General features: G+C 42.6%; 2 protein-coding genes across 2 annotated transcripts; one reads left to right on the top strand and one right to left on the bottom strand.

Moving 5' to 3' along the window:
* Positions 1-2,254: 2,254 nt before the first annotated feature.
* Aifm1 (apoptosis-inducing factor, mitochondrion-associated, 1) lies at positions 2,255-40,673 on the bottom strand. The gene is made up of 16 exons (XM_013018156.1): positions 40,430-40,673; positions 33,174-33,316; positions 28,687-28,786; positions 27,635-27,756; positions 27,370-27,500; positions 25,676-25,766; positions 19,724-19,808; positions 18,876-18,952; positions 17,896-18,004; positions 14,040-14,147; positions 13,513-13,601; positions 11,501-11,641; positions 8,249-8,391; positions 6,082-6,206; positions 2,852-3,048; positions 2,255-2,521 (listed from the first exon to the last, which is right to left on the bottom strand). Exons 1-16 carry the CDS (start codon positions 40,533-40,535, stop codon positions 2,450-2,452), a joined length of 1,839 nt encoding a protein of 612 aa, XP_012873610.1. The 5' UTR covers positions 40,536-40,673; the 3' UTR covers positions 2,255-2,449.
* A 6,884-nt stretch (positions 40,674-47,557) lies between these two features.
* On the top strand, positions 47,558-60,218 carry Rab33a (RAB33A, member RAS oncogene family). The gene is made up of 2 exons (XM_013018110.1): positions 47,558-48,164; positions 59,623-60,218. The coding sequence occupies exons 1-2, from the start codon at positions 47,907-47,909 to the stop codon at positions 60,076-60,078; spliced, it is 714 nt and encodes a 237-aa protein (XP_012873564.1). The 5' UTR covers positions 47,558-47,906; the 3' UTR covers positions 60,079-60,218.
* Positions 60,219-61,686: the final 1,468 nt, after the last annotated feature.

The following is a 61,686-nucleotide window of genomic DNA, read 5'->3' as shown; positions in this document are numbered from 1 at the left end:
ATTTTTTTGTGCCAGGCTTAGGACTTCAACCTAGTGCCTGGGGGCTGTCCCTAAGCTACTGCTTGACCCACAGCTCAACTTCTGGCTTTTTTTTGATTAGCTGGAGATAAGGGTCTCAGGGACTTTCCTTCCCAGATTGGCTTTGAACTGTGATCCTCAGATCTGTCTCCTATGGAGCTAGGATTACAGGCACAAGCCACCAGAGCCTGGCAACACAACATACTTTAATTTCTGCATCTATATGCCTGCATTCCTCACTTATATCCAGAGTTCCTTAAAAGGAATGGCCATGTTTTACACATGTACCATTTATGATATGTACCTGGCTCTTAGTAGGCAATGAACAGTAACTAGATGAATCAGTTAATTAAAATCAACTGAATTACAATCACATAACACATAAAGATAATAGCTGTTACAGTATTAGACTAAATTACATATACCATTAAAATAAGACAAATGGTAATTACCTAATTCATTTTTTGTGTGTACTAGGGCTTGAACTCAGGGCTTTTTACTCAGGGCTAGTGCTCTACCACTGGAGCCACAGCTCTACATCTGGCTTTTTTGGTGATTAACTGGAGCTAGGAGTGACATGGACTTTGCCCAGGCTGTCTCTGAATTGTGATCCTCAGATCTCAGCCTTGTGAGTAGCTAGGATGACAGGTATGAGACACTGGTGTCTGGCTTACAATTGGATCCTTTAAAAATGATTTTTTGACACACACTCAGGGACTAGGAGTATCTTACCCTTACCTTTGTAAGCAGCAATTATAGCTGCATAGGAATTCCCATCTCATAGTGAAAGGTTAGAGTTTGAGGCAGTGACCACTTGTTGCTTGTTTCTGTCTAGCAAAGCAACATGTGGTGGTAATCCAAACACCTGGTTGATTGGGTGCCTTTATAAGACCTGCAATCCTTAGCACGGGGCTCTCCTCCTAGGCTCCACTGTGTCGGAGTGTAGGACGAGGCCCGAGCTGTAGCCCGTTTAAATAAAACAGCTGTAGAGTCTGATTCTCAGTGGTCTTTTTTTTTTGTCAGTCGTGGGGCTTGAACTCTGGGCCTGGGCGCTGTCCCTCAGCTCTTCAGCTCAAGGCAAACACTCTACCACTTGAGCTACAGCGCCACTTCCGGTTTTTTGGTGGTTTATTGGAGATAGGAGTCTCAGGGTCTCTCCTGCCCAGGCTGGCTTTGAACTGTGATCCTCAGATCTCAGCCTCCTTAGTAGCTAGGATTACAGGCGTGAGCCACCAGCACCTGGCTTCAGTGGTCTTCTTATGGGGGTCCTGCGACCTTGGCATAACAATAGGATGCTCATGTCTGTAATCCTAGCTAGCCTCAAATTTGAAATCCTCCTATCTCCATTTCCCAAATGCTGAGATTACAGGTATACACTACCAAGCCAGACTTTTTTGTTGTTGTTGGTGAGGCTTAAACTCGGCCTGGGCCCGGTCACTGTACTTTTCAGCCTAAGGCAAGTGCTCTATCACTTGAGCCACAGCACCACTTCTGGTTTTCTGGTGGTGAACTGGAGATAAGAGTCTCACAGATTTTCCTGCCCTGGCTGGCTTTGAATCAAGATCCTCAGATCTCAGCCTCCTGAGTAGCTACGATTACAGGCCTGAGCGACCAGTGGCTGGCCATGTTAGACTTCTAAACCCTTCATTCTATCTGTAGTACATATCCTCTGCTACCACTCCTATAGGAATAATTCAGTTTGGGGGCAGGAAGTATTTCAAGAAAAGCTGAGTTCATTTTGCATGTTTATATACTCATTCAACAACGGTTTATTTATGAACCACCTACTATGAGTGATAGCCTATACCTCTGGAGATATAATCATGAACAAGACCTTAAATCCATGGTCTGTCTTTCAGGACCCATGGGCTAGCAGGAAATGCATAAAAAGGACTGGGCTTGGAAGGCCAGGAAAGTCTTAAAGCCCCCCTTTTTTTTAAGGTATTGGGGTTTGAACTCAGGGACTCATGTTTGCTAGGTAAGCACTCTGCTGTTTGGGCCATGTACCCCAGGCTTGGAAAAATGTTCACAGAGGTAGCAATCTTCCCTAGAGGAGAGGTCAGGTGCATGGACAATGTGTGAAGGGGCAAGAGTTCAGAGAGTGGAATGCAGTTCAGAGTATGGAGCAGGAAATTTTTATGACTGAGAAAAATTCTCTTGTAGTGCTGCAATTCTTGCTGTCTGCTATCTATGCACAGCTTTCTTCTTCACTCTTGCCTACCTTAAAAGAGAACAGAATTTAGAAGAATCAGATTTTATTTTGTGATGTGAACATTAGGAATTTGCTCATGTGGCTGAAAAAATGCATAAAGACTCAGTCATTCGCATTCATACAACAAAGAGAAAGTTCGTTGAATAGAAAAAATGCTCCAGTTTCCATCCAATATGCAGTCAGGGAGGAAAGAAGTGCTTGTCTGTCCCACTGTAGGGTTCAATCTTCATGAATGTTGAAGAGTTTGGCTACTTCATTGAGATCTTCATGTTGCTCACCATCCTTAATGATCTAAGGAAGAAAATAACAATGGGTCCCTAACTCTCTCCATGTGCATCCAGGCCTGGCCCACACAATGGGGCTGTCCAGGCCAGCCCTAGCATACTCTGAGAGTTGTGGGAACAGCTTTCTACTAACCCCAAATGAGTGGCTTGCCAACTGAAGCCACCCCTCCACATCTCATGAAAAACAAGTGTTCTGGAGCCAAGGCCATGCCTTTGTTCTACTTAGGCACAATCTGACCTGGGTGAACAATATAGCTCAGGATACCTGATGAAGTCTAGGAGAGTTTTCCCACCAGCACTTTCTATTTTCCCCTAAACGGCTCTGACAGGCACCTACCTTCCTTGCAATTGGCATTCGGTTAAAGATGTTCCATAGCACGATCCCAACCACCACTTTATCCCTGAGGTAGAAGATGACGCCTTTGCCATAGTCCTCCCCTTGGGCAGGTGCCTGTGGAACTGTAGGGGTACTGGCAGGAATAGTGATTTCGGAAGCTTCGGATTCTGTCTCACTCTCGGAGCGGATACCGGTACCTGTGGTCAATCCCCGAAACGAACACACAAAATCCAAACATCAGTTATTAGGATCTTGGGAAATCCTAGAAGGCAAGTGTCTTTTAAGACTTGCTTAAAGCAGTTCTATATGATTTATCTTTCTGTGCCCATCAGTGCACATGGCCTTGCCTAGGCCTCTGTGCTGACAAAGCTAAGGGAAGCTCTTCCTTGCCAACTTTCCAGGCACTGTTCAGTCTGACGCCAAGCCTCCCTCCCTTACTGCCTCATTTTAAACCTAAGTTATGGCTTATTTCCTGATATCTAGATCTCTTCAAACTACAAAAGGCTTGCTCCTGTCCTCCTCTGAAAAATATCATTATAGGGTTTAGTACAGTAGCCACTGACCAATGTATACCTATTTCAAATTAAGTAAAACATAGATTTTTTTCTCCTTTTAAAAATTACCATGCAGGACTGGGAATGTGGCTTAGTGGTCGAGGGCTTGCCTAACAAGCATGAAGCCCTGAGTTCGATTCCTCAGTACCACATAAATAGAAAAAGTTGAAAGTGGTACTGTGGCTCAAGTGGTAGAGTGCTAGTCTTGAGCAAAAGGAGGTCAGGAACAGGGCCTAGGTCCCTAGTTCAAGTTCCAGAACTGGCAAAAAGAAATACCATGCATTAGTCATATGGGGTGTTTCATTGTGATATTTCCACATATGTATCCAAGGTATCTTTTTTCTTTCTTTTTGGTAATAGGGCTTGAACACCGTCCCTTAGCTTTTCTGCTCAAGGCTAGCTCTCTATCACTCTAATGACCCACAGTTCCACTTCCAGTCTTCTGGTGATTTATTGGAGATAACCATCACACAGACTTTCCTGCCTGGGGCTGGCTTTGAATCATAATCCTCAGATTTCAGCCTCCTGAGTAGTTGGCATTATAGGCATGAGCCACCAAAACCTGGCAACATCAATCTTAATCAATCTTCTGCCTTCTATCTCCCCCATTCTACACCCCCAAAATGTGTGGGTTATTTTTTGTGTGTCAGTCCTGGGGCTTGAACTCAGGGCCTGAGCACTGTTCTTGAGTTTAGTTTGTTGGTTGGTTGGTTGTGGGGCTTGAACTCAGGGCTTGGGCGCTATCCCTGAGCTCTTTTGCTCAAGGCTAGCACTCTACCACTTTGACCACAGAGCCACTTCCAGTTTTGAGTGGTTAACTGGAGATAAAGAGTATTACAGGGACTTTTTTTTTTTGGCCAGGACTGGCTTCAAACCATGATCCTCAGATCTTAAGTCTCCTTAGTAGCTGGGTTTACCAGCACAAGCCACTGGCACCCGGCTTTGAGGTCTTTTGCTCAAGACGAGTGCTCTATCACTTGAACCACAGCTAACTTCCAGCTTTTCTGTGATTAATTGGAGATAGAGTCTTATAGACTTTCCTGCCTGGGCTGGCTTCGAACTAAGATCCTCAAACCTCAGGCTCTTGAGTGGTTAGGATTACAGATATGAGCACCTGGCACCCAGCTAAATTTGTGTGTGTGGAGGAGTTTGCTTGCATTCCCTTCCCCCCATTTTTATTCTTTTCTGGGGCTAGGAATCGAATCTAGGGTGTTATAGATACTAGGTATTCTACTATTGAGCTATAGCCCCAGCCCTTGTCATATTTCAAGTGCTTAATAGACACATGGGGCCAGTGGCTTATGTTCTGGAGAGAACAGATAAAATATGTCCATCACAGAAGTAAGTTCCATTGCACAAAACTGCTATGTGGATGCTTTAGCCAAAACAGAAGGCATTTCTGTATGGAACACCATGGTGGAGGCATTTCTTTTCATAGGGGGAAGTATATGGTGGCATGAAAGGGGCAATCTTGTCTCCTGAGAACCAGAAAGCTCTAGATAATACTGTCAAGTAGATAGAATAGTGATATGTAGTTCACATGCCCCTGGGTCTCTGTCCTGGATCCACTTACCAAGAGACATTAGAATTAAAGAGTATGGGCTGGGGATGTAGCTCAGTGATAAAAGTACCCGCCTAGCAAGTGTGAGACCCTGAGTTCAAACCTCAGTACCACCAATAAAGAAATTGTTTAGAGCCAGGTACCAGTGGTTCATGCCTGTAATACTAGCTAGTCCAGAGGCTGCAATCTGAGGATCACACTCCAAAGCTAGCCAGAGCAAAAAGTCTGTGAGACTTTTTTTGTCTGAGACTGGGACTCAAACTCTGTATCTGATGTTTGCTTTCACTCACTGCTGGCACTCTACTACCTGAGCCATACCTTCAATCCTCCCTGAGACTCTTGTCTCTAACCAGCAAAAAACAGGAAGTGGGGTGTGGTTCAAGTGGCAGAATGCTAAACTTGAGTGAAAAAGCTAAGGGAGAGTGCCTAGGCCCTGAGTTCAAGCCCCAGTACCAGCACAAAATAAATTACTTAGGAAAAGAGCCTACTGATCCATATAATGTCTTTTTCTTTTTAAATAGCAACTTGCCCTTGAAATACCACTAGTAAAAAATATGTAAGTAACTTGAGCAAAGGACACATAATAAGAATGAGGATATAATGAAAGGTGTGTATGTGTGAGAAGCTCATTCCATTAGAGATACCTCCTGGTATCTAGATGTTAAAATGAAATAAGAGGTAGCTCAGTAATTTCTCAACCCTGAGCTTCACTACTCAGGGCCCATGGAACATAGCAAGGCCTAAGCTAAGGTTCTGATACCCAGTCCTTGAGGTTAGCATGAAGCAGGAAATAAAAGAAAAGAAAATCCCTAAAAAGTTCAGGTTTGTTTTATCACCTAGATTTCCCGGCTTGTAGAGACAAACCAACAGAATAACTGAATTGGCTGCTGTCCACTGTCTAGGACAGATACGAACAATAGTTAAGTCTGTGCATTGACTAGTATACTTCATTTTGCCAGATCTTAGACCACTGAAGAGAATTCTGAGCTTGATTTTTGTCAAAGTGCAATAAAAACAGAGGCTTTCACCACCAGAATCCCCTTGTTCCAGAGACTATATTACAGACCACTCTTTTCAACACTCTTCCAAGAAAAATGGTGGTTGGGCTTCCTTACCTGATTTCTCTGTGGCAGATTTTGGGTTATCTTGTTCAGTTGCTTTTGCAAAAACACCGACAGTGGGCAAACTACTGTCCACAAGACCAATAGCTTCATAGCCAACATCAGGACCCAAATCACTCCTACAGAAGAAAAAAGAAGAGGGGGTTCTGTCAAGGGACTGTATGAAATGACATGGCAGCATTTATTTTCAAGACACTGCATTTTTTGTGTGTGTGCTGGTCCTGGGGCTTGAACTCAGGGCCTAGATGCCATCTCTGAGCTTTTGTGCTCATGGTTGGCACCATACCACTTGAGCCACAGTTCCACTTCTGGCTTTTTGGGTTGTTAATTGGAAGTAAGAGCCATCCTGAGTAGCTGGGATTACAGGCCTGAACTACCAGGATCCTGGGACACTGTAGTCTTAAACCAACTAAGGACTACGGATGCATAACAACTACAGAAATGTCAAATTGATTTGCTGCCACTAGGACATCTGGAGACAACAATGAGAAAGCAGGATTATCTTTATTTTTCCTTAAACCCACTACTCATATCACATATTTATACAATAATCTAATGTTACTGAAATTAATTCATGTTTTTATTCCATGCTACATTTGGGGTGGGATGGGTTCTTTACCTTCACTACTCACTGTAACTTATCTTAAACACATCTTAAGATTTCCCTTTTGAGACTTTAAAGAGGGTTTCCTTCTGTGGACTATGAAATCTCTTCTGATCCCATTAATCTTTATAGTACTGTCCCTTATAAACCTTCAGTTTTCTTCTTTCTTTTTGGTGTGCTGGTATTAGGGTCTGAACTCAGAGCTTAGATGCTGTCATTTAGCTCTTACACTCAAGGCTAGTGATTTACCACTTGAGCTACTGCTCCACTTTTGGCTACTTGTTGGTAGTTAATTGGACATAAAAATCTCAGAATTTCCTGTCAAGTCTGGCTTTGAACTGTGACTCTTTTTTTTTGGGGGGGGGGTCTGGTCGTGGGGCCTGAACTCTGGGCCTGGGCACTGTCCCTCAGCTCTTCAGTTCAAGGCTAGCGTTCTACCACTTGAGCCACAGCGCCACTTCCAGCTTTTTTATTTTTGCTTATGTGGTGCTGAGGAATTGAACCCAGGGCCTCATGCATGCAAGGCAAGTGTTCTACCACTAAGCCACCTTCCTAGCCCCTGAACTGTGATTCTTGTATCTTAGCCACCTAAAAGTAGCTAGAATTATAGGTGTTAGCCACCAGCACTGGCCAGAAAAATTCAGTTTACAAGTCTAGAATACTATAAAGAGGCATTTCAGTTATTTGGAAACTACTATCATATCATACCTTTAAAATTATTTATATTATCTTTAAATAGTTGAACAAAGTAGTTTCAATGAAACATGTCAATTTATGTGTACAGTTTTTTTGTGCAACTATTGGGGCTTAAACTCATGACCTCCTACACTCTCTTAGCTTTCTTCAGTCCCAGCGGGCACTCTACTACTTGAGCCATGCCTCAAATTCTGGCCTTTTTGGGTTAAATGGAGATGAGAGTCTCTTGGATTTGTCTGCCTGAAGTTTCCAACCTAAATATTCAGGTCTCAATCTCCTGATAGCTAGATTATAGGTGTGAGCCACCAGTATCTGAGCACCTTTCTTTTCTCTCTTTTCTTTGAGGCAGGTTGTTGCTAATATAATACAGACTGGCCTAGAACTTCTGACTATCCTGTCTCTGCCTCCTGAGTGCTAGAATTACATGTGTGTAACACATCTGAATCACTAGCCTTCTCTTTTCCAAAGAATTGCCTTATGTGACTAACTTTGAAGTACTGAAGTGTTATTTATGAGCAGGGTGTATTTTTTTCAGTATGTTGGGCTAATTAGGGGTAACCAGAAAAATAAAATAAAATACACTGCTGCTTATTTCTAACAGGGCACTTTTATACTACCTACTAAAGCTCAAATTTAGAGTTATTTTGTTAGAATTGTTGATGCCCTCAACACCTACTTACCTCATCTAACAGGATATTTTAACCCGATGGCCACTTGGGGGTAGTGGCCATTACATGAAATAGAATTTTTCCAATCAGTATGAAGCTAACTGGCCCACAAAGAAACCAAACCATTACTCTGTGTTATGAGCTTATTAATACTGAGCTCTAACCACAATTGAGTCCCCACAGTACAGATTACCAGAACATTGACTGATGCCAGTATGGCTTAGCAGCTCCAGTCATGTTTTCTCCAGCCAGTCTTCCGCTCACAACAGCGTGATCATGGTGTTCCACTCGCCTCCTACCCAACTTTATATCATAGAAGCAGGCAGCATCCCCTGCCTATGGAAATATACAACATGAATACATGATTTAACAAAAATCAGGCTAAAGACAGGTTCAAAGGACCCTTATACTTAGATAATTAATGTTTTTTTTTTATCAATACACTAGAATGATGCCTAAATTACCAAAAGGTTATGTGTGTGTGTGTGTGTGTGCACGCATGTGTGCTAGCACACTGGCCTGGGTCCCATCCCTGAGCTATTTTGCTCAACACTAGTGATCTGCCACTTGAGCAGCTCCACTTCTGGCTTTTTTGGTGATTAATTGGAGTTAAGAGTCTCATAGACATTTTTTTTTCTATTTAAACAAATAGGTTTAATGTTAGCATGGAATGCAAAAGACTAGAGCCATTATTCCTCTAACTTAAAAAAATCATTAAAATAAATAAAATTAACCAAGACAGTGACCTCATAGACTTTTATACTTGAACCCTCACCTTCAGATGTCAGCCTCCTGGGTAGCAAGCCACTAGTGCCCTGAACTTTTTTTTGGCAGTTGTAGGCTTGAACTCAAGAGTCTGGGAGCTATCCCTAAGCCTTTTCAGCTTGAGGCTAGTACTCTACTACTTGAGCCACAGATCCACTTTGGGCTTTTTTTTTTGGTGATTAACTGGAGATAAGGCTCTCATGGACTTTCCTGCCTGGGCTGGCTTTGAACTGCAATCCTGAGATCTCAGCCTCCTGAGTAGCTAAGATTACAGATGTGAGCTACCAGTGCCCAGCTCCGTTATAGTTTTTTTTTTTTTTTGCCGGTTGTGGGGATTGAACTTGGCCTGGGCACTGTCCCTCAGCTCTTCAGCTCAAGGCTAGCACTCTACCACTGGAGCCACAGGCCACTTCTGGCTTTTTGTGCTTATGTAGTGCTGAGGAATCGAACCCAGGGCCTCATACATGCAAGGCAAGCACTCTACCACCGAGTCACCTTCCCAGCCCTCCCAACACCTGTAATCCTAGCTACTAAGGAGGCTGAGATCAGAAGACTGCAGATCAAAGCCAGCCCAGGCAGGAAAGTCCATAAATTCTTATCTCTAATAAACCACCCAAAAACCAAAAGTGGGACTGTGGCTCAAGTAGTAGAGCATTAACCTTGAACTGAAGAGCTGAGGGACGGCACCCAGGCCCAGAATTCAAGCCCCACAACTGACAGAAAAATAAATAAATAAATAAAAGGAATTTCTACTTCCACAAAAGTAATTGGAGTCTCCTTCACTTCACTTTAGGTACACTTGTTTCTGTTCATTCTGTCCTTACCAGACAGGCTATTTGATAACTATGATCTGCTGAAATTATAGGTATGCACCACCACTCTTGGCTCAGAATATTCTTCTATATCTGGAAGCCAGTTTTTAGATGTGACTGCCTTGCATGTAGAAATCTTGTCTAAGATAACGGTTTTGGGGCCATTATTTAGTATTCACTCAAGTGTTTATGGGGGTATTTAACATATATAAAAAGCATTATGCTTGGGGCTGGGAAGGTGGCTCAGTGGTAGAGTGTTTGTCTTGCATGCATGAGGCCCTAGGTTCAATTCCTCAGCACCACATAAGCAGAAAAAGCCAGAAGTGGCACTATGGCTCAAGTGGTAGAGTGCTAGTCTTGAGCTGAAAAGCTGACAGTACCCAGGCCCAGAATTCAGGCCCCATGACAGACCCCCCCCAAAAAAAAGCATTATGCTATCTGGGTTGCTGAGATGGAATGGACACTACCCTTGCCTAAGAACCATGTGGGATTAGTACAGAAAGATACAGCACTGTTCATAACTACAGAGCAATGTAAACAAGTAATGTGACTAAGAGAGTATAGATTCAACAAAGTAAGTGGCTCAGCAGACTGAGAGAACCCCAGCTAGGGGTGAGCTGTGTGGTATATGAGCTCTGTAACCCTTACTCACATTTATGGCTACTTGGGCTCCCCCAAAGCAACCTAAAAAAGTAATAAATGAGCAATAGCAAAGTAAACTATGAAATCCATTTAACAGAATATTATATGGCTATTAAATTGTTTACAGAGTCTGAAGCAAGATGAAAAATGCTTAAATTTATGATGCTAAGTGAAAAAGAACAGAATATAAATGTTTATACATAGTATGCTCACCTCAACCATGTAGAACTAAGAAAAAACTTGCATAAGGAAACAAAGGGAAGGAAATACACTAAAACATTCAAGATTGCTGCAGGTGACTGCCCTCCTTCTCCTTCATGGCTGTGTCTTCTGTGTTAAATGCATATTACTTTTATATCAGGTTTAAAAATCCAGTACATTTGCTCTTTCTTTTATGTATGTATGTGTGTTTGTATTTGGGCTTGAACTCAGGGTCTGTCCCTTAGATTTTTCCTCATGGCTGGCACTCGACCACTTCAGCCACAGCTACACTTCTGGCTTTTTGCTGTTTAATTCAAGGTAAGAGTGTCATAGACTTTCGTGCCTGAGCTGGGTTCAAACTATAATCCTCAGATCTCAGCCTCCTGAGTAGCTAGGATTACAGGCATGAGCCACCAGCACATGGCTCATTTTATCTTAAATGAAAAAAGGAAAAACAATCTTTGGAGAGAAAAATATCCCTTCAAGGCCCTTATGTCTTTAGTTACAGAGTCCATGCTCAAAGTCATACCCTTGTAATGATCTGACAATGAGGAAATTACTTCATGGCTCCTATATACTACAGTCTTGTTTGTGTCATAATAGGGTTTCCAAAACAGCTAAAAATAGCACACAAGGACAATGAAGCATGGTGATACTCCTTTCAGTGGGACATGTTACAAAACCATTTCATCTTCTAGTCCTTGGACTTGCATTTGAGCTACAAGAACAGCAGATACTTGTGAAAGCTGTGCATATGTCCACGGGGTTATGTCATGGCTGTTGCCAACAAACAGAGGTGGAAGAGTTCAGTTTCTATAGCCATATACTGTTTTTCTCATCTTCTACTAACCTGCAGTGAAGCCATACTTGTTTTCCTAATTGAAGCAGTTCACAAATTTCAATTCTCTTTCCTTGGTCTCTAAACACTTTGACCTTATTTGGTTAAGCTATCAATGGGCCTTAGCATACTACCTGCCTGACCTGCCCACAGGCAATTGTACCTGGTCATGCTCTAGCACACTTACCACCCAGATATTAGAGCGTGCTTGTAGCTCTGCATTTACCCGGAAGCCACCAAAATCTGAGTCTATTTCCAGTCCACCAGTCTTGGCCAACTCAACATTGGGCTCCAGGCCCACAGCTGCCACTATGTGGTCAGTTTCCACCTGAGGCAAAAAAGAAATTTAGTCAATTACCAGTTTCTACTTGTGCCTATTGAGATAATAATTGCACATCATGTCATTAAGGATCAGAGTTTCCCCTGAGTAACAGTTTAACAAAATGAATACCAAGAAACTGAAATATGTATTGTGAGGGGGGAGAGGTCAAAGGGACAGGAGGGTAGATGAATGGAGAGAGGAATAGTTAGCAAATAAATCATATGTACATATATGTGAAACTCAATGTGCATATATGTGAAAAGGGAACCAAGTGTTTTCAGGGGATTGGATGGGGTTAGGTTAGATTGGGGCAAAATGGAGATGGGTTACACTGATCAAGATGCAATATACTCATAAACTGTGACAAGTTGGGGGCTGGGAAGGTGGCTCAGTGGTAAAGTGCTTGCCTTGCATGCACAAGGCCCTGGGTTCGATTCCTCAGCACCATGTAAGCGGAAAAAGCCGGAAGTGGTGCTGTGGCTCAAGTGGTAGAGAGCTAGCCTTGAGCTGAAGAGCTGAGGGACAGCGCCCAGGCCCAGAGTTCAAGCCACACAACCGATAAAAAAAAAAAACAAAAAACTGACAAGTTGAATTTAAACCCTTTTATATAGCTACTTAAGGATAATTAAAACAAACATGTTTAATGTTAAAAAAATTAGTTTAGAAAAGATTTTATTTTTTGGCCAGTCATGGGGCCTGAACTCTGGGCCTGGGAGCTATACCTCAGCTCTTCAGCTCAAGGCTAGCATTCTAACAATTGAGTCACAGTGCCACTTCCGGCTTTTTCTGCTTATGTGGTACTGAGGAGTTGAACCCAAGGCCTTGTGCATGCAAGGCAAGCACTCTACCACTCTAGCCGCCTTCCCAACCCGAAAAGAATTTTCTTATGAACCCAGTTAACCCAGACTCCTTCTGTCAAAGGGCTAGATATGTAACCCAGTAGTCTAGCATTTTTCTGTACATCCAAGGTTTCAAGTTACATCCCCAGTATTACCAAAACAAACAAATGATTGGAACTTTAAAAATCCATGGGTGCCAGGTGTTTGTGGCTCACGTCTATAATCCTAGCTACTCAAGAGCCTGTGAACTGGGCTGGGAAGGTGGCTCAGTGGTAGAGCGCTTGCCTTGCATGCCTGAGGCGCTGGGTTCGATTCCTCAGCACCACATAAGCAAAAAGAAAAAAGTCGGAAGTGGTGCTGTGGCTCAAGTGGTAGAACGCTAGCCTTGAGCTGAAGAGCTGAGGGACAGTGCCCAAGCCCAGAGTTCAGGCCCCACGACTGGACCCAAAAAATACATAATTAAAAAAAAAAGAGCCTGTGAACTGAGAATCATGGTTTGAAATCAGCTTGAGCAGAAAAGTCCATGACTCTTATCTCCAATTGATGAGCAAAAAGCCAGAAGTGGAGTTGTGGCTCAAGGGTCAGAGCACTAGCCTTGAGGAAAAGGCTAAGAGACAGCACCCAGGCCCTGTATTCAAGCCCCAGTACTGGCATGCAAGTTCACGCACACGCACACACACACACACTCACAAAATAATAATGGGTCAACTTATGTCTAGTAAATGCATTTTCAGTTCTACTTTATAAGCCTCTGTCAGCCCCACACATAGTCCATGTCATCTGAACAAAAATCTGTCACCCTAACAAGGAGTCAAAAGGTTAAGGGAAAGCTATCAAAACGTTAAGGGAAAGTAGTTCCCAGGTGCCTGCTCTGGCTTTCATCACCCTCTTTCAATGTGGAGATAGTTAATTCAGAAAATCATGACAGGTGAATGGTGGCTGCCAAGAAAATGAAATCCACTGGTGTCAACTGAAGAAATGAGAATGAGGAGAGGGGAGGGGAGGGCCAGCCAACCTGCTGGCAGTCTGTCTTCTTACCTTCCTGCCATCTTTCAGCTTGATGAGTAACTTGCCACCACTAACTCCAACTGATTGCACAATTGCATTGGGTATCACCTTCACTCCCTCTGTAAAGGCAAATGAGACCTAGGGCTTAGTCCAGAATTCTGATACTTTCCTAGAAAGCAGAGGCTCAAGAGAGGCTTCACCTATATTGCAAAATCAGCCATTCTCAGTATGTATTAGCCCTGCACAGTCACAAGAACCTATACCCATGGTTTACTCTTATTGGCATAGATTAATTGTACCAAGTGGCTTCCTTCTGATTACTTCTGTACATGCATATAACATACTTTGATCAGATTCACCTCTGCTATTACCCATAACCATTTTTAGTACTTCTAAATGTTTGTGAACTTCCTGGGTGACTGGAAAATCATGAAACATTTCACATGCCAGGTGATAAACCCCTAGGGCTTATATCAAGGGAGTTCCTCATAAAGCTTAGTTTACCCTCAAGCCATACTCAAAGGAAACAGAGTAGCATATGGAAATAGTCTCTCTACCTTGTCTGACTTTTTCCATGGTCCAGTTGCTAAGATATTCAGGGAGGATCTTCCCCATGTTTCCCTTCTCTGGGAAGAGCTGAATCACTTCTGTTCCCAAGGCTCGAGCTAGGGAGAAGAAAAGCAGTAGTTATAGCAGAAGCCAGAAGCCAGTCTCAGTGGGGAAGGAAGAAAGGAGAAGGCAGTTCTTCTAGACACAGGGCAGAGCTACCACTAGGCCACAGCTCCTGCTTCTGGGGCAATGGGACACAAGGGCCCTGGTTCTCAAGTTCATTCATAAGGCAAAGAGACAGGTATCAGAACTGCTGTCCATAGATTAAGCTACCAACTGTTACTTCAGTGTAATTTCACCCATGCTATCAACAGAGGCTTGCATAAGGGCTTTGCAACCTCTGAATAGGAAAACACCCTCTTGAGAAGATGCATTTACATGGCTCAAAAATCACAGTATGAACCATATTGGATAGCTGAGCACCAGCGGCTCATGCCTATAATCCTAGCTACTCAGGAGGCTGAGATGTGAGGATTGCAGTTCAAAGCTAGCCCAGGCAGGAAAGTCCCTGAGACTCTTATCTCCAATAAACTACTCACAAAAAGCCAGAAGTGGTGCTGTAGCTCAAGTAGAGCACTAGCCTTGAGCAAAAAGTGGTTCAGGGATAGTACCCATGCCCTGAGTTCAACCCCTATGACCAGTTTTTAAAAAAGGACCATATTGACACAGAAAATAGAGGGACAAAAAAAGGTAAACAAATACAGCAGTGGTACTCACTAGATACTGTTGAAAATGAACTATACAACTTGTGGGTGGGGATAGGAGAGAGCCAGGGAAAGGGTGACATTGTCCAAAAACAAACTTATTCTTGGGGCTGGGAAGGTGACTCAGTGGTAGAGCGATTGCCTTGCATGCATGAGGCCCTGGGTTCGATTCCTCAGTACCACATGAGCAAAAAGAAAACAGCCGGAAGTGGCGCTGTGCCTCAAGTGGTAGAGCGCTAGCTTTGGGCTGAAGAGCTGAGGGACAGCGCCCAGGCCCAGAGTTCAGGCCCCACGACTGGACCCAAAAAAAGAAAAGAAAAGAAAAGGTGTGGGTGGCTCACGGCTGTACTCCTAGCTACTCAGGAGGCTGCGATCTGAGGATCACAGTTTAAAGCCAGCCTGGGGAGGAAAGCCCGTGAGACTCTTATCTCCAATAAACCACTAGAAAACTGGAAGTGGTGCTGTGGCTCAAGTGGTAGAGTGCTTGCCTTTTGCTGAAGCGTGCAGGGACAGCGCCTAAGCCCAGAGTTCAAGCCCCACGACTGACCAAAAAAAAAAAGAAAGAAAGATGATAAAAAAAAAAAAAAAAAAAGAAATGTATTGTTTACCTGACTTATGTAAATGTAACCCTTCTATACATCACCTTTATAATAGCAATACATTTTTTAAAAAAAGAACCATATTGGTGCCACTGGTTCATGCTTATTATCCTACCTACTCAGGAGGGTGAAATCTGAGGAGGTTTGAAGCCAGCTGGGGCAGAAAATTCCATAAGATTCTTCTTTCCAACTTAGCAGCAAAAAGGCCAGAAGTGGAGCTGTGGCTTAAGTGGTAGAGTGCCAGCCATGAGAGAAAAAGCCCTGTGAGAGACCCTGAGATCAAGCCCTAGTACTGGCATGCACAAATGCACATGTACATACATGCACACATACTATAACACTAGAAATCATATTTACCGTGAACTAAAAATTATAGTGGGATCCATCACTGGCCTGAATAAAGCAATTGGCTTTTTTTTGGGGGGGTACCATTTCTGGGGCTTGAATTCAGGGCCTGTCAGTGTCCCTGAGCTTTTTTGCTCCAGGTTAGTATGCTATCACTTGAGCCATACCTCCCCTTCCAGCTTTTTTGGTGGTTAATTGGAGGTAAGAGTCTCATGAGCAGCTTGGGCTGGTTTTAAACTGTGATCCCCAAGTCAGGCACTGGTGGCTCACTCCTGTAATCATAGCTACTCAGGAGTCTGAGATCTGATCTGATGATCCAGGTTCAAAGCCAGCCCAAGCAGGAATGTCCGTGAGACTTTTTTTTTTATAGGTCATGGGGCCAGAACTCTGGGCCTGGGCACTGTCCCTCAGCAATGCAGCTCAAGGCTAGCGCTCTACCACTTGACCCTCAGTGCCACTTCCAGATTTTTCTGCTTATGTGGCACTGAGGAATCGAACCCAGGACCTCGTGCATATAAGGCAAGCACTCTACCACTGAGCCATCTTCCCAGTCCCCGTGAGACTCTTATCTCCAATAAGCACCAGAAAACTGGAAGTGGCACTGTGGCTCAAGTGGTAGAGTACTTGCCTTAGGCTGAAGAGCTCAAGAACAGCACCCAGGCCCAGAGTTCAAGCCCCACAACTGACAAAACCCCAAAACAAAACATAAAACCCCCCAAATTGTGATATAAAAAACCCCAAAACAAAAAAAAACAAAACTGTAATCCCCAGGTATCAGCCTCCTGAGTAGCTTGGATTATGGACATGAGCCACTGGCACCATCAGTGTTTGGCTTTTCACTGAGCCAACAGTTCAAAGATATACACAGTTCTGTTGTCTGTACTGTCACTATTATATTTTTCTGGGGGGTTGATCTTGTGTCTTGAACTTGGGCATTGTCCTTGAGCTTTTGTTGTCAAATCTAGTACTCTAACACTTGAGCCACTGCTCCATTTTTCTGGTGATTAACTGGAGATAAAGAGTCTCATGGATTTTCCTGCCCAGGCTGGGTTTGAACTGAAATCCTCACATTTCTCAGTTTCCTGAGGGGCTAGTTTTATAACTTTTTTTTTTTGCCAGCCTTGGGGTCTGAACTTGGCCTGAGCACTGTCCTTGAGCCTTGTTGTGCTCAAGGCTAATGCTCTATCACTTGAGCCACAATGCCACTTCTGGCTTTTTCTGAGTAGTTTATTGGAGATAAGAGTCTCAATCCTGAGATCTCAGCCTCCTGAGTTAGCTAGAATGAAAGGTGTGAGCCACTGGCACCAGCTTATCGTTATTATCTTAATAAGCACTTTTCTAAATATTTTTTCTTTATGGCAGTATGGAGGTTTGAACCTAGAGCCTCATATTGCGAGGTAGGCACTCTACTGCTGGAATCATGCCCTTAAGCCTTTTTTGTTGTTTTTTTCAGAGAGAGTCTCATGTTTTTTTGCTGGGACTGCCTTCAGACCTCGATTATTCTACTTTTGAAGACATGAACCACTATACTTTGATTATTTGTTGAGATGAGTGTCTCACTACCATTTTCCCCCAGGTTAGCCTCAAACCATAATCTTTTCTATCTCTGCTCCCCAAGTAGGTAGGATTATATGGATATGCCAAAATGCCTAACCTCTAATATTCTATTTCTAAAGAGTCCTGGCATAGAAGATAGAGGAAAAGAAAGAATGCACTGCTGTTAATTTTCTCAGATGACAGCTTTTCAGTCACTGAGGGATCCTCATTGTGACTAACATCATCAGCCCTTAGTTTCACACTCTGTAAATCTTTTTTCTTCTGATCCTAGAGCTTGAACTCAGGACCTGTGCACTGTCCTTGAGCTTTTTTGTTGTTGTTGTTGTTGTTCAAGGTTAGCTCTCTACCACCTGTGCCAAACCTCCACCTCTGGCTTTTTGGTGGTTCATTAGCGATACAACTTTCCTTCCCAGGCTGGCTTTGAACTACAATCCTCAGATCTCAGCCTCCTTAGTAGCTAAGATTATAGCTATGAGCTACCAGTGCCTGGCTTCACTTTCTACATCCCCTGGCAAATACACCTCTGGAATTTGTGACAGCCCTTCAAGACACATGTGATGAAAAATTAGAGAAAGAAAATCGAGGTTACTCCTTAATACCCTTTCTGCCAAGAGCACAGGCCAGTTCACTTCCAAGGAAGCCCCCACCAATAACTGTAATCGACTTGACTTCTCGGGAGATCTTCTCCAAGGTTCTAAAGTCTCCAACCTGCAGGAACATATGATTTTAGAGCACTGATTTCTTCAAAGGGATAGGATAATAATCCTAGGAACTATTTTCTCTTAATCATTCACAACGTACTTTGCACTGAAAATCTTATATTAAAGTGGCTTAATATAGCCTCTATATTAGAATTTCCTTCTCCATTGTAACATTCTTTCTGGTAACAGTGGTTGTTAACTAATGGCACTTTTGTCCCCATAGGGACATGTGGCAGAGTCTGGAGATAGTTGTGGTTGTCAGGGCAGGGAGGTGCTCCTACCATCTAGTAAGTAGCTGCAGGGATATTGTCAATATCTTACAAAGCACAGGAAAGTCTCCCACATAAACACTTCTCCAGCCCAACATGGCAATATTGTGAAGGCTAAAAAATCTTGTCCTATCAAGACCTTAAAGTACAGTAGTACAAACATTATCAAATACCTACCTAAGAGTGGCTGGAAAATGAGAGCATTTTTTCTAAGCAAAGCATGGTGTTAAGAAGAAAACTACTTCCTTTCCTTTTTACTTGACTGCTCTTGACCTTCCCCTGAAAGTCTCCACACAGCACTTGCAGTGAAAAACGCCAAGAGGAGTTCCAGTGAACCAATGCCTCCAACAAAAAAAGCATGGAAAGGCAGTTGGAAAGGAACTGTAGCACGCAATAAAAACACCAAATGCATTTTTCTCATAGGAGCATAAAACTCTTGAGTGAGGTATTTGAGGTAGAGAAAGGAAGTAACATGCTGGAGGCTAGATAACAAGTCTAGAGAAGAGCCATAAATAGAACGTAGATCTTCCAATTCCTGGGTGGGCACTTGGGGCCACAAGATTGCATTACCACTTCAAAACAACACAAAGAAAACACTAAAGCAATTACCTTTCTGAAAAGTGTCGTTCTGCTTTTCACCTCTGCTCCAGCCCTATCAATAGCAGACAGATTTCTTGGAGTACCTCCTGGAAATAAGAGGCACAGGAAAACCTTTTAGTCCAACAAGGAAGAGATAGCCCATACAACTCTCCCAGCCTAGGTGGAACTCTCTGTCACTGCCACTCTGTTGTTGCTTGTGGTATTGGGGATGTGTGCTTTCTGCTGGTGCCACAGAATGACTAAAAGATAGGATGGCTTTGTGTTCTGTCAACTAACTTCACAGCAGTCTTTTTAAAAAATCAATTTTCTTTGAAAAGCAGGTTTGAGCTTCTCTCTTTTTTTAGGGGCACTAGCTAGTGCCAGAAGGCTTCCCTTGCTGCTTCAATTGCTTCTTCTAGGATCTTATGAAGGTTCACCAGCTCGCATGCTACCCTAATCACATTAGCTGCTCATCTCCTCTCATGATTGCAGTTTTGGACTGGCAATGAAATCACAATGCTATACTACTCTCAGAGTACACAGTGAGCATTAGGTGTGAAGGAGGGAAAAAGGGGCAAATTCTTCGTGCCTTTATGAGGAGCAACAGCAAAGACGATCCAGAAGGGCCTGTGTCTATAGGTTTTACAAAAGGACACCACTTCAGAAGCTCTGGGTTTCAGTTTTCTTTCCTTTCTTTCCCCCCCTCTTCCTTTTCTTTCCTTCTGTGGTATTGGCGACTATAACCCAGGGTGTCCCTCTTGCCAAGCAGGTGCTCTACCACTTGAACAACACCCCAGCCCTAAGTTAAGGTTAAAAAAGTAATACCTTCTATAGAGAAGGACAGACTCTTAAAACCTGAATGGGCACAAAATACTCACCTGTTGCAATCAAGCACTTTTCATAGGTTATCTGACAGCCATCATTAAGTTTCACCATGTTGCCTCTCACATCCAGTTGTACTACCTAGTAGTCACAGAGAGAGGGGGGGAGAGGGAGAGGGAGAGGGAGAGGGAGAGAGGGAGAGAGAGAAAGAGAGAGAGGGAGAGAGGGAGAGAGAGGTGTAGAGATGAATTAGCTTTGAGAACATTTGTACTGAGATATAATTCATATGACATTTGTCATTTTAAGGTGTACAGTTGATCAGATTTTAGTATATTTACAATCTTGGGTGACCATAATCATTATCTAATTGCAGAGCATTTAAATCACCCTTCCCTAATTAAAGTCTTTGGGCCAAAGAGAATGTATTAGTTTGACATAGAGCAATCCCTATTAAACCATTTTTAAAAACTCACTGAAAGCTACTGAACAATAGGGAAACATGGGAACAAGGAAAGTGAGCAATAGATAAAGTTAATCTGACTAACTTTTAATATATCACATGTGAGTTACCATGATGAAACTACTTTTATGATTAATATATGCTAAAAAATGAAAATAAGTAATCACAGGAAAGTAAACAGGCTATGTTGGGAGGTGGTTACCAGTGGCAGCAGGAGGGCAGGGGGAGAGTGAATGAGTGTGCAAATGGCCAAAGTACTGTATATGCATGTATGAAAGCAGAATTATGAAACCTGAGGGAGATAGATGGAAAGGTGAGTCTGATCAGGGTACACTGCATGTATATGTGGAAAAACGCAAGAAATCCATCCTTGTACAACTAATGTATGCTAGTTAAAAAAAGGAAAATAAACCGTTCCTAAGTAGTCACTAGAATTATAGCTTCTAGTATCTTGTATTTTCCAGTGGCCATAAGTTCCTAAGCAACCAACATTAGAGCCAGTTGGTCTCCACAATTACTACCTGACTTGTGGAAATGAGGAATACAGGGCAGACTTTTCCATTTGGCTATTTGGAATCCTTATCTCTTTAACAACTTTCTTATATCCACAATACCCTGAAAGAATGCTTTCTCTAACGTCTAGTCTTTACTAAACCTCAGCTCTCCCACAATTATTGTGTACATGGAGAGAATGTTTATGAGTTCATACCACAAGTCACAAAGCCAGGAAGAGGTGATGGCATTTTCAGCGTTTCTTGTGATGGCTGCCGCTGCTTGTAGCTTCTTGTCCCTTCTTTCTCTTCTGAGAGATACCAACTTATATCCCTGGCCACTCTTTCTTACCCACTGCAGACCTTGGAACCTGGTTCATATTTTCCTCTGAGCCAGAACCTGGTTCTTGTTATCTCTTAGACTAATCTTTCTACCTCAAATATCTCATTCTTACAGCTTTCTCAGTCTCACTGCCTTCTTGACTTTTTTTTTCTTTCTGGCAGTGCTTTGGATTGAACCCAGGGCCTTGTACATGTGAGGCAAGCACCACTGAGCCACATCCACAGCTTAGTCCCACTGCCTTCTATACTCACTTGTGATTTTCTATTTATTAGCTGGCTGTTTCATTCCCAACTAATGTGGATTGATAGATCATCCAAACTGATCTCTTGTCTCCTAATCCATAATATCCTTGCCCCTACTCTTAGAAGCAATTCTATTTTATTTATTTATTCTGGGTCTGGTCCTGGTGCCTGAACTCTTGGCCTGGGCGCTGTCCCTCAGCTCTTCAGCCCAAGGCTAGTGCTCTACCACTTGAGCCACAGCGCCACTTCCAGCTTTTTTCTTTTTGCTTATGTGGTGCTGAGGAATTGAACCCAGGGCCTCATGCATGCAAGGCATGCGCTCTACCACGGAGCCACCTTCCCAGCCCTCCTTGCCCCTACTCTTTACAGTAAGCACTTGAGACATGTAGTCAGACTAGTTTCTAGCCTCTGCTCCAATCTTTACAATCTGTAAGGCATCCATTCAAGAAATATTTAGGTGCACTGCTAGGTGCTAGGGACACAATGGCAAGAAAGACAGCTTCTCTGCCTTCGGAGTTTTCTTGTCCAAGAAAGACGATTTGACAAGTGCTACTAATAAAGGAATGACAAACATGACACAAGTGGTTAGGGCGGTGTAGGTAGCACTAGGCCAGAATTATGTATGTGTACCACTTGAGTCAGGCTGAGTTGTGGTAAAGCTTTCCAGATGCACTGCCAGACACTGGTATCTGCTGAACCAGTAGCTTCTTTAGTGTTCTTGGATTCATCCTTGGTTTACTCCCTCTTTAATCCAACCTACTACTCATGCTGACAGTGCTCACTCAGCCACATTATATACTATCTTATTACAAGAATAAGTGACGGCATTAGATGTGATCTTCTTCAGCTTCCCATACGGATTGCCATGTCCCCGACCTGCCAATAAAACCTTACTTCTGGGCTGGGAAGGTGGCTCAGTGGTAGAGTGCTTGCCTTGCATGCATGAGGCCCTGGGTTTGATTCCTCAGCACCACATAAACAGAAAAAGCCAGAAGTAGCACTGTTGCTCAAGTGGTAGAGTGCTAACCTTGAGCTGAAGAGCTGAGGGACAGCGCCCAGGCCCAGAGTTCAGGCCCCACAACTGACAGAAAAACCCTTACTTGTGTTATCACTTCCTTTTTGTTCTGCTTCTGTGTTTAACTCTCATCCTGTCCTTTGTTTCTCAGCACCATCTCCTATCAATTGTCCATTCACTACTCCCACCTCTCTCTCCTGACATCAGTCTAACATACTTGTCCTATCCAAGATGACTCCACCTCCGATTCTATGTCTTCTTCAAGTTCCTGTCTAATTGCTAGCTCCTCCCTTTTCTCATTTAAACTGTGTTAAAGAGTTACTTTGCTAATTCCAAAATATCAGAACCACAAAATCGAATGGGATATTTTACAATGTTTTTCTTACCAGATTCTTTGGTCATAGTGACAGTGTGTATCAAGTGCTCCTTCCTGCCAGTCCCTACAACCTTGGCTCCTGTCCTAGTTTCTTCTTATGCTGCTCTGTAAGTTTTTTCCTAGTATCCTTTGTGGATTCTTCTTATTAAGCCTGCCTTCTCAGGCATAAGTTGGGGTTTCCAGGGTACTATTCTTGTCCTACTCCTCTTCTCCCTAGATAAGATTGTCTCTGGGAGGTTTCACTAACACTCATGGTTTCAACTCCTGCACATACTCGAATGTTTTTCAAATCACCCAGTTTCCTCCTGAGTGTGACAGTCACATACACAACTACGCAGAAGGTATCATCATAATGACAATCCACTTCATACTTAACAGCTCAACACTGATTTCTATCCTCCTCTTCAAATTAGCTCTTTCTCATGAAATATCTTTCTCAGTTGAGAGCCCACTGCTGTCTACTGCGATACACAAGTTAGAAATTACAGTCACCTTTGTTTCTGCTCTCTGCTCATCTTTCAAGTTCATCTAACCTCCACACCTATTAGGCATATGAAGTCTGTACCCCAATAGTACAAGGGAATCAAATCCAGTGTCAAAAAGACCATCAGCTTTTAGTCAGGAAGTGATATATCATTAAGAACTTGGGCCTTAGAATCAGGATGTCTTGGTTCTAATTCTGTATTCAGAGAGATCTGGGTTCAAATTGCGTCAATATCACTTATTAGCTGTGTGACGTTAGGCAGATTTAAGATTTTATTACTAAAAATCTAGTCTAGGATTGGTGGCTCATGCTTGTAATCCCAGCTACTCTGAAAATAAGAAATTCGGAGGATTGCAGTTTGAAGTCAGCACAGGGAAAAAGTCAGACTTCCCATCTCAACCAATAAACCAGTAATGGTAGTTCACACTAAGAATCCCAGCTACACAGAAAGCATTGATGTAGAGGATCATAGCCTAAAGCTGGCCTGGGCAAAAAGAGACATAATCTGAAAAAAATAACGAGCAAAAGGGGCTTGGGAATGTCACTCAAATGAGTTTAATCCCCAGTTATGCCCCTCCCCAAATCCTCAATTATAATAATACCTTATAAAATTATTGTGCGGAAAAAAGGAGATAATTCACATAAAGCATTTAAAAACCATACTTATAAAAATCAGAATAGGTAATATATAACCTATGGCCCTTCCTTTCTTCTTCATGATCCTTATTATCATCCTTTCTACTATCCTAATTTAGATTCTCATCATCCTAGTATCCAGATTACTACAATCATCTGCAAAATGTGTTGTCTCTGGTATTCTCCTAAGTCCATCTTTGTCATCGTCAAGAGCAATTATTTAAAATTCAGTGTAAGTACTTTATATTCCAGCCTAAGTCTCAATAGCTCCCCTTAGCAAATAAACTACTAGAGCTCTTTTACACAACTACAAAATCTCTCCAATACCAAGCTCCATAAACAAGCCCTTGCATAACTTCTCAGTTTTTGTTTCTTGCTTCCCTCTTTTTTGCCAGTCCTGGGGCTTGAACTCAGGGACTGGGCATTGTCCCCGAGCTTCTTTTGCTCAAGGCTAGCGCTCTACCACTTGAATCACAGCGCCACTTCTAGCCTTTTCTGTTTATGGGGTTGAACCCAGGGTTTCATGCATGGTAGGCATGCACTCTACCACTAAGCCACCTGCCCAGCCCCTTTCTTACTTCTCTTTTATTTAAAGTATAACTATTTTCAAGTCTATCTTTTTGGGGAGGTAAAGTGCTGAGGATCCAATCCTGGGCCTCACCCAAATTAGACAAGTGTTCTACCCTTGTTCTACATCCCCAGCCCTCTACTTTGAACTTTCTCTGCTGTATTAGTAACTAATGGATTATTTTCCTTGCACCAGATATGCCTTACATACCATTGGGCTGTTTATGCCATTCATTTTTACTTGAATGTTCTTAACATGAATACTCACTCTTCTGTAGTCTATGCCTCTTCATTGCATAAGACTTTCCAGTCTGTAAGACTTCTTCACCTCCAGAAAGCCTTTCCTGTATCCATCCCTGTACTGGGCATTATTCTCAGTAATTCTTACCATATTGGACCTCTCCCTTGTACCTCCTATGTGCTATCATCTAGCCATATTCCTGCCTGTTACTGTTAAGTTCTTTTTTTTGGGGGGGGGGGTCCGGTCATGGGGCCTGAACTCTGGGCCTGGGAACTATCCCTCAGCTCTTCAGCTCAAGGCTAGCGCTCTACCACTTAGCCACAGCGCCACTTCCAGCTTTTTTCTCTTTGCTTATGTGGTGCTGAGGAATCGAACCCAGGGCCTCACGCATGCAAGGCAAGCACTCTACCACTGAGCCACCTTCCCAGCCCCTGTTACTGTTATGTTCTAAAAGGCAGGGCCTGTGTGTTATTTACACACAGGGAGCATAATTCATAATGTCCTATTACCAATGTATCAGCAAACTTGCTTCATTCCACTCCTCAATGCCCCCCCCCCTCGTTACGGGAGAAATGGGCCTGTACTATCAAAGGTTAATCCCTTTACCTGTACCTAAGATCTACTTTAGGCTTTGCTGCTTCAGATAATTCCTTCTATCAGAACATTGCCATTCATATAAAACATTCTATTACTTCCATTAACATCATAACAAAACTCTCCTGGACCCCACAAAGGCCTTCCAATAACTTCTCTCATTACTCATCTTGGTATAGGTCAGTAATATTCTCCATGCTGAGCTATGCTTGAAGGTTTTGCTACCCTGAACAGTCAATCTCTTGGCGTCAGTCCTCTCAGAGAAAAGTTAGCATGGAGAAACATGAAGGAGGAAGAACATCAGAGAGTGCTTAGGAGCAAGAAAAGCTTTTAAATTTTATGGTCTTCAGAATCCAGTTTCCCTGGGGGTTTAGTCAACCTAACAACCTATGTTTTATACTAGTGCTTCTGCCAAGCAGACACACTAAGATTCACTAACATGACTTGGTTTTTCTCTGATAAACTGTAGCAGCAGGCAGACATGAATGGCAGTGGAAATACATACATGCCACTTTACTTCTGGTTGGTACCTATATAGAATGTGACAAAAAAGGCTCACCTTTTTCCCAGTGAGGACAGCCACACCACCATTCTCAACGTGAGGCAGGTCCTGAGCAGAGACATAGAAAGAAGGTGGCTGGAAATATATGCTGTATGGGGAAGAGTGAAAACTGTTATAAGCATCTTTCTCCTCAAATCTTTAGTAAAATTAGAGCCATCATGAAAAAATTTAGGATCATCTCCTAGAGTAAGTCTCTGGCCACTAAATCATGGTGGTAACTTGCTTAAATACAGATATTTGAAATCAGTGCTTCTTAACTACATATACATTTGCCTCAGAGGACATCTGGCAATATCTAGACACATTTTTGGTTGTTAACAACTTGAAAAGGGATATTACTGGTATTGAGTGACTATTAGCTATGGATGCTACTTAATATTAATACTATGGTACATAGGACACCCCACCCCAAACAGAGAATTATCTTGCCTAAAATGTTAATCAGTAGTGCAGGGGCTTCCCTAGTAGTGGCATGTGTCTGTAATCCTAGGTACACAGGTAGCTGAGGCACAAAGATTGCTTAGTCCAAGAGAAAAAAAGCCAACCTAGACAAGACACCATCTCAAAAAAAAAAAAAAAAGAAAAACCCACCTAGCATCAGTGGCTCACGACTGTAATCCTAGCTACTGAAGGAGGCTGAGACCAGCCATGGCAGGAAATTCTGTGAGACTCATATCTCCATTTCACTACCAAAAAAGCCAGAAGTGGAGCTACAGCTGAAGTAGTAGAGCACTAACCTTGAGCAAAAAAGCTCAGGAACAGTGCCCAGGCTCTGAGATTAAGCCTAGGATCAGTATACACACACAAAAATCCCATCTAATTAATTATCACATATTAATTAAGGATGGCTAACCTAACTGCAAGTATACATCCTTATGCATGTCCCATAGAACATGATAATGGAGTGAGAGAGGTGAGCACGGAAGTTCAGCATTAAAGGGATAACTAATGAGAAAAAATCTGGAACACAAAATGATACTGAAATAAAAAATGTAAGGAGTGCTTTAGAAGGAAAGGGCTTCTGGGCCTGTAGCTCCAAGTCTCATGTGAAAACATTCTGATAAAGACTCTTCTTTAGTCTTCACACTCCACTCTCACAATCTAAATGAAAATACCACTGGGTATTTCTTTTTTCTTTTTGTGATGGACCTGGGGCTTGAACTCAGGACCTAGGTAGTGTCCCTGAGCTTTTGTGCTCAAAGCTAGTGTTCTACCACTTGAACCACAGCTCTACTTCTAGCTTTTTGGTGCTTACTTGGAGATAAGAATCTCACAGACTTTCCTGCCTACACCTGCTTCAAATTGTGATCCTCAAATCTCAGTCTCCTGAGCAGCTAGGATTACAGGCATGAGCCACTGTTTGCTTTTATGAGAAATTTCAGGCTAGTATAAAAAGTGATAAGCCAGGCCAAACTGATCATCACCAGAGAAGTCTAACCTAAAGGTTTTGGATGTAAGAGCAGTAGAATTTTAGAGGCCAACTTTTTTATACCATCAATTGCTTGGCAGATCTGGGAACAGAATCTGGAATATCCTTTGTAGCCAATTGCATCTAATGAGGCCACACCAAGTGGATTCCCATGTATAGCCACAACATCCTCGTCTATTCCCTGTGCTCAATTCAAGCAGCTGGTCAGGCCTATTTTTTTTTCTTTGGTTGGCCAGGCCTATTTTAACATAAACAAACAAACCTTCTTTCTTTTCCATTCCATTGTCTGAATCGCAGTGTTTTTGTGACATTTGGATCATCTGAAAACCACAGCTCTTTTGAAAGAGGAGGTCGCATGTATGGCAATTCAGGATCTTCAGATACAATTAATACCTTTAGAAACAAAATAATGATACTTAACAGAGTTAAGTCATTTAAGAACACATGGCAAAGGTCAAAATGTTCAACATTGACTGAGTGCTTGCATGTTATATCCCATGTGCCAAGTAAAATAACATGCATCTTACCCTGGCTCCAGGATCCCGAGCCCGGATGGATCTGGCTGCAGCAAAAGCAGCAGTGCCTCCACCAATTATCAAGAAAGGAACATGACTTGGTGGCCTTACTTGAGAAACTGGTTCTCCTTCAGCTGTAAGAACAGATCAGATAGATGAATCTTCCTGAAAGATGTGATCATTCCTTCCACTATTAAAAAATTACCATGCACTCTCAACACTTATATAAAGCTAGCATAGTACTTCCAGTAATCTTAACACTTAACAGGGCTGAGAGTATAACAGTGCTACAGGGTTTGTCTAGCATGTATGAGGCTCTGGGTTTCATTTTTAGCACTGTAACAAACAAACCCAAATAAAAACCCAGGGAAATTCCAACAAAGAAATAAAATTTGGGGGCTGGGAATGTGGCTCGGTGGTAGAATGCCTGCCTAGCATGCATGAAGCTCTGGGTTCGATTCTTCAGTATCACATAAACAGAAAAAGCTGGAAGTGGTGCTGTGGCTCAAGTGGTATAGCACTAGCCTTGAGCACAGAGGCTCAGGGACAGAGCCCAGGCCCTGAGTTCAAGCCCCAGGACTGGCAAAAAAAAAAATAAAACTTTGACTGACAGAATCCTGATGGAAGAGGAAAAGCAAGCACTCCTTTTACTTTACAAGTGAAAATTTTCCCCCAGAAAAGGAGGAATGATTTGGCTATATCATTCATTAGGTCTTACTAGAACTAGCACCTAGCTTCTAAAACATATTAGAAAGTATGTATTAGAAGGCCTCTGCCCTTTCCATTAATTTGTCATTGACCACCAGGAAAATTGCAAGCTCAGTTTCACCTTTTGTTAGCAATGAAAGGACACCCAAAAAGCCACAAACTACCCACCCAGAGTTGTGGAGCTTGTTAAAGGATTAAAACATTCCTCTCTGAAAAACCAAGCAAATTCTGTGGGATGGAAGTGATGGCTAGACCATATATAGCCTCAGGAAAACAAATATATCTTCCACAACTCAAAACTCCAAAGACCTAAAAAGGGGAACAAAACACATCACAAGATTTCAGGCAACACTCACTAGATGATTTGGCTCTTCTTTGTTTTTCTTCTGGTGTCAGCCCCAACCCTGATATTCTTTCATTGTATCTTTTTTGGTCATCTTTTATAGTCTTGTAGGCCTGTAAATTTAAACACAGAGAATTTTATTTCATTATACATTTAATGCATACCATAAGTATATTATCTTTCAATTAAATGAGAAGCTTTTGTCTACTAAGAGGTTAGTTCTTGTTTTGTTTTCGTCCTGGGGCCTGAACTCTGGGCTTGGGCGCTGTCCCTGCGCTCTTCAGCTCAAGGCTGGTGCTCTACCACTTGAGCCACAGTGCCACTTCCGGTTTTCTAGTGGTTTATTGGAGATAAGAGTCTCAGGGACTTTTGTGCCCTGTCTTGCTTTGAACCATGATCCTCAGATCTCAGCCTTATGAGTAGCTACAAGCATGAGCCACTGGCACCTGGCTTGAGGTTAGTTCTTGTAAGTCAGTAAGTTAAATTCTCTTAGTACTGGGGGTTGAATCCTGGGACTCAATACATGCTAGGAAAGTGTCATACCACTGAGCAATATCCCAACCCCAAAGTTTTTCCCTAAGAAATAAAAAAAACTGGGCATACATACTCTGTGTGGGAAGAATATTTGAAAACAGATAATAATATACCAGTTCCAGACACCCTGAAGATTTCTGTAAAGATCTTTCATCATATTTAATTCCACTTAAATAGGTAAAGAAAAAAACTATAGTAATAATGCTGGAAAAGGTAAACTGAACTGACTTGTGAAATGACTGTGAAAATACATTTCTACATTATAATCAGCCTTAGGGGGGAAAAACTAAGGGGAAGAGAGGAATTAAGAGTTTTAAAACATTAAGTAGTTTTGTTTCAGTTTTATGTGTTTGTGAGTATAATAGGTTGCAAGATAAAATGTGGATCATGTAAAAAATTTTAAATGTCAATGATTATAGCAGGAGTTGGGGGTTGAGTGAACAAAGGAGAATGAGGATGAATATGATAGTTTATATGCATATATGAAAATAAAACACTGAAACCTGTGAAAGCTAATTTTACGGGGAGTAGGATCAAGGAGAGTAAGAGAAGGGGGTGAGTCTGATCAGAATATTTTATATATTTGTGTGTGGAAATGGTACAATGAAACCTGTCTCATACAACTCACATATGCTATCATCCTGGGCGCTATCCCTGAGCTTTTCTGCTCAAGACTAGCACTCTACCACTTGAGCCAGGCCTCCACTTCCTGCTTTTTGGTGATTAACTGTAGGTAAGAGTCTCATGGAATTTCCTGCCAGGGCTGGCTTCAAATCACAACCCTCAGATATCAGCCTCCTGAGTAGCTAGGATTATAGGCAAGAGCCACCAGCACCTGGCAAAAGGAACATTCCTCAAATGAGAGAAAAAAAGTCACAAAAGAATCCTGTTGGGGTGGGGTGGGGTGGGTGGGAGATGGGAAGGGATGGGAAAGGGAAACAAAGGAGGAGGCAACAATGCTTGATAAGAAAATGTACTCATTACCTTGCCCATGTAATTGTAACCCAAGCTCTCTCCCAATAACCCCTCACCCCAATGTGAGTCTACAAGCCATGACAAGAGCCTTTACAAGAATCTGAGCCCTGTCCAGTCCGATCTTGATCCTGGACTTTCTACCCTTCAGAACCATGAGAAAATATACTAGTGTTTAAGCTATGTGGTTTGTGGTATTTTTGTTATGGAACACTAAATAATTGCAGTCAACTCACAACATCTAGACAGATTTTAAGTTAATGTTTCTCTTGAGACTAATACCAATTTCAGAAAAAAGGCTACCTCATATCATGTTTTCAATAATTTAAAACCTGAAATAAAAGTGTACAAGGTAGTTTGCTAGCAGCTATAGGTAGACAAAAGCTTATCATTTAACCTAGAGATACTAAAATAACAGATTTATTACCACCAGTGTTGGATAAACACAGAGTGCAATCAGACATTTAACTCAATGACTTGAGAGGAACTTGTGCTTAGATATTTCCAAGACAGGATAAAGCAACGTGGCTGGCTCTGTCTTGTGGCTTGGCATCAAAAGAATTTGCATTGTCAACTCTGTGGAGGCCATCCAACACTGGTATAGCAAAACAAACCAGAGGTTTAATATATTTAAATGACTACATATTTAGTGTACTCTTTGAATCTATTTTTGAATGAATTATGGCAAAAATAGAAATATGAAATGGAAAAGTTAATGCTTGGAGAGTAGTGTCTTAATCATGAATGTTATTTAAGAAAGCAATCTACATGAATGTGTTAGCTTATACCATTTCAGCCACTACTTTGGCCAAATTGGAGATCAGAAAAGGGACACGGCCAAATGAATTTAGTTTGAAGTAGAGCTCTGGGAAGATTAGAACAATACTACAATTTCTATGGCCTTTTGGACCTCCTCTGAAGCATTCAATAAAATGCCCTTTTCACGGTAAAAGTCTAGTTGACTGTTTCCTAGAAAACACAAAAATTGCATTTTACCTGAAATGATCCAAAACCGATCACGCTCAAGTTAACTTTAGTTGCTTATTCAACATTTACTCAGACTTTCTTAAGATATGCAGCACTAAAGCACAATATAATTTAGCATCATAAAAATATGAAATTCACAAAAGTTTCAAAGAGAAAAGGCTGGCAATGAGAATTTGGTTCTAAAATTTAGAATGATCTGATAAGATTTCAATAATTTGAAGAATGAGATTTGGGGACTCTAATGATTGACAATGTTCTATTAATAAATGCCTAGAGAAATACATGCTGTTGGATATTTTACTATATTCTAATGGATCAAGTTTTCATTAGTGGCATGGCCTCATCCACCTTACCTCAAAATGTATTTTAGTGTAAACATCTTACATAATAAATTTCTGCTCTAGTAACTGTTGCTCCTACAATTAAGAAGTATACTAGGCTACTGCCATCTTTCCCAGAATCACCTACAGACACTAGTGATCTAGAAGGGGATCCTAGGGGACTGCATGTAAAGATAAGGCCAGGACAGAAATAAAAGGAAATAGAAAAAAAAGCACTATTAATGAAGAAACATTCAGTACAAAAGCAGGGAAGTGTTTCTGGTTACTCTTTTTTTTTTAAACAATTTTTTGTTTGGTCGGTGGTGGGGCTTGAACTCTGAGCTTGGGTGCTGCCCCTGCGCTCTTCAGCTCAAGGCGAACCCTCTACCACTTGAGCCACAATGCCACTTCCTCTGGTTACTCTTGTGCTTAAAAAAAGAAGAAGAAAAAAAGGCTGCTTCAGGAGAACATACCTTTTACCAGAGTATGTTATCAGGCAGCTCTCACCCATTTCTTACTCTGATTTGACTCTCACATAGCAAGAGCTGACTATTCTTTTTGTGCATCTGGGAGTCAGGTCAGGGGATGAGGATATGTTACTTCAAATAATTTTCATGTCCCCTCTCTTAATCTAGTGACAGGGAACAAACATCAGCTCTTTTCCTAATAGAGTACAAACTAACATTGTCATGGCTTCCAATCAAATAAACACTTTTCTTTATTTAAGGCTGTTAGTAGGTATTATCTAAGTTGGTTCACTCAATCTTACAGAATCCCAGTTTAGACTGATCTGCTTAGTCACAGTAAACCCTGCCAAGTTAAAAAAAAAAAAAACACCCACAGAGTAATTCCTCTATGACCTACTAGGGTTGATCAGAGTTCATTTAAGGAGATATAAATGTGCTAATACTACTGTGGAACAATTAAACACTAGATTTCTCACCTCACATAAACTCCTTTCTAAAACTGGAAATACTAGACTTGCTTCTATAATTTAGTTTTTGGGTGAGACTCAGGGATACTGTTTCTTTTAGGAATGCTTAATATTTTTTTATTTAAAGCTGATGCTTTTTTAAAATGTCAATCTCAAGCTGAGGAAAACTAATAAAATCCTTGACTAATGGGTCAAAATCAAATATTGTGCTAAGGAGCTGCAGTGAAATTTGGCCTTAGTTATTACAGTTTAGTAAGAGAACAAATGAATTTTTGTGGATTAGTCTAAGCAAAGAAACAGAGTGGCTTCCAAGTTAAAAGTAAATAATGAAAAGAGTGGAGATCAATCAATAAGATATTAACTATTAGTTATTCCTCAATTATCTCCCATAGAACATTAAACAGCATGCATGTTAAAAAAAAGACTTTCTGGAAATGTGAAAGGGGAATTACTGGGGGGCTAGGAAGGTGGCTTAGTGGTAGAGTGCTTGCCTAGCATGCATGAAGCCCTGCGTTTGATTCCTCAATACCACATACACAGAAAAAGCCGGATATGGAGCTGTGGCTCAAGTGGTAAAGTGCTAGCCTTGAGCAAAAGAAGCTCAAGGACAGTGCCCAGGCCCTGAATTCAAGCCCCAGGCCTGGCAAAAAAAAAAAGGTGGGGGAATTACTTGCAAAAGTACAGAGAGCAGTACTGAGTTTATCAATGGGAGCTGTTTGGCAACCTCTCTATACAAACTGCTTTTCTACTTACATATGCACCTGCTCCTATTGCTGATAAGCCCACAATAAGGACTAACATAGAATTATCCATTTTTCTCCCTGATGGACCAGAGCTAGCCATTTCTCTTGTCATCTGGAGTTCTAGTGGAAAACGCCATTGCTGGAACAAGTTGCCTAAAGAAACACAATTTATTAAGACACACACACACATATACAAAAAATAGTTAATACATGTTTATGATTAAATGTCAGTACACTGAAAAAGTAGACTTACTGTGTATTGGGCTGCATAATGACCAAGAAATATATAATCAAATCTGTACAAACAAATCTTACACACATTTGAGAGCATATTCTTCAGTTGTTGTAGTTCTTTTGTTCTTTTTTCCTCCTTTCTCACTATGTGGCTCTGAGCCTTCTGAGTTCAAGGATAGTATATTTGTGCTACTACCATGCTAGTTTTAGTTAGGAGGTTTTCTTTGGTCTTGTCAGTAAGGGGGTTTGAATTCAGGGCCTCCCACTTGGAAGGCAGGTATTCTAGTAAGTAGCAGAAGCCACATCCTCCAGTTCTGTGGTTAAGAGTTTTAAGAGAGCCGGCACCAGTTACTCATGCCTATAACAACTCTAGTTACTAAGGAGGCTGAGATCTGAGGATCACAGTTCAAAGGTAGCCCAGGCAGAAAAGTCTGTGAGATTCCTATTTGCAATTAACCACCAGAAAATTGGAAGTGGCACTGTGACTCAAAGTGGTGTAGCATTAGCTTTAAGCACAAAAGCTCAAAGACAGTGTCCAGGCCCTGAGTTCAAGCCCCACAACCGACAAAAAAGAAAGTTTTAAGAATACAATTTAATACTGCCTACTGAGGAAATGTAAAGCTTCCAAAAAAGTTCATGAAAAACACAGTAAATTCATCAAATACCTTTCCCTTGACATATGCACCATAATTGAATTAAACAAAGAGGATGAATGATTAGGCAGATACAGTTGTCCCTTGGTATCTACACAGATGGGTGTCAGGATGGCCGAGTGGTCTAAGGCGCCAGACTCAAGGTTCTCTCCTTGGTATCTACACAGAATCAGTTCAGGATTCCCAGAATATACCAAAATCCACTCATGAAATCCATTTATAGAAAACGCTGTGGTATTTGCATATAATCTGTATACATTCCTCCCATATATTTAAAATATTTTTAGATCACTTATTATGCCTATATAGTTTTAGGGAAAATAACAAGATGCATGTTCAGTAGAGATACAATTGTAAAAATTTACATTTTATCTGTGGTTGTGTGAGTGCACGGATACAGAGGACTAACTGTACCCAAAGTTGACCACAGTGTACCTAGGATAGGGCAACCATCTCAGGAGTAATCTAAATGACTAAAACTTTGCTTAACTAAAACCCTGAAACATAATTTAATGAGGACACTGATCAGTCTTGTGGGAAAGGCAGTATGTTTTAGAAAAAAATAAATGATGATGATAACTCTCAGAAGAAAATTGGAAATTTTTTTCTTTTTTTTTCCATTCATAAATTACTTTTATTTCTCATTAAATGAGCACAGAGGGAAATTTTTTTTTCTAAATGAATTTATCACACCAAGGAACTGACAAATGTAATACTATAACATATGTTCCAGAATGACATTTTTTTCTGTTGGTTGTGGGGCTTAAACTATGGGCCTGGGTGTTGTCCTGAGGCTCAAGGTGAGGCTCTACCACTTGTAACACAGTGCCACTTCCAGTTTCTGGTAGTTAACTAGAGATAAGAGTCTCATGGACTTTCCTGCTGAGGCTGGCTTTGAACTGTGATCCTCAGCTCTCAGCCTCCTGAGTAGCTAGGATTATAGGTGTGAGCCACCGGTGACCAGCCAGAATGATAAAATTTTAAATGCCAATAACATAACTCATTCTCATCCAAAATAACGAGAGGTAATTTTGATGGTAACTACATAGAGCTATGTAGTGACACATGGGCAGAGGGAAATGTGGAACTTGCTGTTCTGTCTGTTGCTGCCACCACTGAATTGTGCTGATGTTATAAAAGTAGCAACTGGCAACACACAAATGAGTGGACATGGCAGTGTTCCAATGCAATTTTATTTATGGACAGTAACATCTGAATTTTATAGTAATTTTTATGTCATGAAATAGCCTGTTTTTAAGGCTTATTAGCCATTTAAAACATTCAGCTTGTGGAGTCCATGAGAGCAGGAAATGACTGATGGGGCTTGGCCTATAGCCGTAGTTTCCAGACTCTGACCTAGAGCAGTGTTTTTCCAAGTTGGAAGCATGTCAGAATTCCTAGGAGGGTTTGTTAAAATGTATCTAGATAAGCAGTAACCCCAGGATTTCTGATTTGGTAGGTCTAGGAAGAGCCTCCATAATCTGCACTTTCTTTCTCTTTTTTGTACCATTCCTGGGGCTTAAACTCAGAGCTTGGGAACTCTCCCTGAGCTTTTTTTCTCAAGGCTAGCACTCTACTGTTTTAGCCACTTTTGGCTTTTTTGATAATTGGAGATCAGAGAGTCTCATGGACTTTCTTGCCTGGGTTGGCTTTGAACCATGATCCTCAGATCCAAGCCTCATAAGTAGCTAAGATTATAGGTATGAGACAATGGTGCCTGGCTGCATTTTATTTTAAGAGGTATCACAGGCAGGATGCCAGTGGCTCACACCTGTAACCCAGGCTACTCAGAAAGCTAAGATCTGAAGATCATGATTCAAAGACAGCCAGGGCAGAAATGTCTATGGCAATCTTCTCTCCAATTAATCACCAAAAAAAGCCAAAAGTGGAGCTGTGGCTCAAGCAGTAGAGTGCTAGCCATGAGCAAAAAAGCTAGGGTCAATCAATGTCCAGGCATTGAGTTCAAGCCCTAGGACCAGTACACATACACAAAAAGACAGAATGGGGTTTAGTAGTGGATGAAATACAGGGTTTGTTTTTCCTTTTGCTTTCCAGTCAGAGCACAAAGTAGTTATAAAGGAAAGCCTGATATAGGTAGTCTTCTACCTAAAATCTGAGATCATATGTATTTCAGAACTCAGAAGAGGGCTGGGAAGGTGGCTCAGTGGTAGAGCGCTTGCCTTGCATGCATGAGGCCCTGGGTTGGATTCCTCAGCACCACATAAGCAAAAAGAAAAAAGCCGGAAGTAGCGCTGTGGCTCAAGTGGTAGAGTGCTAGCCTTGAGCTGAAGAGCTGAAGGACAGTGCCCAGGCCCAGAGTTCAGGCCCCACAACCGGACCCCCCCAAAAAAAAAAGAACTCAGAAGAGTTTGTTCTTAGTCAGATGCTGGTGGCTCACACCTGTAATCCTAGCTACTCAGGAGGCTAAGATCTGAGAATCATGGTTCAAAGCCCACCCAGGCAGAAAAATCCATGAGAATCTTAGATAGTAGCTCAAGTGGTAGAGCTCATCTTGAGCACAAAAACTCTGGGTCAGTGCCCAGGTCCTGAGTTCAAGCCCCAGGCCTGTCATAAAAAATACAGATGCCTACCTAGTACACTATCCTGAAGAATTTTACTCCTTCTCATTCTTATCCTAGGAGTCTATCCTGTCTCATCTGGTTTCTGTTCTCCATGCATTTCAGATGATCAGGCAACTTTTGGTAACATGATATAGAATGTTAATGTATATAGTAACTCCCTCAAAAAAGTTGAAAACTGAACTGTTAACTGGTTATCAAAGTTAATGTTACAAAATCAAACTAATTACCTGGTTACAGAAAATATTGACTTGCCAAAGATTTTCTTTTGGAAATCCTTGTCTAAGTAGAAAGAGTATGGGAAGGCTTATCTTTAAGAATTCAAAAAAAGGGGGCTGGGAAGGTGACTCAGTGGTAGAGCGCTTGCCTTGCAAGCATGAGGCCCTGGATTCAATTCCTCAGCACCACATAAGCAGAAAAAGCCGGAAATGGAGCTATGGCTCAAGTGGTAGAGTGCTAGCCTTGAGCTGAAGAGCTGAGGGACAACGCCCAGACCTAGAATTCAGGCCCCATGACCAACAAAAACAAAAACGAAAAAACAACAACAAAAAAAAACACCTCATTTGGCAGTGTTCACAAAGCTAGGATCTCAGGCCTTGTACAAAGGGTTTTCTCTTTAAAGATGTACCGGCTTTCACCAGGCACTGTTGTCTTACGTCTGTTACCCTAGCTACTCAGGAGGCTATGATCTGAGGATCGTGGTTCAAAGCCAGCCTGGGCAGGAAATGTCCATGAGACTCTTACCTCCTAAGAAAAGCCAGAAATGGAGCTGTGGCTCAACTGGTAGAGTGCTAGCCTTGAGCACAAAAGCTCAGGGACAGCACCCAGGCTCTTAGTTCAAGCCCCAAATGCCCTCCCCTCACCCCACCCCACCCCTAAAAAAAGAGGTAAGGATTCCAAATAGAAAAATATTCAAACAGGAGCTGGGAAGGTGGCTCAGTGGTAGAGCACTTGTCTTGCATGCATGAGGCCCTGGGTTGGATTCCTCAGCACCACATAAGCAAAAAGAAGAAAAAAAGCCAGAAGTGGCACTGTGGCTCAAGTGGTAGAGCACTAGCCTTGAGCTGAAGAGCTGAGGGACAGCGCCCAGGCCCAGAGTTCAGGCCCCACAACTGGACCCCCCCAAAAAAAAAGAAAAGAAAAATATTCAAACATTTGTCGCTCAAGTTAGGGAGTCAGTGATCAGTTCATCACATGGTAACATGTTTGGTGAACAAATAAATTCCAGAAGAGAAGACTTCTATTATAAATCCATCTCCTCCTCAGTGTTGAATGCACACAGAGTTTTGACTCAGTTATCTTTTATCATTTCTTGAAGGAGACACAGCATTCATATGAATAAAGTAGAATTAATATTAGTGTTATATGGTTTTAAGGCAAATAAAAACATATAGTGGAAATGAACCTAACCATTGTGATAGATGTGAATGAGATAATTTCAAGACAGGCTAAAAGCTGACTAACCTGAGGAGAAAAATAAAAAGAAGACAAGAAAACAAACTTTGAGACAACCCAGCAAAGAACTGGGGGGAAGATACAGAGGAGGGGAAAGTGGTGTACAAATCCTGCCTCTGCAAAGACATATGGTAGCTGTTACTATGTGAAAAAGAAATCAGATGATAAACAATACTCATCAAACCACAGAACAGAGTTAATTCCTACAAGGAGTATAAAATAATTTCTTTTTGAAACTCTAACCCTATCCTTTGCCAGGCCTGAGGCTTGAACTCAGGGCCTAGACGTTGTCTCTGAGCTCCAGGCCAACACTCTACCACTTGAACCACAGCACCACTTCTGGCTTTTTCAGTTTATGTGGTACTAAGGGCTTCATGCATGCTAGGCAAGCACGCTACCACTAAGCCACATTCCCAGACCTCCTCACTCATTTTTATTTTATTTTTTTTGGGGGGGTCCAGTCGTGGGGCCTGAACTCTGGGCCTGGGCGCTGTCCCTCAGCTCTTCAGCTCAAGGCTAGCACTCTACCACTTGAGCCACAGCGCCACTTCCGGCTTTTTTCTTATGTGGTGCTGAGGAATCGAACCCAGGGCCTCGAGCATGCAAGGCAAGCGCTCTACCACTGAGCCACCTTCCCAGCCCTCCTCACTCATTTTTAAAGACAGGTGATGCCATACTCTGGTGCATAGTAAGAGGAAAATGGATAAGCATGTACAAAGAGATGGATGGGTATGTCAGGAAGTCATAATATTTTCTATAGTAGACTGCCTTCAAACAAAACCATGCAATGGAAAAAACCCAATTGACTCTGTACTTTTCTGCAGTTCTATCACTGCCAACCACCTTCAAATGCCTACTACATCAATTTAACTTTGAAATGCGTATTTAATTAGTGTGAACTTCTGATTAACCATCAGAATGCTGGAAAAAGCTATGAGTCTTAAGCAAAATAAGTATACAACACTGTAAGGGCCAGTATGAATAAAAACCTTCATCTGAATTTGTGTAAATTTCTATGCAATTAACATATCATGTTAACAATTCAACAGCACAAAAGCAAAACAAAGAACGTTCCAGGGCAAGCACTAGTTTAAAGGCCAATGGAAAGACTTTTTGGGTGTGAGGAGGAGCTTTTTTATCTAAAGCAGAGGTTTTTAAGTTCCAAGAGTAACAAGGCTTAGGACATAACTCAAATATACCTATCAGCAAACATTCTGACTCATAGCAACTGAAAAAAAAAACTGTCAAATATACAGTTGCAAAACCCTAACAATCCAAAGGAAATATTTTCCAGTTTATTTTTAAAGCACCAAGAAGGTATTTCCATATCAGAAAATCCTCAAGAATAATGCCTGATATTTTAAATATCCTAGGATGATCATTCAAATACTGATTTTAAAAATGCACCTGATTATACCCAGAAAGTTGCATAGATTGAAAACAAAAGCAGGCTCAATTCATGCTCAGATAAAATCATGGATATCTTATGTACAATGGGCTAATTATTAAGAAGGGAACCTAAATTCATAACTTTTTGAGGTTAAACTTTGGGAGCATGGTGGGACTCTAGCAAGAGGATTAGTGGCCTAGGCAGTAGTAAATTATCTTGAGCTTTAACCTATTAATTATGTGACCTTGGGCAAGTAATTTCACCTGTTCAATTTATTACCCATGAAATAATGGGTTTGAATTGTACCACAAAATCCCTTCCAGCTCTAAAGTTTGATATAACTTTCTCCAATGAATTCTGCAGTCTTTCTTCGAAGCGCTAAAAATATTTTTTTTTAAGGAATTATACTAAGTGTTTTAAATAAACTCTGAGCCAATCCTCCAGGTGTCTGGTGCACAACCTACTCAGTTACAGCAAACCATTTGTTTCACTGGACATTAAAATATATAGATCTCTTCTGGGGATTGGAAAGTAGAGCGGGTTAGTATTCTCATTTACAGAAGAAACTTAAGCATAGGGCTTAAATGTCCTCTGTAAAGTCTCACAATCAGCAAAGAACAAAGTTGACCTCACTGCTTTAAAGGGGAGAGGGTGGAGGTGGCAGGGGGTGGAGAATTGTCAATATAAAGTGACTAGTTGTTCTGTTATCCCTCAACAGCAAACTCTCCCAGAAAAAGGCCTCAAGCAGACTACTGGGTTCAAATCTCTTGAAGGTCAGGTCGGCCTGGCTGTGCCGATTTCTCTGCTTGCGTACTCGCGGTTTGGATCCCGCCAATTTGGAATTCACGCGGCTATATGTGTTGCGGGGGGGGGGGGCGAGGCGGGAGAAGCCTAAAGCACAAGGCCCACCTCGGCCGTTGAGGTGGGGGTTGCCCGCGTAGGGTCAATTAGTCACCTGGGAGACGGTTCCTCAACCTCGGGCTTCGGACGTACACCGTCCGCACCGAGGGCACCAGTTTCTGCTTGAAAGCACCCACTGCAAGGCCTCCACACCGGAACATTTCGGCAGCTGCGACTCCAGACTCCTTTTTCTTCACACGCACCGGCAAATGGTCAAACACCGACAGCACGCCTCCGCCTCCGCCTCCGCCTCCACCTCCGCCTCCGCGTCCGCGCCGGCGCCGGCGCCGGCTCGCGTTGCCCCCTCCCTGCACGCTCACACTACGCAAGCTCCTCCCCGCAGCGAGCGGACGTTGGACTTTGGAAGCCAGTCCCCGATAGCTGAGGCGAGGGGAGTACGGGAGGAGGGCGGGGGAAGGGAACTGCGACCGGAGGCCTAGTGCGCAGGTGCAGTATCAGCATTTCATTGTGATTGGTCGCACCATGAGAGGTTTTGCGCACGCGCTTAGCTGCCCGCCGGCTTTGCAAAGACCCCGGTTCAGGCTCTGGCGACTTAGCGTGTTTCGGCGAGTTGGTAGCAGTGTGATGGGCTCCAAGATTTGGGAAGCTGTCCAGGGAGGGTCTGGTGGAATTAACTAATCCGGCGGCTATAGCTGATGTTGCCGTTAGGTCATGAGGGGAATTGATAGAATCTTACAATGCTGGCTTCAGCACTGCACTTTTGCTTTTCTGCTTTAGGCCACTAGTTACCGGCGCTCAAGCCTTCCCGATTCTCTTGATAGGATCCACTTCCAGTCTTTGCTTGGGTCTGAGTCGGGGCACTTCTGATCCGGAAAGTGTTTCAGTCTTTCACGGTTTTCTACCCAGCGATTCTCTGGAACTAGTAATCAATCTGTCTGTTTTCCCCTTACCGCTTTTATATTGTAAGATTATGTTCTAGGTGTTGTATCAGGTACCATAGATAGACATGCTATTATGGCTTCCGTGCTTATTGTGAACAGGATGCTTGTGGGCAAAAAAAAAAAAATTGCTTCATAGGCTTACTGTAAGAGAAATGCGGAGCAGGACTTTAACAGTTGGGGAGGACTTACATGATGAGAGAGTGGAAGAGGTATTTTGCTGTATGTATAACATACCCATTTCAAAATTCTGAGTTACATATTTTTTCTTTTTATGTTTATTGTCCTAAATGTGATGCACATGGGGGTTACCGTTACATAAGTCAGGGAATGAGTATGGCATTCTTTCCTTCGAACTCTCCCAGTTTTCCCCCCACACCACTAACCACAAGTTGTGTAGTTAATTTTCATCATAGTAACTACCACTGCTGCATTTGTTCACCCCTTGCCCCTCCATTTCTGTACCTCTTTGTCCTCCCAAAGACAGATAAATGAACTAATAATCAAGAAAGGAAAGAAAACAAAAACAACAACAACAAAACCTCGTTTCCATTTCTTGGAGTTCTTTTCTATAAATAATACTTTACGTGATCAGGGGCACACAGGCATTGCACCTCTATGTATCTTCACTAAGAGTATCCTCCTTTGGTCTTATTGTGTGTGAATGCCTAGAGACCTGTATAATTTATCTTGTTCTGGTGTATTCTAGGTCTAGAAAACATGTGCCATTTGTCTTTCTGAGTGTGGCTTACCTCACTTAAACATGATTTGTTCTAGGTCCGTCCATTTCCCTGCAAATGACATAATATTATTCTTTCCAATTGCTGTGTGAAGTTCCACTGTGTATATAAATCACATTTGTTGATCCACTCACCTATTGTAGGGCATTTGGACTGTTTCCATAACTTGGTTATTGTGAATAGTGCAGCAATGAACATGGATGTACAAGTGTCTTAGTGGTATCCTGGCTTTTGATGTTCTTTCTGGTAGATCCCCAGGAGTGGCATGGCTGGGTCATAGGGAAAATCTGTTTTTTATATTTATTTGTTTGCTTTTTGTTTTTTTAAGGAACTTCCAGACTGCTATCCAGTAATTGTACTAGTTTACATTCCTGTCAACAATGCAATAGGGTTCCTTTCACCCACCCCACAGCCCTGCCAGCATTTGTTGTTGTTTGAATTCATGATGTTGGCCAATCTACCTGGGGTACGATGGACTCTCAGAGTTATTTTGATTTGCATTTTCTTTTTTTTCTTTCTTTTTTTTTGGGGGGGTCCGGTTGTGGGGCCTGAACTCTGGGCCTGGGCACTGTCCCTCAGCTCTTCAGCTCAAGGTTAGCGCTCTACCACTTGAGCCACAGTGCCACTTCCGGCTTTTTTCTTTTTGCTTATGTGGTGCTGAGGAATCGAACCCAGGGCCTCATGCATGCAAGGCAAGCGCTCTACCACTGAGCCACCTTCCCAGCCCCTAAAAGTCTGTGAGACTTTTTTTTGGGGGGTGCATTTTCTTTACAGCCAAAGATGTTGACCATTTTCTCATGTGTGTTTCTCTGACATTCTTACTTCTGAGAAGTCTCTCCTTAGCTGCTTTGCTGATTTTGTGATTGGTTTATTATTTGGGGGGGTAATTTTTGAGTTCCTTGTATATTTGGATATTAGGCCTTTATTAGCTGTATTACTGGTAAATATTTTCCCTCTCTGTTGGCTTTCTAGTTTAGTAACGTTGTCATTTGCTGTGTAGAAACTTTTTATTTTGATGTAATCCCTTTTGCCAAGTTTCTCTCCTATCTGCTATGCCTCTGGGACTCTTTTCAAAAATTTCTGCCTATGCTATGAGTTCTAGTGTTTCTCCCACTCCCTCTTGCAGTAATTTCAATGTTTCAGGTGTGACATTGAGGTGTTTGATCCACTTTGAATTGATTTTAGCACATGGTGACAAACAGGGATCCACTTTTAGTTTACTGCATATGAATGCCCAGTTTTTCCAAACTGTATGTCTTTGGCTCCCTTATCAAATATCAGTTAACTACATATTTTTGCCAGCCTTGGGGCTTGAATTCAGGGCCTGGGCACTGTCCCTGGGCTTCTTTTGCTCAAGGCAAGTGATCTACCACTTGAGCCATAGCACCACTTCCAATTTTTTCTGTTTATATGGTACTGAGGAATTGAACCCAGGGCTTCATGCAAGCTAGGCAAGCACTCTACCACTAAGCCATATTCCTGGCCTAACTTTACATATTAATTTTATTTTATAAGTCTTTACTGAGCACTTGCTGTTGGATTGTACCATGAAAGGGGCTTCGATGGGTATGAAAAGTATAGGAAATGCTCACGTCTACTTGGACTGATGATTTATATGATTTTGACAATACCTGACACTGAGCTAGAGAGAAGAACCTGGAATAGACTTGCTAAGGATGAACTTCATACAGAGTTATCTTGAAGGCTGAACAATAAAGTTCATGGTGCAGAAGGAGGAAGAGCATTTCCTGTGGTGATTGCATTGGGAGCAAAGGCAACATCACTTTAAGTGATTAAGCTAAGCTTGAGTCCAAATGGACCCAATGTGAATCCTAGCACTGCCACCCAGGCACTGCCTCACTTTCCTCATCTACCAATTATGCAAGACTGTGAGGAAACTAAACTAACTAGTATTTATAACATGTCTTAAAAGAAGTACCATGTTGTTGGTCAAATTTATAGGCCTGAGGGCATCTGTATGAGGTGGCAGATTCCAGCACTAGGGAAGCAAAGGCAGGAGGAGAATATTGAGTTGGAGTCTATCCTGGGCTACATAGTGAGACTGTCTCATAGAGTACACACCAAAAATCTGGAGTTATTACAAACAGAATTCAGCACATTTTCAGGGGACTGTGACAGAGTACATACTGTACTAGGGAGTAAAGATAAGGATAGGTAAGTATTTTAGGGCCAGATTTGAACTGGCAAAAGTATTTGGTCTTAATCTTTGTGGTTGATGAAGTTACTGTTTTTTTTTTCTTTCTTAATGTGTTGGGGGTTGAGAATGCACTTACAAAGGCATGTTTTGTGACGTTTAGCCCTGGAAAACAGTATTTACTCAGTGAAAATTACCCAGGGTTCCCTTGGCCATTCAGCAGAACAGGTCAGTGTTCCGAAGTGCAGGTAATGGGTGATAGTTTACTTAGGTCTATTTCAGAGTAAATATATTGAAAACATCAATTCCAGAATAAAGTAAGAAATATATATTTAGTATTTTAAGGCCATTATAGAGCTTGCTATTTATTGATATTTCTAAAATATCAACAAGAGAGGCTGAGGTAGGATGAAAATTGAAACCAGCAGTTTGGAGCCACCCAATCAACATAGTGAGACTGTAACAACAATAGTACCAAATAGTAAAATAGTAAAAAACGAATAATAAACATGTATAGATTAAATAAAACGTTGATAATATCTGTTGATAAAAGGCCTCAGAATAGTGAAAATCATGACAATCAGGTACTTATGAAACATACATATATGTACATATTCAAAGTAATTTAACAACATACAAGATGTTATAAAGCACATTTAATTTTTGAGAATAGGTACAATTTTCTTTAATTAAATATATATGTAAGTCAGGCACTGGTGGCTGATGCCTGTAATCCTAGCTACTCAGGAGGCTGAACTCTGAGTATTGTGGTTTGAAGCCAGCCCAGGCAGGAAAGTCTGTGAGACTTTTTATCTCCAATAACCTCTTTAGAAAAAGCTGGAAGTGGTGCTGTGGCTAAAGTGGTAGAGTGTTAGCCTTGAACACAAAGAGGCTCAGAGACAGCACCCAGGTCCTGAGTGCAAGCCCCAGTTCAAGACTGGCAAAACAACAAAAAAAAGTATATATGATATACATTCTTTTTTTTTTTTTTTGTCGGTTGTGGGCCTGAACTCTGGGCCTGGGCGCTGTCCCTCAGCTCTTCAGCTCAAGGCTAGCCCTTTACCACATGAGCCACAGCGCCACTTCTGGCTTTTTCTGCTTATGTGGTACTGAGGAATCAAACCCAGGGCCTCATGCATGCATGCCAGGCAAGCACTCTACTGAGCTACCTTCCCCGCCCTTTTCTTTCTTTCTTTCTTTCTTTCTCTCTCTTTCTTTCTTTCCTTCTTTCTTTAGTTCTGCCTTTCTTTTTTGTGCCAGTCCTGGGCTTGAACTCAGGACATGGGTGCAAGTCCCTGAGCTTTTGTGCTCAAGGCTAGCACTTGAGCCATAACTGCACTTCTGGCTTTTTGGTGGTTATTGGAGATGAGCATCTTATGATCTTTCTTGTCCAGTCTAGCTTTGGACTGTGATCATTAGATCTTAGCCTCCTGAGGAGCTAGAGTTATAGGCGTAAGCCACCAATGCCCAGTGATATATACACATTTCTAGAAATCAAAATTCCTACCGTTCAAAGATAGACTCAATGACAACTTTTCTCTTTTTCTGGAAGCATACATCTAAATAATGATATGGGGATATAATCCTTCTATATCAGGAAGTTAGCATTAATTTTAGCTGTGTATTGGCCAAACCTCTTTCCAATATATGTACAGGATGTACCCAATTAATAGTTACCTCCACTCTTTAAAAAAATCTATTATGTAGGTAAAGATCATCCAGGGGTGCTAGCTCCTCATATGGAGAAGTATGAACCAGCAAACTATTACCTAGACATTAGGCCATTGAAAAACCAAAATGCTTTTTATGAGAATAGGTATTCACAATGTTGAATTTGGATTAGCCAAATAAGTAAATTCTTCTATGGATGGTTTTAATGTTAATAGTTTATTCAGGAGGTTTACCAGTAGGTGCCCCATAATCTCTAAATATATCTACTGACGCAGAATGAAACTTAACTAGAAGGCGCATTTTGACTAACTTTAACTTTGCTGAATAGTCACATTCAATTTGCTTATAGATATATCACTGATGCACTAAATAGTTTTTTGTTTTAGGGGGAACGGATTCATTCACACTGTCTGTTCTTGTAGCTTAGGGTCACATACAAGATGGCAGGTCATGTGCTACCTGAATTCCAGACCTCAGCATTGCTAGTGCCTCATATTTTTGGTACTATTGGCATATGTCAAAGTTACTTTTGCCTATGAGAATGAAAGGAAAGTCTTAAAAACAAAGATAAAATGGGTGCCCTTTATTATAGTTTCATAAAGTTGATATCAAACAAACTCTGAACCCAGAAATCACTCTGACTAAGATGTGTGGTGGTCTTAAGCTGCCCCCTAATAATGAAAGAAAATTGTGTTCATTTATTGTCGTCCAAGCATAATTTAGGCATCTGGCAAATTAGACCCAACCACTTTCTTGTACATTCATTTGCTGGGGGGGATGGGGGGGAATGAAGGCTCCTAGGGATTCCCAACTCTGCTTGAAATTCTGCCATTTTGGAGGGGCGTGTTATAAAATGAAGAGCTCAAAATGCATGGTACCATGGGATTTATGCCATGTCCTAAGGTTCCTTTCTACGGCCTCTAATGGTTGGTTCCAGAAACAAAGTCTGCTTTTGCTGGAGCAGCCAGCTCTGGCTAACCCCCATCTCCTGTCCTGGATATGGCCCGCTCCCGGGGAAGGTCTTCCCCATTGGCTAGCTAAACACAACCGACTGCGGCAGCCAATGGGAGCTGCTCTCTTGAACATTCAGAGGATGGGTGCTCGTGGTGTGATGAGGGGAGGTTGGCGCCTGGTACGCACCGCCCCCTACCCCTACATCTGGCACGTCTTTTGACAGAAGCAGCGACACCCTTTACAAACGCATACCCGCACCCCCATCTCCCTTCTCCCAGCTGCACAGGATCCTCCACAACCTACTGCCTGTCTTGGCAGCGCCCTGCCGGGTTCCTTTAGCCCCACTGTGCACCTGCTTCCTCAATAAGAGAAAAACATCCTTTTATCCCAAGGCTTAGAGGGAGACAAGGGACCCCGGAGACATGGCACAGTTGCCTGCCACTCCCAATGTGCAAACAAGTATCTCCGACTCCCCACCCCACCCCCCACTGAGTTGCACGGGGGGGGGGGGGCTTAAATGCTCCAGCTTTTTCTTAGGGAGAAGCTCTCTTTGTCCTCCCCAGCTGTGCACCCTACACACTGACCCTATGCAATAAGAGCATGTAGAATGGCAAGCCTGAAATCTATAGTATATGTGAGGGTATGGAGAAAGGAAGTCTTTCCCCCTGATGGTTTATGCCACCCCTCCCTTCCTTTTCCTCCTTCGGTCTCCCTTCAATGTGTCCCTGGGGTCCAGACAGGGGAGGGTCTAAGCAAAGGCGAGCGCAGGATCACAAGCCTGAGCGTCCCAACAGAGAGCACTTGCATAGACAGGAAGAGAAGGCTAGCGGCTTGTCCACTCACCACCTCTCCTTTCCCTGGCTTTTGTGTCAGTGCTTCGTAGCTGCAAAGAGGGTGATCTGGAGAAGGGAGGCGGCTGGTTGGGGTGAGAGGCACCCCCTTCATGCGCGCGCGCACACGCGTTGCTGGCGCACGCACATACGGGCGGACACACACTCAGACACGCGCGCACACACACGCACAAAGCTCGCTCATCTCGAGCGTACTAACGTGGCCGCTTTCTTTGTGTGGAGCCCTCGAGGGGGGTTGGGGCCCCAGTCTGGTCCCGGGGAGATGGCGCAGCCTATCCTGGACCATGGGAGCCTGCAGCCCGCCTCAGCTGCAAGCCTGGCATCCCTGGAGCTCGACTCATCGCTGGACCAGTACGTGCAGATTCGCATCTTCAAAATCATCGTGATTGGAGATTCCAACGTGGGCAAGACCTGCCTGACCTTCCGCTTCTGCGGGGGAACCTTCCCTGACAAGACTGAAGCCACCATCGGTGTAGACTTCAGGGAGAAGACAGTGGAAATCGAGGGCGAGAAGATCAAGGTGATCCAGCCGGTCAGGTCCGGGAAGGGAGGGACCTGGGAGGGGGCTTCTCCTGAAGCATAGCTCTAGCGGTTAAAAATGTCCTGCTCTGGCTGTGTTACAGTTTGCCAAACCCCCAAACCCTCAGCATCTCCTTATCTCCTTTTGCTTATTTCAGTGGCTGCATCCCCACCTCCCCTAATTTTTCTAGGCAAGCGGGAGTGCTTGCATTCTTATCCCTGCTTGACAGCTTCTGGGAGGAAAGAGGGAAAAAAAAGAAAGCACGTTTGAGCTCATTCTTGACCCTGAGCTAGAGCAGCGGCGCCTGTGGGCAGAGACAGGCATGGTCCTGGTCTATGGGATGAATCCTAAAACACTTTACATATCTTTTAACCTCTCAACTGCTAGCAGACTGGACAAAACAAACAAAACACCCGCATCAGCTGAGCCTTGTGGCAGTAGAGGAATAGGACAGAATAGAAATCAGTCCAGAATGAAAGCTGTTATATTTCAAATTCCAGTTTACAAGTAATATTTGAGGCTGAGTTGGGACAGGGGTGGAGTGGACTGGTTATGGCACAAAGCCACCAGCCTTAAAGACTGAGACAGTCATGCACTGGCCCTGTATAATAGACAAAACTTATTCTTTGGGAAGAGCCTCTTTCAGATGGTATCTTCTTTCCTTGTCTGGAGAAACCTAATGAATGAATTGGCCATTATTCATTCTGCTGGCATTGTCTTCAGAAGGCCTTTTTTAAAAATGTAAAGCAACTTCTCTGAGAGCTATGGGAAGTGCCTTGCCTGTCCCTAACCAAAAAATATAGTTTATCAAATAAACTAAGTAAAATATTTTTGTAAGATTATTTGGGCTCGCCTTTATTAGAAAATCAGTAGGGCAGAAATATGTCAAAATGCAGGGGATAGCTTGAGGGAGAACATGGCAAAGCAGCTGCATGTCATAAGAGGCAAGGAGGGGCATGATGATGGGGAGAGAAGGTCTTAAAAAGGCACGGGGGGGGGGCTGGGAAGGTGGCTCAGTGGTAGAGTGCTTGCCTTGCATGCATGAGGCCCTGGGTTCGATTCCTCAGCACCCCTTTTGCAAAAGAAAAAAAGCCGGAAGTGGCGCTGTGGCTCAAGTGGTAGAGTGCTAGCCTTGAGCTGAAGAGCTGAGGGACAGTGCCCAGGCCCAGAGTTCAGGCCCCACGACCGGAACCAAAAAAAAAAAAAAAGGCACGGGGGGGGGGGTACTGACCAGCTCCTCTACACAAACACTTGGCCATTTCTTGAGTCTATGATTGGACCCCAGGGAAGGGTCCAAGGTGAAGACAAACCTCTTACTTGTCAAACAGCCAAAGTGACCACAGGCCTCTCTTTTGAATGAAGTACAGAGAAAGATTGAGCAACTGGGAGGCTGGTGAAGATAACTCCAAATTATGCCAGGTTCCTTGATTATGAAAATGAATGCATTTTAAAATGGCTTCAGAAACTAAGCCAAGGCTCTAGCTGTCAGGGAGATAATCAGCTAAGTACTGATAGAGGAGAGCCTTGCGGGGAGAGGACTAGAACATTCTTTTGAACTTGTGATCTTTTTACCCCCCTCACATATTGGAAAGGAAATTGTACATACCCTTTTAAAGTCAAAGAAGGGATCCATCCCTTGTCCTTTCCAAGTATTCTCATGTTGATGTTTGCACAGTTAAGGACTTCTAGTGAGTTTATGTGCTTTAATGTAAGGCTATTAGATTCTGGAATGTTTTAAACATGACTTCTTAATCCAAGTTACAAGTATATTTACAGATGCTCTGAAACCCTCAAAAACCTTAAAGCTTAACACTATCATTTGTTTAAAATCAAGCATGAAACTGAGCCAAAGAGTTCCTGAGACTTAGAAGGGGGGAAATAATTCCATCTGAAGTATTTGAGAGCCTAGAGAAGAAAAGAAAAGGAGGGAAGAGGGGAGAGGGAAGGAAGAAGCTGCAATGTGAGGAATGGAGGGTGAGGAGTGGACCTGAGTCATCCCTCCAATGACCATTCTTTCCATTCTACCACCCCTGTATTTATCGAAACTAGGTTTCATAGTCTTTGCCAAGGATTCCAGACTCTTTCCCAGAGGGCAGGGCCTGTGACAGTGTGACTCACTAGAAACAGAGCTCAGCACAACACCACGTGCAAATAAGCCCTTCATAGGGATTTTTCAGGGAAGATGATATATTCAAGAGGACAAAGCCTTGTGACACTGCTGAAGGAGGAGCTCTCGGAGGGCAAATTCTGCTGGAGCTCAGGATGGAGTGTAGGAGTAGGGAGATGGTGACCCTTGCCTCTGGTAAAGCTACTGAAATATCAAGGCCAGATCTGGCAAATGAGCGAGCAGCATGTCGGTGGGAAGATGGCAGAGATCAGAGATTTTGCCAATGCTTTGACTACTCTGGAGTTTCTCAAGGAACAAGTGCCAAAACAAGGCTAGGAAGTGACTGCCAAAGGGCAGACTACCTCTGGACAAGAGGGAAATGTTCAGTGTGACAGGCCAAGGTAGTGTTGGCTTATAAAATAGCAGGCCTGGTAGGATAGGGGGGAGAGAGGCCTTAGCCAGATTAGGGTGTGCCCTCTCCCAGGCTGCCTCACTGTGTCCTAGGGGAGCATGTATGACAGAAAACCACTGCTGGGGGATGACTGAATTGCCATAGTTGGAGCTACACTCTTAATTATCAGGCTGCCCTAAGAGACTATAGCTCCATTTGGCCTCTCCACTCACTCTGTCCCTTACCCTCATCCCATCACATTTATAACCCTGTGTTTTCTGGTTAACAGGAACTCAAGAAAAGCTTCCAATGTATGGGAAATAGTGTCTTCTATTTATTGGATAAACACAGACCCCAGGCTAGGCACTGCACAGGCATTGTCTCATTTGATAATCACAGCAACCCTATGAATTAGGATTATTTTTCTCATCCTCATTTTACAGATAAGGGCACTGAGGCTGAGAAAGGAAATAGTAGATCCAAGGACACATGGATCTATTGACTCTTGAGCCTAAGCATGTCACCTGCCTTCCTTGTGACAGAGCCAAGATTTCAACTCAGATTCAGAGCCATGCTCTGCTGCACTCACTCTACGGGGCAATGTCTAGCCACCTCAAATAGGAGAAGGGGGATGCTGGGAAGCCAGTTTTTCTTTCTTCTAGGTCAGGCACCTAGGAGGGTTAACGATGTCTCCTTCAGGGATGAAGGCTTAGCTCAGAGAAAAGAGTATATGGTTAGTATGCATGAGGCACTGGGTTCCAACCCTAAAAACACAGAAAAATAAATAAGGGGAAACATGTCCTTTTTCGTCATACCCAGGGCACTCAACTGAGGACCTGGGTTTTACTTTTGGCCCTTGCGATGTCTCACTGTGTGCATGAAAATCCAAGAATGGAGATAGAAGACACCTTAGAGATTCTCTAATTTAAAGCCTTCATTTTACATATAGGAAATTGGGGGTCAATAAGGGCAAGTAACTTTCCCCAAGATCGCACAGAACCAGGCCTCCTAATTCCCTTTTGGCTACTTTTCTCCATGTATTATGATGCCAGGCTTAGAAGAGCACATAAATCTCCACTAGTCAATTTGACTAGCTGGGTTACTTGTGACAGAGACATCATATGGGAAAGCTGACAGTTCTTCCTGATCAACCTAGTAAAGGCGGAGGCATCTCTCAACACTGAAAGGAAGGGCAGAAGCCAGGCAGAGTGGTGTACACCTGTAATCCCACTTACATGGGAGGGATAGGTAAAAGGATTTCTATACAAGACTGGCTTGTATGGAAATGTGAGACTGTATCAAAAATAGGCTGGGAAGGTAGAGCATCTTCTCACTAAGCATAAAGCCCTGAGTTTGAACTCTACTACCACTGGGGGAAAAAGGTGAAGCTTTCCTTAATAATAATAATATGTCTGTCATCTTCACTTTTAGCTCATCATATTGAGTCTGTCTCAGTCCCAAAGCATTGGCAAACAATGAATGGGAGGGAGTAGCAGAAACAGTGAATGGACTTAAGTAGTAGAGGAAGGCTCAGATGTTCTTAGTAAATTCTCATGGAAGTGGTCCTTCTGCCTAGTTTAGTTTTTCCTACAGGCTAAACACTCCCTCTGCCTCAAGCCCTTGGGACCAGGTAAACTGCAGGTCAGTTATGGCTGTGGGCAGGTACAGCCCATAACTGTAGATTGCTGCTCACTGGGGAGAACAACTTCCTGTGTCACATTACTGAGTGGATGAAGGTTGAGCTCAGTGTTCTTTAGATGCGGCCTGCAGTCAGAATGACATCATGTCTTCCTTGGGGCTTCTAAGCTTCCATCCTCTTCCAGTCAGTTTGATGGTTAATTATCTAGCAATGTGTGTTTCTGTCTCCCTCTCTGCCTCTCTTTCTGTACATGAAATTTATTTTCTCTGTTCTCCTTTGCCATTTTCTTTTTTTTTTGGGGGGGGGGGTCCGGTCGTGGGGCCTGAACTCTGGGCTGGGGCGCTGGCCCTCAAGGCTAGTGCTCTACCACTTGAACCACAGCGCCACTTCCAGGTTTTTTTTTCTGTATATGTGGTGCTGAGGAATGGAACCCAGGGCCTCATGCATGTAAGGCAAGCGCTCTACCACTGAGCCACCTTCCTAGCCCCTCCTTTGCCATTTTCTAACAGGGCTCTCTCTCTGTCTCTCTCTCTCTCTCTCTCTCTCTCTCTCTCTCTCTCTCTCTCTGTGTATGTGTGTGTGACATGCAGATGGGATAGTACAGCTAGTTGAAGTAAGATTTCTCTTAAACTTTTCCCATCATCCACTAGAGTGTCCTCCAAAGATTTCAGATGCCTTTGCCTCCTCCCCACTTTTCTTTTTGCACTTTTGCCCTACCCTATCAGCCTGCAACAAAAGGTCATTCGTACCTCATGGATAGAAAGATGCCAGACATGTTCCCTAAAGAGAAAAAATACCCATGTCAGCTAGGAGCATGTACAGGGGCTGGTGGTGGGGTGGGTGCTGCTGAAGCTTGTTCAAGCAGGGATGGCTCTTGGAAAATGGTCTCTTTTTTAAGGCTTTATTTCTGTTCGGTGATTTTCCCGTGATGTATCCCTCAAAACCTTCCTCCCTCCAGCTCCCCATCAGTTTGGGCCCATTGTCATCCACCAATGGCACGTTGGCAGTATTTTTCTCCATCCCCTTCCTCACTGAACTGCCCCTGCCTTATGTCTTTCAGCTTCCAGAAGCTAAGCCTTCTGTGCTTTCTAGGACAAGGAGCAATAGGAGCAGTGGAAGGCTGATGGGCTTTCTGAGACCGTAACAACTGATATTCGCAGAGCACTTTACATTTGGTTAAAGCTCTTATGTTATTTCATTGGGTTATCCTGGCAACCATGGAAATATCAAGTTCCCATTATAGAGATGAGGAAATGGAGGTTAAGTGATCAGGTTAGTCATTCAATCAGCTACTAAGTGGAAGAAGTGGAGTCTGCCTTCCTGACACCACCCAGTTCATCCTTTCAGACACAGTCAATTTGGTGATTTCAGGTGAGGGAGGGAGAGAGGTTTTATACAGTTGGCCATCTGTATTCAATCAAAGGAGGATCAAAATATTCAAAAACAATTGCACGTATGCTAATCCTATACAGGCTTTTTTTCTTTCTCACTATTCCCTAAGAAATAGAACTATTTATGTAACATTTATATCATGTCAGCTATTATAAGTAATCTAAGAGGGTGCTGGTAGCTCACATCTGAGATCTGAGGACCATGGTTCAAAGTCTGTCTGGGCAGGAAAATCTGAGTCTTTTCTCCAATTAACCAGCAAAAATCTGGAAGTGAAGCTGTGACTTACGTGGTAAAGCTGCAGGCTTGAGTGGAAAAAAAGCTAAGGGATAGCATTCTGGCCCCAAGTTCAAGCCCTAGTACCAGCACCAAAAAAACAACCTAGAAATGATTAAAGCATACCAGAGGTATGTGTTCATAAACAATGATACGTGTCATACTGTATCATATATGTACTTGAGCTTCCGTGCTTTAGTTGTCTGAAAGGCTTCAGGAGCCAATCATTAATGGATACTGAGGGACCACTGTGTTAGGCAAGGTTAGTCATGCACTTCCAAGGAATGCTATGCTCACGGCATTCCTCCAAGAGATGCTGTTCTTATCTGTATTTTCCAGATCAGGACACTGAGATAAAGTAACTTGCATAAGGACACCTAAGTAGCACATGATTTGGGAGATGTTTTGCATCCCAGTTGGTTTGACTCTACTGCACCCCACTGATCTTCAGAGGGAAATGAGGATATGGATATATGTGAAGGGTTCAAAGGCAGTTGTCAGTCCTGTCCGGTTGGGACAGGGAGGAATAGGTGAGAGGAAGCACATGCTTTCACTGCCTGGCAGAGACCATGGGCTTTGAGGATATTGAGAACAGGAGCACTGAACACAAATGGAAAAATGGCATCTCATGTACCCAGTGAGCCTGATTGATCTCATTCCTTTTCTGAGAACTTTGAGGCCCCACTACTGATTCTTCTATTTTCTGCTGAGAGCAGCCTGCTTCCAGGCTTAACTCTTACCACATACAGGAAGTACAAAGAGCTAGGATAAGAGAGCAGTGCCTACTGTTGAAATTCTAAGCCTCCAAATAGAAGCTTCAAGGCTCTCTTTATAAATGTTGAAAAAAAATAAAGGAGGTCTCCAGCAGAGGGACCCTCCTTGCAAGTTCGGCAGGGAGGGAGTGTGATACACAATTAGGAAGCCAAACAGCTAACCTTACTCAGCCTCAAACACCTCACACACTCCCACCCATGTTCCTGCGAGTGGCAGGTATTTTTAGAGTCTTGAGCTCATGGTGTTAAAGCATCTGCCACATGCCTGAGGGCTGAGAGGAATTCAGTCTTACTCAGAGGCAAGAGGCAAGAGTTAAGACTACTGTGGAGTTGGGTGCTGGAAGTACAGATCAAGAGACAAATGGTCATGTTATTTCTGGGCAAGACCTGATTTCTTCCCACTGACTTCCATTCTTCTCCTGGCTGTTCTTTCTCCTTTTTTCCTGTTCAGAACAGAAGGGTGGAAGGAATGAAAATATTTTATTTCCCTGTTTGCAAGTCCATTTTTTAAGACAAATATAATTTTGGGTGTAACTGAAGTCAGATGCTGTCTCTGAAAGGGACTTTTCAGATACCTAATCTGCCAGACTGCTTGTCGTTTTAGTGAATCATGCCAATACTTTTTTTTTCTTTTTCCAGTACCAGGGTTTGAGCCCAGGGCCTCATTGCACTTGCCCAGTTTTCCAGTTCTCTACCATTTAAGCTGCTCTTCTAGTCTGGCACTTTGCTGATTCATTGGCTATGAAGTCTCTCAGACTTTTCTGCCTATGCTGGCTTTTAACTGCAACTTTGCTCTCAGTGTCCTGAGTAGCTAGAATTACCAGTGTGAACTACCATGGTCTAGCTAATACTGCTTTTGGTGGTGATAATCATGATAACCATCATGATGATGGTAACAACCTGTTCCTCAATGAGCAAACTGATATAGAAAAAGACTGCTTACAGTTAACACAGAGAAGGGCCGAGAGCACTGATGAAATACATTTTAAGTGAATGACAGAGACTCAAAGTGCAATATAGAAATTCCCACAAAAAGAGAATTGAAAAGAAGTTGGAGAAGATTTGAGGAAGGTAGATATATGTGCTGAGTTTTCAAGAATGAATGAAAGTCAGGCACTGATGGCTCACACCTATAATCCTAGCTACTCAGGAGGCTGAGATGTGAGGATCACAGTTCAAAACCAGCCTGGGCAGGAAAATCCATGAGACTCTTATCTTGAATTAACCACTAAAAAACCGTAAGTGGCGCTGTGGCTCAAAGTGGTAGAGTGCTAGCCTTGAACCAAAGAGCCCAGGGACAGCGCTTAGGCTCTAAGTTTAAGCCCCATGCCAGGCAAAAACAAAACAAAACAACAAGAATAGGTGATATCGGATTGGGGTTGGGGGGGAGGGGGGAGGCTGGGAAGGGATGTGAAGGGTAAACAAAGGAGGAGGCTGCAATTCTTGGTAAGAAATGTACACATTATCCCGCCCATGTAATTGTAACCCCTCTGTACAGTATGTTCACAAATAAAATAAAATTAAATTAAAAAAAAGAATAGGTGATATCAAAACAGGGAAAAGAGCTGTTTCAGGGAACGATGAACCAGCAGGACAAAAGGCATGGAGGAGGGAATGAACTAGGTATAACTGAGTAACTTAATCAGGCTGTGAGAGGTCAAATGATGGCAGACAGAAAAATTTTCCATTTGATGACATGTGCAGTAGAGAGCTACCATAATTTCCTGAGGAACAAGATGATGTGCTGATGTGAGCAGGGATTTTAGGAGGTTAGTCTGACAGAAGAAGGTCTGACTGAGGAACAGGAAAATCCAAGTACAAAAAGAGGTGATCCTGAAAGTCATGCTAGAGGAATGTGGAGGCTATGTCCACAAGGGACAATGAAAGCTGATGTTCAGAATGATGACTCTGGGACCTTGTAAGGTCCTCAGTCAGCAAAGAGATTCATTTACAGTTACTAGATTATACTCTCTGACTTCTAATTCTAAATAAAAGTCATAGTTGGAGGCCAATTAGTGGCCATAATCAAATTTTCTTTGATAACTGAGAACTGTGTAGGAACTCAGGACCATCATTGTCAGTATGAATGTTTCTTGGCCCAGACCTTGGATATATAGAGAAAAAATATAGAGACCTTGAATATGAATTGATTCTCAGAATATCCACAGGGAGTTTTTTGTCATTTAAAAATAATGTTTACAGAATTGTACCACAGGATTCCAATTCAGCATGTCAACTTATGACTATAATGTATCCTGATGAGTGTCACTGCTTTCATTGTTTTACCCCATGTCACTGATACCAACTTTTATCCTTCTGAAGTTGCTCTTTATCCCAAAAGCTGAGGTGCAGGAGAAAATCCAGTGAGTTAAATTATCTTTCAAATAACTAATCAGTAAATTAAAGTGAAAGCCAGGCATGGTGGTTTGTGCTTACAATGCCAGAAGTGGGGAGACTGAGACAGGAGGATCGGATAGAGAGTTCAAGACAAGGCTGGGCTATTTATTTTTCTTTTTTCAAAAATATTATTATATTCAATTTTCAATTTTCATTGTTATTGCAAAGAGGAGTTACAATCTGATAAGTCAGGTACATTTCTTTTTGGACAATGTCACCCCTTTCCTTGCTCTCTCCTGTTCCCACCCACAAGTTATATTGTTATAGTGGTTCAAAGCCTGCATAGACAGGAAAGTCTGTGAGACTCTTATCTCCAATTAACCACCAAAAAGCTGGAAGTGGAACTGTGGCTCAAATGGTAGAGCACTAGCCTTGAGCAAAAAGAGTTTAGGACAGCATCCAGGTCCTGAGTTCAAGACTTAGGACTTCAACAAAACAAACAAATAAAAAGTGAAAAATTTCAAGCTAACTATTATTTCCTTTAAAAACAATACAGTTGATATCCTAGTACTTGGGAGACAGAGATTGGGAGGATTGTAGTTTGAGGCCACTAAAGACCCTATCACAACCAACAGCTGGGTCTAGTAGTACTTATCTGTCATCCAAACTACATGGGAGGCAGAGATTGGGAGGATTATGGATCCAGGTCAGCCGGAGAAAAAAAGTTCATGTGACCCCTCTCAACAGAAAAAGACTGGGCATGATGGTATGTGCCAGTCATCTCAGCTACAGCAGGTGGTGTAAATGGGAGAACTGAGGTCTAGGCCCATCCAGGCAAAATGAAGTCTTATCTCTAAAATAACAAGAGCAAAAAGGCCTAGAGATGTGACTCAAGCCTAGAAAGTGTAAATCCTTGAGTTCAAATCCCAGTACTGCCAAAAAAGAAAGTCAGGCATGTTGGTACATTGTGTAATCCCAGATACTTGGAAGGCAGAGTTAGGAGGGTCACAGATTTCAGACCTGCCCAGGTAAAGTTAGTAACACCCTATCTCAAAAACAAAAACAAAAACAAAAGGGTTGGAGACATGGCTCAAGTGGTAGAGATTTCATGTATCAGGACATAGATTCAATCCCCAGTACTGCAAAAAATTGCAACAAAAATTTAAAAACCACGAAACCAACAATAACAAACACGCTTTGAAGTAGAAAATTGGAAAATATGAAAGAAACTACCCAAAGATATTTTAGTGCTAGGATTGAGCCCAAGGCTGTATAAAATTTCTCTCTCTCTCCCCCTACTCATAGTTTATAAGTACTTCCCTCACTATTTAGTCTTGGAAAACATTTTATTTTTTTGCCAGTCCTGGAGCTTGAACTCGGGGCCTGGGCACTGTCCTTGAGCCGCTCTGTGCTTAAGGCTAGCTAGCACTCTACCACTTGAGTTACAGTGCCACTTCTGGCTTTCTCTGTGTATACTGAGGAATCAAACCCAGGGCCTCATGCATGCAAGGCAAGCACTCTAACACTAAGCCACCTTCTCAGCCCAAAACATTTTATTTTTTTGTGCTAGTCCTGGGACTTGAACTCAGGGCCTGGGCACTGTCTCTGAGCTTTGGTTCTCAAGGCTAGTGCTCTGCTACTTGAGCCACAGCTCCATTTATGGCTTTTATGGTAGTTAATTGAGATAAGAGTCTCACAGGGACTTTCCTACCTAGGATGGCTTTGAATTTTGATCTTTAGATCTCAGCCTCCGGAGTAGCTAGGATTTCAGGCTTGAGCCACCAACACCCAGCTTGAAGACATTATTTTTAATGACTGCATTATAGCCCATTGTATAGCTATTCCTTTCTTAGTGAACTGTTAGGTTGTTTCCTGTTTCCTGTTTTTTTAAAGTATGAATAACAGTATGATTAATCTATTTGTATGGAATTTTGAGCACGTCTTTATTATGTCTTTGGAATAGACTTCTAAAAGTGAGACTATAGGTTCTAAGAGCTGGGAATATTTTTTTTGTCAGTCTTGGGGCTTGAACTCTGGGCCTGAGCTCTGTCCTTCAGCTCTTCAGCTCAAGGCTAGTGCTCTACCACTTGAGCCACAGCACCACTTCCGGTTTTCTGGTGGTTTATTGGAGACAAGAGTTTCACAGCCTTTCCTGCCCTGGCTGGCTTTGAACCTCAATCCTCAGATCTCAGCCTCCTGAGTAGCTAGGATTACAGGTGTGAGCCACCGGCACCCCGTGAGCTCTGAATATTTTAAAAGTTCTTGCTTCATACTGCCAAACTGCCATCTAAAACAGTCGGCTGATTTATGTTCTAGTTCATCAGCTAAAGATTTTCAGATTTTTAACTCAACCCCTTCAAGTAATAATTTTAAGGAAAACGACAAACCATAAAACTTGCAATACTCAGGTAAACCCCATTTTGGTAATCTTCCAAAAACGACTTCCTGTGTCAGGGATTGTAACCTTATTTTATAAATGCTACAGAAACTTGTGTTCTCTTGTTTGTGTTTCCTTTTCTGACTCCACATCTGGGTCTTTGTTCCAGGTTCAGGTGTGGGACACAGCAGGCCAAGAACGCTTCCGTAAAAGCATGGTCGAGCATTACTACCGCAATGTACATGCAGTGGTCTTTGTCTATGATGTCACCAAGATGACCTCCTTCACCAATCTAAAAATGTGGATCCAAGAATGCAATGGGCATGCTGTGCCCCCGCTAGTCCCGAAAGTGCTTGTGGGTAACAAGTGTGACTTGCGAGAACAGATCCAGGTACCCTCCAATTTAGCCTTGAAATTTGCTGATGCCCACAACATGCTCTTGTTTGAGACATCAGCCAAGGACCCCAAAGAGAGCCAGAACGTGGAGTCAATTTTCATGTGCCTGGCTTGCCGATTGAAGGCCCAGAAATCCCTGCTATATCGGGATGCTGACAGGCAGCAAGGCAAGGTGCAGAAACTGGAGTTCCCACAGGAAGCTAACAGCAAAGCTTCCTGTCCTTGTTGAAACCAAATGGTGTAAATACAAGAGAATTATCACTGGTGGTTTTCTTCCTTTTCCTTTTTCTCTGTGCCTGCATAATGCTGACACCTGCTTGTTTCCATAAAAATTGATATCGAAATAAAATTTGTATAGATTATCACATGGTTTTTTTATTTCTTGCTTTTCTGCAAGAAGACCTATTTTTTTCCTCAGTGGAGGCGGAGGGGGGGGGGAGGGGGATGGAATCCAGGGCCTTGCACATGCTAGGCAAGCTACTCTACCACTAATGCATGTGAAGGCACATTGCCTGCTAGCCTTCTATGCAACCTGAAATTCTCATTATTTGAATCACTTCTTCAGGATTAATTCATTCTCTTGATATCATTCGTGAGCATAAGCCCCTAGTGACTATGATACAGGCATGTTTTTCTAGAGAGACAATGCAGGTGGCGGGATAGAAAGGGCCTAAAAGGTGCTGTGGACTCGGTGTTTCCTAAGTTCCTTAGCTATGTGTCATTGAGGTCAAGATAAGCAGTTCTCTTTCCTAAAGTTTAAAAATAATCAGTAGGCCTAATTACTTTCCCATTTTTCTTTCTGAATTTTTTTTGTTGGTCATGGGGCTTGAACTCAGGGTCTGGGTGCTGTCTCTGAGTTCTTCTGCTCAAAGCTAGCACTCTACCACTTTGAGCCACAGCTCCACTTCCAGTTTTTGAGTGGTTAATTGGAAATAAGAATCTCATAGGGATTTTTCTGCCTGGGCTAGCTTTGAACTATGACCTTCAGATCTGAATCTCCTGAGTAGCTAGGATTACAGGAATGAGCCACTAGTGCCCCGCTTACTTCCCATTTTTCACAAAGCTAACTTAGACCCCAACAGTATTTATTTCACTCTTGCCCTTTCTTGGATGGAGCATGGCTCAAGGTAACTCCTACCTCTTGTGCTCTAAAACCTTTGTTAAAGAGTAGGGAGTTAATAAGCAGACACATCCCTTAGGTTCAAAGGCCCTGTTCTCTAGTCACAGAAACAGTGAATATACTGGAGCTACTTGAAAACAAGATTTAGACAAAGTGCTGTCTTGGACCATGGGAATTGAGAGCATTATGTACTCAACATCAAAGAGGGCAGAAATATTTAATTTGATTTACTTTGTATGCTGAATGAACAGTAATGTTTGGATTGATAAGGAAGAAGGGAAAAGTAAGGGAGGCAGAAAGCAATCTTGGCAGTTGGATAGCAGAACAACTAGGAATTTGGTCCAAGGGGAGCCAAGCAACTCTAATAGGGAGTCTGGGGAGGCTGCATAGGAGGTAGAACACTTTGTACTTTGCTTTCACATTGTACTTTCCAATGGGAACTTTGGGTGGTTCTCTAGCAGGAGTGTCCAACAGCTACATCCCACACAATTAGCCCTATTGATGTGAAAGGCCCTTGTTGTCAGAGTGAATGCATATCTGTAATAGCTTCTGGTAGATATCTTTTTTGGGGGGAGTGGTACTTTAGGATGCTCTGCTATTGGAATCCCACTATGCCAGGCTTCTGGGATGACAATGACTGAACTCTTTTCTCTGCTAGGCATGTGCAGTTCTGCCTTTAGGTAACAAAGGGTAACACACATCCAATGTGAATACCAT

This window comes from Dipodomys ordii, unplaced genomic scaffold (genome assembly GCF_000151885.1).
Source record: "Dipodomys ordii isolate 6190 unplaced genomic scaffold, Dord_2.0 Scaffold38, whole genome shotgun sequence".
Classification (NCBI taxonomy): Eukaryota; Metazoa; Chordata; class Mammalia; order Rodentia; family Heteromyidae; genus Dipodomys; species Dipodomys ordii.
Note: the sequence above shows the minus strand (reverse complement) of the source record. Positions and strands in the feature narration are given on the sequence as shown.

Excerpts from the sequence above, each read along its gene's own strand:
- Aifm1 (XM_013018156.1), bottom strand. The coding sequence starts at position 40,535 with ATGTTCCGGTGTGGAGGCCTTGCAGTGGGTGCTTTCAAGCAGAAACTG. Across the intron at positions 18,005-18,875 it reads GAACGACACTTTTCAGAAAG|GTTGGAGACTTTAGAACCTT; the intron begins GTAATTGCTTTA and ends ATGTTCCTGCAG. Across the intron at positions 3,049-6,081 it reads ATCTGCCACAGAGAAATCAG|GTACCGGTATCCGCTCCGAG; the intron begins GTAAGGAAGCCC and ends GATTGACCACAG.
- Rab33a (XM_013018110.1), top strand. The coding sequence starts at position 47,907 with ATGGCGCAGCCTATCCTGGACCATGGGAGCCTGCAGCCCGCCTCAGCT. Across the intron at positions 48,165-59,622 it reads TCGAGGGCGAGAAGATCAAG|GTTCAGGTGTGGGACACAGC; the intron begins GTGATCCAGCCG and ends TCTTTGTTCCAG.